This window comes from Pinus tabuliformis, chromosome 4_2 (assembly GCF_031772625.1).
Source record: "Pinus tabuliformis cultivar Carrire ecotype Pingquan chromosome 4_2, CPIR1, whole genome shotgun sequence".
NCBI lineage: Eukaryota > Viridiplantae > Streptophyta > Pinopsida > Pinales > Pinaceae > Pinus > Pinus tabuliformis.
The window spans coordinates 202,447,148-202,519,236 of record NC_142304.1 but is presented as its reverse complement, the minus strand read 5'-3'; positions in this window follow the sequence as shown (position 1 = coordinate 202,519,236).

The following is a 72,089-nucleotide window of genomic DNA, read 5'->3' as shown; positions in this document are numbered from 1 at the left end:
GTTGTTGGTTTCTCTCTGAGAAGGAACATTGTATTGTTGGGTGATCTTGTTTTTCATGAGGTGAAGAGGGCTTTGATGCTGGATCAGATAGCTGGGTTGTAATCCTCTCTTCTACTATTAATAAATTTATTTGAGTTTTCCTCCATATAATCGTGTATTTGTGAATGTAATCGTATGGTCAATGTATTTCTGATTCCACATTCTTTATGATATTATAGATCGAGATGCTTTGATGGTGTTTTGTTGCTTTGTCTCTACAGGTATTCTCTAAAGCGGGACAAGTAAGAGAGGAGTTGCAAGCTCTATCAAAGGAGAGAGGAATCAAGCAAGGAGTCAAGCGGAAGATCTAGGTTGTTCCCTTTGCTTCTCTCTTATCTATCATACATAAAGGAAATCACAATTTGCTTGGATTGTTTGTTTCTAAGATAGCTACCCGTCTTAGTGGGACTAGCAGATCGAAAAGACACTAGTTTTCTCGGAAACACACCTTCAGAAATGCATGTATCTTTAGCTCAACAATCTGCCACCACCAACCGTCCTATTTCTCCAAGAGTGACTAATCATAGGCTCATACAAATATTCCCTCTAGCTGCTTTCTTGCTCCTCCAAGATAGTCAACTCATATGGTCTTCAATTTTGCCCTGTTCTTGTCTCTCTACTGCTCCAAAGATGACCAAACTTAGGGCTAAAAAATATACCCTCTTATCATTGATATCTCCCACTTGAAAACCACTAAACTACACAACTAACCACCCACTTGAATACTCTTTTGCTACTCCAAAATTCAAACATTAGGGCACACAATTCCGCCCTCACACATTCCACAACTCTGAATGATATATGGCTTCATACACAACTCACACATATGTAATTTTTTCATAAAGTTACACAAAACTAGGGCTTGTATATTGCTATTCAACAATGCACATGAACAACTACCATCACCTAGAAATATCAACATCAATTAGCAATCCAACTTACCAAATAGGGAACTCGGCATAGCTCATTTCGTACCTTGGTTTTGGGCTCTTCTCACATGATTTTTGCCTCCATACATAGACCTCAAAAAATCGCATACTATTTTTCTTGTGATAACTCGCTTCCTTGCCACTGTAATCTCCTCACTGGACCTTGAGAGATCTTGGCCTAATATTTCCCTACACTTCCAATCTCTTCTAGGGTCTCAACCCTCTCTACAGAACCTAAAATACTTCAACCTATCCATAGGATTACCACATAAAATAAGCGCAGACCATAGACCATAACTCATCCTTAAGAACTCAACAACTCCTCTCCTACTCGGCCTAGGACAAATCACAATAAGTCAACAAAACTCGTCCTCTTCTCCACCTTGTCTATAATCCTTAGTTATGTGACTGCCTCAGATTGCTTCTTTACTCTTGATCAAATTCTCTTAGATGGATGCTCTCAATGAAATAATATCATCTCTACTTACATCAATCTTGGTGGGGTTAATTAGCCCTCAAGGGTCACTACTTCAACCAAGCTGACTTGAGTTTAAGTGCTCAAACATAAATAACATAAGAGATAAAATTATTTTCATCAATATTTGACCCCACCATTGAAACCATAGTTTCCCCTTAGCCCTTAAAGGGTGCCCCATATGCTCTCAATGATCATACCAACAAATATTCCACTTGGTTTTGCACCCACAACTTTGGGTACAAAACCCACTGCTTGGGTGCGCTGCCCACAAAGCCCTTTTGTGGGTCAAATTCTCCCAAACCTAGCACCTTATGGTTGTGGGAGTACCTCCCAAGCTACACAAATCAAAACTCCCTCTTAGCGACGAAGGTAATTCCACCACTCGGAAGTATCTTGTCATCATCGTCAGTGACACTAGTCCAATCTCTGGTGTTCACCAATGTAGAATACCCTATAGAATGAACCATGCTCATCTCAGTAGTATCTCTACCGCCAGAATCTTCCTACTTCTTCTTCCTTTCCTGATAGGCCTTCATGCCATCCCACATTCTCTTCTTTCCAGCATAAGTCCTCTTGCTTCCCACTAACCATGTGCTCTTCCTGGGTTGCAAATTCTCCTTCTGAACTTGCATACTCTAGCTCAAACTCAACTCCCTTTGAGTCTCAAAAACTTGCTTTTGCTCATGATCTATAGGACTTCCTGTTAGCCTATATAAACCATGCTAACTCCAATGAAAAATCTAGTAGAGTTAGAGAACATAGACCCAAGTCTCTCTTTCACATCCTAGAAATTCATCTCAAACCCCTTCGCCTCGATCACTGAGATAGACAACATAGTATATTTGAGCTTCGATACCCAAAGTACATCTTGAACTTACAACATTCGATCTAACTCCATCCTAAATCGTACAACACCTAATCCTTTAATCGTTTCCTGACTCTTATCACCCACCACCATGTGCAACTTCAAGTCGCATTCAATTAGAGTCTCAAAAACATCACACAAACATGTCATGTGTTTCAATGCTTCATTTTCCATGTACCATGTAGTTTTGTCCATGGAACCCTCAACGAAATGAGAAACTAGAGAAAAATATTCATCCTCCAACCTTCTCGAGAGGTCATCCAACTCAGATGATGTAGTAGCACCAACTACCTCATTCCCCTTCTTCTTCTCATTGTCTCCCTTCTTCTTTCACGGACACTTGCTTGAATAATGACCATATTCACCACATTTATACCACTTCAACTTGCTTAAGTCCTTATTTTCCTTTCCCTTCATCCTACTTGCAAGAGCCACATTATCATTAGAAGTATTCTTCTTCTTATGAAGGTCCTCATCTCACATTTCCTCCTAAATGAAGTCATCCCATCACATGTTCCAATCTAGCAGCATTTCTTGAGCGACAATCCCTTCGATGAATAACTTCCATTTCTTGGTAAACCCTTTTAAAGCAGTCCTCACCAACTCATAAACTAAAACAATTTCACTAGTAGTAGCAAGCTCATCTCAAACTTGAGAAAGTATCTTCAAATACATAGCCACACCTTCACCATCTATCATCTTGGTGTTCTTCAACTTATCTCTCAATACCAACAGTCATTTCTCGTTCTATTCTAGAATAGATCTTGAAGAGCTTTCCACACCTCATGGGCAGTGTTCTCCCTAGACAGATGAGGTATCAAGTGATCTTTGACACCATCTAGGATTGTCATCTTCACCTTTGTATCCAAATCCCCATACACTTCCAACTCCTTAGGGTCTATTGGTTTTGTAATCTCCTTGTTGAAAAAAACTTGTTATCTTATTCACCATCAAGACTAACTTGATCTTTTCCTTCCAAGGACTATAGTTGGATAAGTGATCCAACCTATCCTCATATAGCATATTAATAACCAAATTCACCATTATTATTAGTACTTCAACAATAATTGAACCAACTCCCTCTTGAGTTGTACGATGTGCACACTCTGATCCACTGTCCCCTCAAAGTAGCTCTGATTCCATGTTGATTTTTCCACAACACTTCAAAATCAGGTTTGTTTCTAAGATCACGATCACAAACACACTCAAATTCCACAACACAAGCACTTTGCACAACGAAAAATATAAAGTGGTGAATCAACTAGTGCACAAAATAATTTTTCAACCCAAATCTTGTTATATTAAAATATTAATAAAACAAATGTATGGCTCTCGTACTAGGGATCATGTCCCTTACAATTAGCCCTAATACAAGAATTACTATGGCTTGGAGTCAACAACCTATGACTACCAATTTTTCCTTGACCAAAGTACACTTTCCTTACTTGTTGATGTAGCGCTTCCACAACCCTTTCAGTCCACGTAGCTTGCACACTTCTGATAGGTCCTTCAACATCTCTTCTACTACTCACAAGACTTTTGCACCTTTATATTTGTTTGTATCTTCATCTCAACAATCTACCACTATCAGCCCTCTTGTTTCTCTAAGAGTGACTAATCATAGGCTCATACAAATATTCCCTCTAGCTTCTCTCTTGCTCCTCCATGATAGTCAAATCATATGGTCTTCAATTCTACCCTCTTCTTTTCTATCTACGACTCCAAAGATGACCAAACCAAGGGCTCAAAATGCTACCCTCTTATCATTGATATTTCCCACTTTCAAACCAATGAACTAGAGCACAAATAACCACCCACTTGAATACTCTTTTTCTACTCCAAAATTCAATCCTTTTCTGTCACACAATCCACAACTATGACTGATCCAGGGCTTCATACACAACCCACACACTTGTGATTTGTTCCTTAAGTTACATAGAACTAGGGCTTGTATATTGCTATTCAAAAATTCACATGAACAACTACCATCACCTAGAAAACATCAACATCAATTAGCAATCCAACTTACCAAATAGGGAACTCGACATAGCTCCATTGGCACTTTGATTTCAAGCTCTTGTTACCTTATATTTTTGGGCTCCATACACAAATATCTACAACTTTAACCTCATAAAATATCAAACTTTGTTTCCCTTGATAAATCATTCCCTTGCCACTGTAATATCCTTGCTGGACCTTGATAGATCTCATCCTAATATTTCCCTGCACTTCTAGTCTCTGCTAGGGTCTCGACCCTCTCTACACAGCTTAAAATTCTTCGGCCTATCCATAGGATTACCATAAAAATAAGCATAGACCATAGCCTAGAACTCCTCCTTGAGAACTTGGAAACTTCTCTCCTACTCGGCCTAGGATAGATCACAATAAGGAAACAAAACTCGTCCTCTTCTCCAACTCTTCTAGACTCATTAGGCATATGGCTGCCCCATATTGCATATTTTCTCTTAATCAAATGATCTTGGATGGATGTTGTCAATGAAATAATCTCAGCTCTACTTATATCAATCTTGGTGTAGTTAATTAGCTCTCAAGGGTCACTACTTCAACCCAATCAACTTGAGTTTAAGTGTTCAAATATAAATAACATAAGAGATGAAGATAAATTGCTGATTTTTTACCACATCATCGAAGTCATAGTTTCTCCTTAGCTCTTCAAGGGTTCCCCACATGCTCTCAACGATAAAACCATCAAATTCTCCACTTGGTTTCACACCCACAACTTTAGGTGCAAAACCCACTGCATGGGTACACTACTCACAAAGCCTTTTTTTGGTTCAACTTCTGCCAAACCTAGTACCCTAGGGTTGTGGGAGTAACTCCCAAGTTACACAAATCAACATTATGCATTTTACCAAACACGAATACATAAACATGAAAGTTGAATAAAAGGGATTGGAGGTAGATTTATTTGCATTGAGTATATGTTTCAAGAATAAATTCCCTCTACTTTATCTTTCACAAATTTGTAGAAATCATATTCTATTTTTATTAATCCACTAAAATGGACATGCTCTACAAGGTGTTATAGGATCACTTAGAAGAACTGCATTGATATCAAAACCATCACATCTTGCTTGAAATGAATAACATTAAGCATAAAACTATAGTGTAGAGAAATAAAGGAGATGATAGTGTTTTAAGTTACTTTTATGAGTTCAGGATTAAAAACACTTTCATTTCTCATTCTCGGTTTGATAAAACATAGAAATATTGAAATAGATGCACATTTAAGCACTCTAAATTTTGTTTGATTTACATTTGCAAGGATTCACAAAAAAACACTATAGTCTATGTTTCTATCGAGGAATAGTTGCATGAAAAGGAATAGTAGTTTTTTAGCATAACTGGAATGGAGGTTGGTTCCACAAGTTTGCAGAAAATGAAAAAAAAAATCGTGTACAAAATTGCAACATTAAAGTTAGGAGGTGTGCAACAAGATTGTGGAAGAGAAAAGAAGATCAGTGTCCAATACTAACACAAGTAAAAAGATATACCAACATAGTTATAAAAGCATATATTATATCTATAAATTGTTTTATATTATTATTATTTTTTACCATGGTGAATCAGTAACTAATCGGAGTGATCTGCGCAAATTCAAATATCAAATAGATATAATTATTTTATATTAATTTACTTTTAACATGGTGAATGGGTAACTCATTGGAGTAATCTAGGTGAGGTCTAAGATCAAATCTAATGTCTACCATTATAACACCATGAGTATATCCAACAATTAGCTTGTAAGCCAAATATACAAGTAATTTGTGACTTAGCAAGAGACGAGACTCCACAAGGGTGGGGAAGCCTACCCCTTGAGCCTTATCACGATGAGCCAAGGATGTCCCCCCTTCTAATTTGAAGTTGGGTAGAGGGGATAACATCCCATTGTGCCAACTGAGGGGATAACATCCCATTGTTCCAACCACTCACCATCCCACAAAGAGACAAATTATTATTATTATTATTAACATAGTGAATCAGTAACTGGTTGCAGTAGTCTAGGAAAGGTCCAAAATCAAACCTAGTGGTTTCCACTATAACACTAAGAGTATTTTCAGCAAGTTTTAAGCCATATATACTAGGAATTTATGACTTGGAAAGAGCTAAGGCTCCATGAGGGTGGGGGAGCCTATTGCTTAAGCCTTATCACAATGGGTCAAAGATGCCCCATGTGGGATTTGAAGGTTGGGTGGAGGTCCCATTGTTCCAACCACTTGATCATCCAACGAGGAGACCATATTATTTCATATTATTAAAAATAGATTTTTTTTGGCCATGTAGCTAGGTACACCAAGAAAAATATAGCATTCCTCTAAATAATGACCTACCCCTCAAGAAATTATGCCAATAACACACTTAAATAGTTCTTTTCAAAATTATCAAATAGATACAAAAAAAAAAAAAACATCTTAACCAATTATTGAGCTGAGAGGTTCATTCTACAGCCGAGTAAATTATGCCAATAACACATTTAAAGAGTTCTTGTCAAAATTATCAAATAGATACAAAAAACAAAAAAACAAACATCTTGACCAATTATTGAACCGAGAGGCTCATTCTACAACCCAATATGATGTGTAATGTTGTCCGTCTATCATCAAAGTTGAATTTTTGCTTAGGTTGACCAAAATAAAATTAAAAAATAAAAAATCTAAAAAAAAAATTATACAAAACATTTAAATAATGTCGACTCATAAAAAAAAATTTCCCGTGAAGAAATTGGATCCCTCTTGGCTCATGTTAGATCAGTGTTTAAGATGGATCTATGTTGGTGTTGTAGGAGAGTCCATCTAAATGGCTATAGGAGCAACTTCCTCTTCATTAGTTGTAGGAAGTCCAATTCTATAACTTCTTAGAAATAATAGATACTCTATTGTCCAATTTTGTGAATTATGGCCACAAGGCATTGATGTTGAGTAGAATTTTCTTGATGTGCCTCACTTCTTTCCACTAGGATCTTCCCATAATAATTTTAATTTCCGAGATTGATAGTTTACATATATTTGGTCTCCTACAACCATTATTTATTGGGTCTAGTGTCGAGTAACCAATATTTTCCTCTATTTTTTCATTATATTAGAAATGAAATTCCACCCCACCCTCTTCCTCTACCACATCAATTTTATCCTTGCAGCGTGAGATGTGTTCATTGAATATAGAATAACAAAGGCATCAACATTCACTTGAGCCCTCAAATGGGGAGTCCCCCTTCTCCCATGGCATTTGTGACAACCTTGAGAAGAAAGTGGATGTGACATGATGATGAGTAGACTAGAGATATGAGTAATAGGGAGATTGCTAAGAGGTAGAGGGAGACTCTTAGAAATTGAACCCAACACCAACCACCAACCAAGGAAACACAAAGAAAAGGGAAGGGCGATTTCGGCCAAGCAACAATTAAGAATAGGGTGACATGCAAAATGAGAAAGTGAGCTAAGAGGAGGTGAAACAAGGTTGACAGAGTGAGAAAGCTACTTGATTGCTTTAACCATAGGGGTTTTCTATAAGAATGGGAAAAGTAGTTGAAAAATAAAAAATTATAGAGGAAACTCACCCAAATAACTTTCTTGTGCAAAGAGCTCTAATAGGTCAGTCCATTGTAAACTACAATGCGAACGTGTTTGCCATCGAAGAATATCTCGAGTCCCTTCTAATCATGTTGGACTTATAGTTTCCAAGTTTGATTTTGAATTCAGATTTGGTTGGATATCGAAAAAAATTGACTATCTAAAAGTCAAAAGTCAATATGGAAAAAAATTTAAAGTATTTATCTTACCACTACTAATTTTTTTGTTTCTTTTTTAACTTCTAAAAATCTAAATTAACAATTTTGATATTGGAAACCTCATACTCTTAAGATATTGTTTCCAATCACATTATGAAAATTGCAAGCAAAATTAAATATTCAAATTAATAGAAAACACACATTTTGAAAGTATTTATCTTACCACTACTATTTTTGTTTTTGTTTTTTTGTTTTGACTTCTAAAAAATCTAAATTAACAATTTTGACAATAAAAACCTCATACTCTTAAGATATTATTTCCAATCACATTATGAAAGTTACAAATAAAATTAAATATTCAAATTAATAGAAAAAACACATTTTGAATGGAAATGAATGAAATAAAATGGGTACAATAAACTCCTTTGACATAAGCATAAGCATTAAAATAATTACCTCTAAAATACCTAAAAACTGTATTATCTATTTCCCAAACAAAACCATTCACTAAAAACTATATTATCTATTTTATTAAAAAATTCACTAAAGCAAAAGATTAAATTTTAGCCGATTTTAACCATTCACTAAAAACTATATTATCTATTTTATTAAAAAATTCACTAAAGCAAAAGATTAAATTTTAGCCGATTTTATTACTAATTTTATTATAGTAAATAATTAAATATCATTGATGGTACTCCCTGCTTACTAATACCATATAAAAAAAATATTAATATTTAAAAAATACTTAAAAGAAACTACTTAATTCATACAACAATATCCACAAAATTCTTCATTATATAAAAATGATTTTTCAAATATTTCACTACGAGATGTAGGTTATCTCGTAGGTTTTAGTGAGAAGGTACTTTGTTTCATTTTTATACTCTGTTGTTCAATTTTTTTTATTAAAAGACTTGTATTTCACTTCTCAAGATGATTTTTTTAATAAAATCATGTGTCTAGTCTTTCCGCTGGTCCAATTCAATACATTGGGTATTAGTAAGTCATCGAACAAAAGTTTGGACGATGTACTTAAATCTTTTACCTTAAAAAAAAATAGTCAGAGGTTTGCATTTTCCATTTTCCTCTAATTAATTAAAGCTAGGTCAAAGAGGAAATTTCACCAATCATGGACTTAGCAATTTTCAAATCAGTTTTTAATCAATTAAACAGAGGTGAAAGAGGAAATTTCACTAATTATTTGGACTTAGCAGTTTTCAAATCACCAAATGAAACTGACCTGAAAAATATGGAGGATGACCTGTCGCATAAATTATAGATTACAAAAAAATTTAACAAATTTATTGTGAGACCATGATGCATTGGGTATCAAACTGAATTTTAACGTATTATCGACTAAATCGAACCGTACTATCGAATTTTCAAAATTTTCTACCCAATTCGGCCGAATTTGGTAACTATGGTTGGACTGAGATGAAAGCCTACTGAAACAGTGGAACCGCACAACACCACATAGGCCCCATGTTACATATCATAATTCTAATGCACTTGTTTTAAAAAATTTCTAATTTTTAGTCCCTGCCGTCTCGGCATAGGGCTATAGTAATCGAATTTAACACTTCACATTAATAATCTATGAATTAACCTAAAGTTTTTCGTACCTTTTCATGAAATATTGTCACTCATCTAATCATTCAACCAATAAAATAGATCAACGATTTTGAAGACCAATAAGATTTTTTATGATCTCATTTGGCCTCTTCAACCAATGAAATAGATCAACGACTTTGAAAACCAATAAGATTTTTGATGATCTTACTTGGCCTCTTCCCAAGGCAAAGGGACTATATTGTTCATGCATTTCTTGGTTATATTGCATTAGTATTTTTGAAAGGAAACTAATGCCAACATTAATTCATTGGCATTAAATTTGTGTGAAAGTTTAATTTGTATATTTCTATTATACAATATTTATCTTATCAAATACATGTGTCTGGTAAGCACACGACAGAACTGCTGCAAGCCACACCAAACCTGTGAATGGTATGGCTTCGTGCCATCTATTTAGGGAGCCTGCTATGTTATAAGATATAACTTTCAAAGATAACTTTGAGAGTGTTACCTGGCTTCAATACCTGAGGTGTAAGGGCCTCTTTAGCCTTGAGCCTTTATCAGTGACGTGTGTCTTTAGCCTTTCACCTTGAGCCTTCATCGGTTACGTTGCAAGAAAGCAACCCACCCGGTAGCCCCTCGTTGTGTCCCTGCCATGGTCCTAGGAAACTTATCCTTTCAACTAGGTTTGTGGTCCCCCTACTCCTCTCGCCCCTACTATTACATAAGCATTGTTGCGAAAGTAGAGGCAGTTACTTAAGCATTTGCTATCGGTAGCACCAACGACATGACTGAGCAGTGTACTACCCCACCTTACTGATGAATGTGTTGTACAATAAAAGGGCTACACCATGTCGTATCTAAAATCCAACCTCACCAACAACACATGTGTTCCTGACGGGGCAGAGGCATAGGGAAGTGCAGAAGGTTAGGGCATGCACCAAAGGCAAAGTCACAAAAAGCTAGGGCATGGAAAAGGGCATAAGTACCAATCAAAGCACCTTAGTAAGGAGTTTCATTGGTGAAAGCTTATCCATAACCACGAACAAGGGCATAGGTACCAATCAGAGCACCTTAGTAAGGAGTTTCATGGGTGAAAGCTTATTCATAACCACCAATGGTATAATAAGATATGAAAATAGGAGCATTGCTCGGACCAACAAGTGAAGGCAGAGTGGAAGCATAGATAGGACCAACAAGGGAAGGTAGAGTGAGTAAGGAACAAAGCCCGCATTTTTTCCAGATCCAATTTGACTCGCAACATACAAGCAGACATTCCTTCTGGTTCCATATCTAGTATATACATCACAAAAAGGCAAGCGCAACATGGGTGAGCAGTTGTGATATTAAGTTAGACATATTCTAGTAATAATAAGAAAGAGAAAGATAGAGTATCTCGATAATCTCTAAAGACACGCACAAAGTTGCCATACTCACAAAAGAAATCAACAGACCTTGGTAAAATGTATCCTTACTTTTTTATTGTTGGTTATTCAACCTCAGCCAACAACATCAATAACATTAACAACGTAGCTAGCCCCTAGCATATGCACCTTCTGTTATATGTAGCAATTAGGAAATATGGGGCAAACCCAGTTGTTTCCGTTAATTAACCCATTTGTCCCTTCTAGTTTTTGTTATCTATTGCAAGCAAGAAAGACAGAGAAAGAAAAGTTCCGGAAGGGGTCGAAACTAGGTATGAGAAAGACCATATAGAAGACTAAGCAATTTTCCTCTTTGAGTCTCAAAAAATAATAATGGGTGGGAGTCTCAACAAAGAATAATGGGTGGGATGCAGGGAGACAGATGCTTCATACATCTCCTATGTGCACCTGAGATAACATGAACCTGCTTCATACATCTCCTATGTGCACGCCAGACATCATGAACCTACTTATGTGAACCTGGCATTAACACACATAACTCACTTTTGTATAGTTGAGACAGGTGGGCTACATGCATCGAGCATGTTTACGTAATTTTTTTTTAACTAGTTTTTAAATTGTTGCTTATGATTCTATTTTTTTTGGTTTGATTGGATATGCTTTGCTTTTTAAATTTATATAAAATGAATAAATTATATATCTATATATATATATATATATATATATATATATATATATATATATATATATATATATATATATATATATATATATATATATATATATATATATATGTATATATATGTATATATATACATATATGTATATATACATATGTATATATATATATATATATATATGTATATATATATATATATATATATATATATATATATATATATATATATATATATATATATATATATATATATATATATATATATATATATATATATATTTATTATTATATATATATATATATATATATTATTTTTTAAAAAGAATGCCATCTGTAAACGCGACTTCCATATAGCCTACTTGTTTACTTCATCATCTATACTAGGGAAGCCATTTAATCCCCAAATTGTTCATTCAAGTGCCTCATTTGCTCGGCTAGGTTTCAGGTCTATGAATGAGCCTGATGCATGGTTTCATGACTGACCAGATATTACCTATAACAGATGGGAGACTTCTTGGGAAAGATTGTCTAGGTATGAGGAGTTACATATTTTACTAAGATTTATTTAATATTGGCAAATTTATCTTATCTTTTTCATATGTAAATCATGTTGCTTTAAGAAACCAGACACAAGCATGATTTCCAACTTCCAAGACTGACACAAGCCCGACTTTCAACTTCCAATATTGTTACTATCCTGTCACTAGTCTACGTTTTTAGTGCATAATTTTGTGTTTCATTTTGAATCACCTTGAATTGGCTCCTTAAAAGACAAATGGTATTGGATCATTTTGTGTGCTTATGTTATACTCAACAAGATCTATTCTAGCATTGGAAATAATATGGTTTTTGTAAGTTCCTTATGCATTGAAGTCATTTATTGTGGGACATAGGTAGTTGCACATATCACAAATGCCATTAAGGAGTGGATTGAACATGTTCGGATTATTTCTATGAATGGAAGTGGAAAACTTGTTGATGTATGTCTCATTGAGTTAGGGGGAATAGTAGGTAAGGGAAACTTTGTTTGTTGGTTTGTAGTATTAGTTTCTTCTACGATTACCAACTTAATACCTAATCGAACTTAACATCTAATCCAATAAACCAAAGCCCTGGTTTATCACTTTCCCCAATTTTTCAACTCATGTTCCCATTAAAATCATTCATGCTCCGAATAAAATCATCCATGTTAATGAAAATTTTCATTTACATAGAATTATACTTGAAAATCCACATGTTTTGAAATTCCGACTGATCCAAGTCCCAAAAAACTAAACTGCATAAACAAATATCATGGACTCACCAATTCATGGTTTAAATGGACATACAACCAGATGAATATTCACTATGTACTTATATTAGTATCAGTAAAGAGAATAGGATCCGCACTACGTCCATGTAATTGGACGCATCCTCTTTCTGCTACTTTTTCTCTTTATCTCTTGATTCTGTTCTAGATTTAAATTACCCTGCAGCAGTCATGCTTCCTTCAATGTCAATTGTATCATCTTGCATGATGAGTAATGTAGCGGATCTCCTTTCTCTCATCATCATAGAAAAAATTGCCTTAATATTTAAGATCTTTATTGAAATTATCTAAGAATTTAAAATCCATTATAATGCCTATGTAACACCCTCATCCCACATCTACCCAAGTAACCATCCAACCAGGGTAAATATGTGACGATGTGCAACTATGATGGGATTCAACCTCCTAGGTGACCTTAAGAAAGTGGAATCGATGGAAACACACCACACAAACCTTCCACATCAGCAAAAAAACTCCGAGGAGCCATCCAAACCACTCAGGTAACCAACCCCTAGGTCCCACTGAGTTTTTAGACAATTAAACCCCCAGACACTCCCTTGATATGGACAAGGGTGCATCTGGGAGGCTCCAGATGCTCCCATAGCATGGGTATGCATGCATATGGGGACTTTTCTCCTCAGACCTATGCTCGCAACTATGGTATTTGTGCCACTTTTTCAGACCGAGAGCCCAGGTCATTGCCCATAACTCCATGACACCTTTAGAGATGAATTTACACAATAGAACAATGATACATTTGCAAAAACATTGACAAGGGTTAGATTGGACCCCTACTAGCCATAACAAACATTTCGTCAAACATGTCACAAATATGTAATCTACATGTTTAAACAACATATCTGAGAATAGGGGTCTCATACTTATTTGATAATCGCTAAGAAGCATTGTTCTCTTATATCATTAGTTGCATTATCATCTATTGGGTCATAGATACATATTCATTCATTTACAAATCAAAATATGAGGAGCCATACATCATCATTGTCATAAAACATGCTTATAACTAGCATAATAACAACAAAAATATTAGGGATACATCAGCGATAGAATCCACATATAAACTAGTACATTTACACATAAGATGTCAAGGAAAGAACCTCATATTAATGAATGCAAAAGCAAACCTAGGATGGGACTACCACATTCCACCCGACCATAGATTTGTTGAGCCAGATCTCTCTTCAGACAATCACCCTCATGCCATATTCCAAGCATTTTGTGGGACTCAAACTAAAAGAACCAACCAGGGCATCCCGATGCCAAACCACTTCACCCTCATCAATAGAAACTAGGATTTACCGTAATCTACACTAGATCACTAGGCCAACACAATAAACATGTAATAACAAGCTTTACCTTGATCTCCACCAGATCACTAGGCAAAAAAAATCATGGATTCCACCGGATTTCTCCACTTACACTGTGAGGAATTTTCCTCTCCTAGTCTCTCAGGCTTTACCGCAATCCACACTGGATCACTAGGCCCTAAGCCGAGACTGCATCCTTTAGGATTTATTGTATATCCCATCGTTCACCGATAAGGATTCCTAGGCATAATCAAGGGAAACCGCCTATAGGCTTTACCATATACCCCCCATTAAACGGTTGAGAATTCCTAGGCCTACCGAGGAACACAATACCTACCTTTATCGCAATCTAGTTTAAGGATCGCTAGGTCATGTGTTATTCCTTTCGGAGATCCACCTCACTCAGGTTCAAATCCATCCAGCAATCTAGCTCAACCAAAACAGAGAACCCCATCACACCATGGCTAAATGGAAATGGCAAGGCTTTGCTGAAAACACTTTCACACCTAGAAAAATTCATGCCATAACAAGAAAGAACCACATGAAATGCCATGCATGCAAAATATAGCAAGTAAAACACACATGCAAATCAATACCTGCAAAGAATCCTGTTGTAGTTTCTTGAACCTGCTCTTCCTTGATTTCTCCTTCCTTCCTCTTGCCTTCTCTACCTTTCTTGATCCAATGCCAAAGTGCTCCAAGAAAACTCTAAGTTTCCAAGAGTGAGAGAGAGAGAGAGTAATGAGAGAGCTCAAAAACTGAATTGACAAAAGGTACCAATTGGTCCTCAAAATCCTTTTTGTCAATTAGGGCTCTATTTTCATTAATTTTCCTTTATTTTCATTAATTTTCCATTATTTTCATTAATTTTCCTCCTTACATGCAACTTGTGACCTTTCACCTTCCTTTTCTCCTAATTTCCATTATTTTTCAGAAATAAAATGTCAATAAATGCCTCATTCCTTTTCAACACCTTAGCCATTGCTTTTGCCAATTTCCTTAGCCATAATAATCGAAATGAACACCCACACTAGGATGTCTTTCCCATCATTCAGCTTGGAATAAGTATCCCATCAACCGTCGTTATTATTGTTGGGTTGTGTTATATTATTTCCATGACTACTCACCCTGTACGTTGCGCAGGATGCTACTGGGGGATCATGGGTGGGCGGATGCCCCCCTGTCGGGGGGTATGCAAGGGGATGGTAATCCCCCTACACAGGATCCATGGCAGTGTCCCGAGAATTTTTTTTGAACCCTATATTAGGTGGGCAGACCTACCTATGGTTTTGTGCATGGATTTCACACATGGTTTTGGGCATGATGGTTTTTTGTCCATGGTATTTTGTAGATCCGGTCAAGGGAACTACGGTTATGTTCTAATCCAGGGTTAATGGATTGGGGTTTATGGATGCTTCGACATGTATATATATGTATTGTAACATTGAAAGGAATATAATGAAAAATCAATCTAGCAGTCCCAGTTTTGTAGAAATTTGAATAATATAACACTTATTCACAGAGATTATCCTGATTATACACTATTTGCAGAATGCATGCATAATACATAACCTCCTCTACCATTGATCATCAATTTGCGGAAATAAAAAAAACAATCGCATGCGCACATTGAAACATCAATCACACATATCAACACAGTATGTAATGGGGAAAGCATACAGCTGAAAACTCCCAACTATCTGTATATTATAATGATAGAGAACATGTAACAATACATAGTACAATACTCCTCACAAGTACTCAGTACTATCTCCACATGCTACACACAAACTAGCTCAGATTTGAACAAGTCATGGGTTCAAATCTCCTCCACTGTTTGCCTGCCTCTACTGCGCAATCCAAGTTGAGAATAGATCAGATCCAAGTTCGAATTTCCTTCACTTGTACTGCGCAATCCTCATTGGCAATCTCAATCAATGATTGTGCAAATCTCATGCACAGCTATAGTCACAACTGATAGTAGTCTCACCCTTTCACCCACCTCTAACACTTGTCTCCACTGAACTGTCCATGCACTGAGTTAAATGATGTATTCTTTAGTTGATTTATGAGTTTATAATTAGTGAATTAATTAATAATTAATTCACATCACTCATCACTAGTGTATTTGGCAGTTAGACTAAATACAACTAGTTCAACTAAGTCAAACTAAACACAACTCCATCAACTCCTCAATCAACTCCACCAAAGTCAATCACTTGAGTTCTAACTGAAGTCCATCATGCAATAGCTCAACTAACGCATAGGAAAAGTGTATTTCCTTCTGGCAGTTGCATGTGCCACATCCGTAGCTCGAACTGAAGTGTTGCAAGAGGATAAGATAATGTTTATAGTACAAATATTATTAAGAGCTAATAATATTCGATTGTTCTATTTTTTGACTGGCAGTCTAAAAATAGACTCTGCCCATATGTCTAAAAATAGAGGTCCATCTATTTTTACCAACATGACCAATCATCCATAAATAGCATCCTGCAACTCATAGACCATGATCCATATGTCTAAAAATAGACATAGTCTAAAAATAGACTTTGCGCCAAAAATAGCCTGCAGGCCCACTTAGTGAAGGCGACTTCTTTTCACTAAGCTCCATCATCTTGTTGCATTTTCAACACTCCCTCTCAACAAGATATGGATTATCTGCAACCCCTATCCTACCTCTGTGGTATTCGAATTTGCTCCTGGTGAGCGCCTTCATCAAGATATCAACATCCTGACCCTTCGTGGGAATGTATGAAAGTAACATGATTCTCTGCTGCACACAATATCTGATATGATGGTACCTGATGTCGATGTGCTTGGATCTATCATGAAATACTGGATTAGCCGAGAGTTTAATGCAACTCTGGTTATCACAATAAATCACAGTAGGCTCCAAGTGTGACCCGAACAACCCGACCAGGATCTTCCTCATCCATATAGCCTCGCATGCAGCCAAACTTGCTGCCATATACTCAGCCTCTACTGAACTAAGTGCCACGGATCTCTGCTTCTTGCTGTACCAAGAAACTTCTGTCGACCCGATCTGAAGATCCCTCCAAATGTGTTATTTCTGTCCATTGGGCTCCCTGCCCAATCTGCATCCGTGAAGCCACATATCTTCAACTCATCCTCTTGTCTGTACCACAATCCATATCCCAATGTGCCTCTGAGATAACACAATACATGCTTGCCTGCCTTCCAAAAGAGCTTGGTTGGCTTAACCATAGCTTGTGAAAGCTAGTTAACAGCATAGCATATATTGGGTCATGTATTGACCAGATACATAAGCAACCCCACCAACTGTCGATAAACAGTGGCATCCACTACCTCCTCTGAAGTAGCATCCTCCTTCCTCCAACCTCTAGGAAGAGGAGTATCAATAGGCTTGCAACCATGCATGTTGAACTTCTCTAGTATCTCTCGGGCATACTTACCCTGAGAAACAAATAGTCCATCACTGCACTGCCAAATTTCCAATCCCAGGAAATAATGAAGGAGGCCCAAGTCCTTCATCTCAAACTCTCTAGCAAGATCCTCCTTGCATGAAAGTATCAACAACTCATCTCCCATCAAAATCAAATCATCTACATAAAGTACAATGATCAGCAACTTACCCTCCACCACAATCTGGTATAGGTTAGGATCTGCCTCACTCTTGGAGAATCCAAGTCCGGTGAAATAACTGTCTATCCGTGTGTACCAAGCACGAGGTGCTTGACTCAACCCATACAACACTCTCTTGAGCCTGCACACATGCGACTCGCTGCTGAAGATCTCGAAACCTTAGAGCTTCTCTATGTACACCTCCTCCTCAATGACTCCGTTGAGGAACGCAGTCTTCACATCCATTTGATGGATGTGCCACCCCATCTGCGCTGAGAGAGAAAGAATCATCTGTATGGAAGAATACCTTGCGACAGGTGCAAAGGTCTCCTCATAATCGATCCCCTCTATCTATGAGAAGCCTCGGGCAACAAATCTTGCCTTGTACTTCTCCACACTCCCGTCAGCTGCCTGCTTCACTTTGTAGATCCATCTCGAACCCACCATTGATTTCCCTTCCGGTCTTGGGACAATCTCCCATGCACTGTTTCTGACAATCGAATCATACTCTTCCACCATGGAATCTACCCATGCGGGATCCTCCACAGCTTCCTCGAAAGAGGATGGCTCAGTCACGACACATTTGCTCACAAGAGCCATGTATCCAATGTACCGGTCAGGTGACTGTCTCTGTCTGCGCTGTGCTGTAGGTGGTCTTACAACCTTCTCTGCATCTTGAGCCAGTCGCTCATCTTCTGTAGTGCGCTTTCACCCTCTGATGGTTGGCATTGCATGAGTGGTCTCTTCCACTCCATGAACTTCATCTTGTGGCTGATCCACATCCTGACGATCATCCTTAGGAACTAATAGCTCCTCATCTGCATGCAGGTGTGGGTCCCTCTCAAGCGAACACTTCATGGCTTTCTCTTCCTGAAATTTGATATCCTGTCGCACAATAGTCTTGCGACTGTCTGGAAAATATAGACGATAGTTGTGGGGCGTATCAATGTACCCCATAAATATCCCAACCTCTGCGGTCGGCTCCAGCTTCTTCCTGGCATCCTTCGTCACATGCATGTAAACAAGAGAACCAAAAATCCTCAAATGGGAAATATCAGGCCTCTTATCAGAATAAGCCTCCTTGGGTGTACTCATGCCAAGTATCTTGTGAGGACAACGGTTCTGCACATATACTATAGTATTGCATGCCTCCACCCACAAGTGAAGGGGTAGGCCCTGATCATGCAACATCGCCCGTGCAGCACCCACGATCGTTCTGTTCTTCCGCTCAGCAACCCCGTTCTGCTGTGGGTTATGGGGAGCTATGAGCTCTCTTCGAATCCCTTCTGCGCTGCAGAAGTCCTTGAACTCACCAGAGATGAATTCACCACCATTTTCGCTCCTAAGAGCCTTCACCTTCTTCCCCGATTCCTTCTCGACCAGTGCTTTGAACTCACAAAACTTTGAGTATGTCTCGCTCTTCTTCTGCATGAAGAAGATCTAGCACTTTCGAGAGAAATCATCAACAAAGATCACATAGTACTTGTGCTTTGCTGTCGAAGCTACTGAGAAAGGTCCACACACGTCTGTGTGAATTCTCTCAAGGATCGTCGTGGCGCGACTATCCTTCTCGTGAAAGGTGGCTTTCACAAATTTTCCCAAAGTACACCCCTTGCATTGATCTGACTGTGCAAGAGTGCCTTTAGGAAGCCCAATAGAAATCTGCTGCAGTATCTTCAAGGCGCCATGGTGAAGGTGGCCCAATCTCCGATGCCATAGCTCGCCATCATCCTGGCTCACCAATCCTTCTACCGTGCATGCCATTGCTGCGCAACCATCTACATGCAATTGATAAATGTTCTTGACTCGAACCCCTATCTTCCGGGTTTCTCCAGTTGTCTTACTGCGCAGGAAAGCCTTTCCCTCGCTGAAGACAACATCATATCCCTTGTCTTCTAACATCGCCACAGAGATAAGAATCTTCTTCAATCCTAGAACATGCATCACTTCCCTCAATATGAAGGGTTTACTAGACTCCCTCTCAAAGGAAATGGTACTGATACCGGTCGCATTGTATCTACCATCATCGCCCATCTCGATGTGCTCTCCAAGATCTTTCTCATCCAGATCAGAAAAAAAAATCTCAATCTCCTATCATGTGAAAAGACGCACCACTATCCAAGAACCATACCAATCCCATCACACTTGATACCAAGCATGCGATCAGCGAAAAATCCAGTGTAAACTGCGAGGCTAAGACCTCTCCCACTGCAGATCCAGCAGCTTGCTTATTTTTCTTCTTCTGCAGACAATTTGTGGCATAATGTCCGTGCTGGTGACAGTGAAAGCACTTCACCTTGGACATGTCCTGCTTCTTGCCCTTCGCACTGGAATGAGAAGCTTTCTTGTTCTTCCCCTTCTTTGCTTTGGCAGCCAAAGCGCAATTTTCTTCATCAGATGCCTTTGATGAAGATTCGTCCCTGGTATTCTGCCTGATCTCCTCTTGCACAAGATCAGACCAAAGGTTCTCCCATCCTGACAATTTCTCCCGACCATTGACAGAGTCCTGATAGGAATGCCAACTCTTTGGAAGACCAAGGAGAGCCAATCTCACCAAGTCCTCATCATCGACAGTCACCCCCACACTTCCCAGCTCATCCCGGCATTGGGTGAACTTCGTGAGATACTTGGGCATACTGTCTCCTTTCTCACACTTAATGTTTCTAAGTTTATCCTTGAGCGCCAACTTCCTCTGGTTGCTCTTGCTTTCGAATAAATCTGTCAACGCTTTCCACATCAAGTATGGAGAAGCCTTTCCATGCAGGCTGGATACAATGTGATCCTTCACGCCCTCCAATAGAATCCTTCGACACTTTGCTGTCTTCTTTTGCCAAGCCTCAACTTGAGCAGCATCAGTAGGATTTGGGACCTTAGCATCTATGAACTCCTTCAACCCATTTTCATCTAACACCGCCTCCATCCTATCTTTCCATGCAATATAATTCGAGCTGCCTTCAAGGGCATACTCCAATCGCAATCTATTGAAAGACATTTCAACTTCGACACCAAGAAAGCACTGCTGCAAATTCGAATTCCACCAGCTCAAAACTCAACCGCTTCTGATCTAAAATTCATGAGAACAAAGTATTTCTCGTACAGAGATTGACTGTTTGGGCATTTATCGGATATCTCACCTTCCAAAAGAAGGATGAATCCAGAGGCTACCTAGCCCGATTACAGACTCTGCCTGAAGAAATAAAATGTAATCACTTTCTGAATAATAGATCTGATGATCAACTTCGCTCCGATAACATGTAGAAATTTGAATAATATAACACTTATTCACAGAGATTATCCCGATTATACACTATTTGTGGAATGCATGCATAATACATAACCTCCTCTACCATTGATAATAAATTTGTGGAATTAAAAAAAACAATCGCATGCGCACATCGAAACATCAATCGCACATATCAACACAGTATGTAATGGGGAAAGAATACAGCTGAAAACCCCCAACTATCTGTATATTATAATGATAGAGAACATGTAACAATACATAGTACAATACTCCTCACAAGTACTCAGTACTATCTCCACATGCTACACACAAACTAGCTCAGATCTGAACAAGTCATGGGTTCAAATCTCCTCCACTGTTTTCCTGCCTCTACTACGCAATCCAAGTTGAGAATAGATTAGATCCAAGTTCGAATTTCCTTCGCTTGTACTACGCGATCCTCATTGGCAATCTCAATCAATGATTGTGCAAATCTCATGCACAGCTATAGTCACAACTGATAGTAGTCTCACCCTTTCACCCACCTCTAACACTTGTCTCCACTGAACTGTCCATGCACTGAGTTAAGTGATGTATTCTTTAGTTGATTTATGAGTTTATAATTAGTGAATTAATTAATAATTAATTCACATCACTCATCACTAGTGTATTTGGCAGTTAGACTAAATACAACTAGTTCAACTAAGTCAAAATGAACACAACTCCATCAACTCCTCAATCAACTCCACCAAACTCAATCACTTGAGTTCTAACTGAAGTCCATCATGCAATAGCTCAACTAACCCATAGGAAAAGCGTATTTCCTTATGGCAGTTGTATGTGCCACATTTGTAGCTCGAACTGAAGTGCTGCAAGAGGATAAGATAATGTTTATAGTCCAAATATTATTAAGAGCTAATAATATTCGACTATTCTATTTTTTGACTGGCAGTCTAAAAATAGACTCTGCCCATATGTCTAAAAATAGAGGTCCATCTATTTTTACCAAGATGACCAATCATCCATAAATAGCATCCTGCAACTCATAGACCATGATCCATATGTCTAAAAATAGACTTTGCGCCAAAAATAGCCTGCGGGCCCACTTAGTGAAGGCGACTTCTTTTCACTAAGCTCCATCATCTTGTTGCATTTTCAACAGGTTTTGGGATCCAGGGGAAAATCTTTGTGTATATATGTTTTATGTTTTATGCTCTCGTCATTGTTTATTTTTTGTTTTTAGAATTTGTATGTAGGTAATTTCTGTAGAGGGTTAAAACCTACAATTATTTTTGCCTTTATTAACTTTTATTACATGGAATTTTCACCGGCGTTGTTACATAACTCTCCCCCTTGGGGGACACCATCCTCAGTGTTCAACCACACCTATACCTCAACAAAACCGCTAAAAAGAAAACATACTTCCCATGGAGCTTTATAACATAGCTTGATGCAGTATTTACAATTATCACCCTATTGGAAAGCAAACCAACATGACAACATAACAACATGACGACTATAATGACATGACACCCATACCGCTTATTGGAGATTTATAACTTAGTTCATGGTTCATGGCGATATTTTCATCCACATACATATGTACATGTACCTAACATCACCAAAACATGTACCAAAGACACATACCAAAACATCCGCTCAACTAGCGAATAAGGAAGGGTACATAACCTGCATCTAATTTGACATCTCCCAAGCTGCTTCATCAGGGCCCAAAGTGTTTCCGCTACACTTTAACCTGCTCGATTGCTCGGTTCCAGAGCATGAGCTCCTTTCTGTGCAATACACACTGAGGCTTCGGCAAGAATTCTCCATCTAGCTCTACCTGCAATACAGAACAGTAAATCACATGATCAACATCTTTAAGATACTTCTTTAGCAATGAAACATGGAAAACATCATGGAATTTTACTGTTGGAGGCAGTGCAAGTAGATAGGCTACTGCCCCAATCCTCTCAATAATCGTGAAAGGTCCAAAAAATTGTGGTGCCAGCTTGGCACATGATCCAATCCAAAAGGAGATCTTCTTTGGTTTGATGTGCATGTACACATGTTCCCCGACCTGGAACTCCTTGAACAACCTATTCCGATCAACATAACTCTTCTACATATCCTGTGTTTCTTTCAAATTCTTCTTGATTACCTGTATTTCCTGCTCCATGTATGCCAACATGCCTGGTCCAATCAACACCTTATTAAGTGGATCACTCCAACTGATGGGAGTATTAAAAATCCGCCCATACAATTCCTCAGACAGACTCATCCCCAAAGATTCCTGATACATATTGTTGTAAGAAAACTCTACCAGTGGAAGATACTCTTCCCTCTTTTGTTGTTGATTCATCACGTACATCCTCAACATGTCCTCCAATATCTTGTTGACAAATAAAACTTGGAAGTGAACTTTGCATCCTTTTCTGACATGATCCTGTTCGTAGCTCCATGCAATCTGATCACGTCCCTGCTGAAGACCTATGATACATCACTCACTGGTAATGTAGACTTCACTGGAACGAAGTGTGCTACCTTCGTCAACATGTCCACCACTACTATGATGGAATCATTTTGTCTCATTTTCCTTGGAAAACTAGTGATAAATTCCATGGAAATGACCTCCCATTTCCATTCTGGAATTGCAATCAGCTATAGTAGCCCACCTGGGTGTTTACACTCTACCTTCACCCACCAACAATCTAAGCTCCTAACCACAAACGCTGTTACATCCTTCTTTAGATTTGGCCAATAATAAAACTTCTTCACTGTTGTCAATGTCTTCTGATAGCCTGGGTGACCCAAATATGGTTTCACATGAAACTCCTTCAAGATCACCTTCTTGATCTCATTGTTGTCTGGCACATATATATTGTCCCTGAATCTAACCAAACCATATGATGTGAGATGATAGTCCACATCCTGTGCACCTGCATGTATACCTATACCTATACCTATACTTCTACCTGTACCACCACCTGTACCTGTACTACTACCTGTACTTGTACATGTCCCTCTACTATGCTACAACTTGTGCACAATCTCGATATACTTGTCATCCTGCTGACTTGCATGCAAGATCTTATCCCATAGATCCACCCCATAGGAATTCATAGTTGTTATATGATTTACATGTATCTATCTGCTAAGAGCATCTGCGACCTTGTTCTCCTTTCCTTTGATGTATCTGATCTCAAAATCAAACTTATTAATCATGGCCAACCACCTAGCTTGCTTGTGTTCAGATTTAGTTGGTCAAATAGATACCTCAATCCACTATGATCACTCATCAATACAAACCTCCTGCCAAGAAGATAGTGCCTCCATGTTTTCAATGCATGTATGATCACTGCTAGCTCAAGATCATGCGTCAAATAGTTCTACTCTTGCTCATTCAATTTTCGTGACTCATAGCATGCTACATGTCCTTCTTGCATAAGGACTCTGTCAAGTCCTCTCTTGGAAGCATATGTACATACTACAAATTCTTTGTCTAGATCTATGATCTTTAACACTGGAGCATGTGTCAACAACTGCTTAAGTTGCTCAAAATTGACCTCACACTCCTCTGTCCATTCAAACTTCATACCTTTCCTCTGTAATGATGTAATAAGATAAGCAATCTGTGAGAAGTTCCTGATGAACCTCCTGTAATAACTTGCCAATCCCATGAAGGATCTCACCTCATTTACATTTCTAGGAGCTTCCCACTCCATGATAACTCTTATCTTCTATGGATCCACTGCTATGCCCTCCTTGGAGACATGTCCCAAGTAATGTACCCCAGTCTGAAAGAAACTGCACTTGCTAAGCTTAACATACAACTAATGCTCTCTCAACAACCTCAACATTTCCGCCAAATGCTCGGTGTGCTCTTCCTCAGTTTTAGAATATACCAATATGTCATCAATGAACACAATAAAAAACTTGTCCAAATAGGGACGCAACACACTATTCATCAAACACGTAAAGGTATTAAGAAAAGTCTTTCGATAGAAATCACATAAGAGAAATTTTTGGCCAACGTGTTTCGAACTAACAAGTGTGGTTCATCATCAAGACCAAATGAAGAGGAAGACCATGGCAAAGGCTTAAAAAGAGAGCAATGTAGAGAAATAATTTCAAGTAACAGCTATATTTGAACAATAACATGTAAATTATGATATTAATTTATTAATATATTAAAAACAAATATTATTAAGTAACGGCTATATTAAACGGCTAGTTTTTGAAAAATAATATTTAAATAATTATATTAGTTTATTAATTTATTAAAAATATTAATAGGTAACGACTATATTAAATGGCTAGTTTTTGAAAAATAATATTTTAATTAATTTATTAAAACCAAATATTATTAGTTTTTGAAAAATAACATTTAAATAATGATTGTAGTTTATTAATTTATTAAAAATATTAATAAGTCATGACTATATTAAACGGCGAGTTTTCAAAAAATAATATTTAAATTATGATATGAGTTTATTAATTTATTAAAAACAAATATTAATAAGTAACCTCTATATTAAACAACTAGTTTTGAAAAATAATATTTAAATTAATTTATTAAAAATAAAGGTCAAACTCTAAATAAGAAGGGAAGTAAAAAATTATAAAAACGAGTCAAGACTCTAATCGAGACAAGATCATTTAATAAATAAAATAATTAATGGAATAAAATAAACTAAATTAAAAATAATTAATGGAAAAATAAATAAAATAAAACAAAAATATACACAAGTTAGAAGAAATAAATAAATAGATAAAAAATAAAATAAAATAAATAAATATATATATATATATATATATATATATATATATATATATATATATATATATATATATATATATATATATATATATATATATATATATATATATATATATATATATATATATATATATATATATATATATATATATATATTCAAATAAAAGTAATGAATAAATAAAACAGGGTCAACAATAAAATATGGGGTTGAGGCCCATTAAAATAACAAAATTACTAAATGGAGTTAAGAATGAATAGGATGATAAAATACATAAAAAAACACAAAAGGTCAAGAAAATAAACTCTAATGAAGAATAAATCAACAACAAATACTATAAAATGAATTTTTTTCCTTCGAAAGCTCTGGCGACGACAAGAAGATAGGGTTATAGAGGGGCTCGAAGGTTGCTCCTGATGGAGCGCAGCAGAGGAGGGAGCTCCACTCCCTCCTACAAGGAAGCAATTGTCAGCAGAGGCAAGTCACCACTAGGCAAAGTCAGAGGTTCTGGTGAGGAAGGGGAAAAAAATAATGAAAAGGAGTCAGATGGGGCCAGGTCCAAGAAAAACAGTAGTGCAAAGGACCAGGAGGAAGAAGACAAAAGCCAGGGAACAAGGGACAAATATCAAAAGGGACCGTGCAGACCCAAAACGGAGATTACTCCAAGAGTAGTGTTGAATGATCCTACTCTGCGGGAGCATAGGGAACATACGGGGACTTATGCCATAATATGAAAATTCATGGGAATTTGGCCCTCTTAAAAGGCATTACAGACATGGATCAAATACCACTGGAAAGCCAAAGGTAGTATTGAACTCCATCTTGGGTCAAAGGATTTTTTTACTGTGGTATTTACTAACATTGAAGATAAAGACAGAATATTTGAAGGAGGACCCTACCTTTTTGCAGCAGCAGGCCTCTATATGAGGTCGTGGAAGATGAACTTCGTTCCAGAAAGGGAGACATTCACCTCGGTACCAGTATGGGTAAGGCTCTACTCCCTACCTCTCGATTATTGGCAACATGGGTCGCTTGCCGCCATTGGCAATAAACTAGGTCGTTTTGTGAAAGCTTCAAAAGCCACAAGAAGGGGGAAATATACTTCTTATGCTAGGATTTGCATAGAAATGGATCTATCAGGCGCTCTCCCGGATGAATTAATCCTGGAAGTTTTTGATGAGGAATGGGTCCAAATGGTGGATTATGAGCATATCTCGTTCAAATGTCGTAGATGCCACGAACATGGTCACCTGATTAGAGACTATCCTCTTAGTAAAGTAGACAATAAAGGAGAACCTAATACTGTGAAGGATACTGAAAACTTTCAGAAAGTGGTAAGTAAAGGAAAAGGAGGGAGAAAGGGCTCAAGGCAACAGTGCAATGAGGGGCAAAAGATCAACCCGAACAGGTTTCAAGTGCTAGAAGAAAAGGAAGAAATGACAAGTGTAGACCAAGCAATGGAGGAAGGACCTAAGGAACAAGAGAAGGAGGAGAACTACAACATAACACAAGAGATTTGTAACAGGAAAGAAACTATGAATAGTGAGACTGAAGAAGAAATGGATATGGAAATGACTCAAAGTGAAACAGATCTGGAAGACCATGAACTGCAAGAAATTCTAGAAAAGGAACACTTAGATCTAGAAGAGTTCTTGATGAAGGGAACCACGGGAGGGATAGATTCACTACCCCAAGAGGACTGCAACAGAATATAGCAGCTTTTATTATGGAAGACTCAAGGAAGAGGGTCAGAAACAGGAATAACCATTGACAATCTGGAAAACGAAGGAGTGAAAACAATGAAACCATCCCTGGGACTAGCTCCTAGAAACGCTGGTAAAAAGAGAGGCTGGAAAAAGTAGAAGGAACTTTTGATGGAATGTGGGAAGCTAATGATAGATTCGGGTAAGATGAAAGACCTAACCAGTTACTCCTTTACAAATCTTTAAATATGAAATTTACATCTTGGAATATCAGAGGTTTAGGAAGTAAAAGAAAACAAAGATTGCTTAGTTCTAGAATGAAACAAGATATGCCGGACATGATTTTCATCCAGGAAACAAAATGTTCCATTCAGAAAATAAGACTCATACACAGCAAATGGCTCATTAGATATGAGTTTCTAGAGGTTAAAGCGGAGAACACAGCGGGGGTATTCTACTCTTTGGAATCCACAAAAGATCAGCATTTTGGATGCATAGGCATCAAGAAATTATCTATCAATGGTCATTCAACTTGTTGGGGTTTCAGAAACATTCCTAGTAACAAATGTTTATGGCCCTCAAAAATTAGAGGATAAACTCAAATTGTTAGAAGCCCTTAGTGACCTCAGGAGCAGACAGACTGGAATGCCTTGGATCTTGGGAGGAGATTTTAACATGATCAAATCTCTCTCAAAAAAAAAGGAGGTACCAGAGTGCTCAAAAAAGACTCCTTAGCGTTTCAGTCTTTTATAGACAATATGAATTTGGTTGAGTCAGATTCAAGCAATGGCTTTTTTACATGGAATAACAAAAGAGGAGGTGAGGCGTAGGTAGCATTGAAGTTAGATATGTTCATGCTATCGGAGGAATTAATGTTTCTAAACAGTGAAATAATAGCCAGAGTACTTCCTTTTGGAGGATTTGATCATTGGCCGATTCAGTTGGAAATCAAGGGTATAGACTTTCCCAGGAATATACCCTTCAGATTCGAAAACATTTGGCTCTCCCACTTGGATTTCATTAGTAACATTGTAAAATGGTGGGCTGAAGACTTGCAAATACAAGGATCTAAGATGTTTCTTCTTCATAAAAGACTTAAGCACATTAAGTTTAGATTAAAGGAATGGAACCAGAAATATTTTGGTAACATTTTTGAGGAAAAAAAATCAGTGGAAATCAAGATTCTAGAACTCAACAAGGATCTGATAAAAGATGGATTTGACAAAGCTAAAAGTGAGCAGGCGGATAAATACCAACTAGTTTGGGAAAATTTATGCAAACAAGAGGAAATATTTTGGAGACAAAAATCTAGAATTCAATGGCTCAAGGAAGTAGAATGGAACACTATATTTTTTCACAGATCCACAATAGCTAACAGAGCTCACAACAGAATCGCCATGATTAAATATGAGGGAGGATAAATTCAAACCACTCATAAAGACATTGAAGCGGTGCTTGTCCAAAATTTCCGGAACATCACTCAGGAAAATACCCCTGACAGGGATCAGTCCATAAGGGGAATCACAGGGCATATTCCCAAACTGGTGTCTAGAGAGGACAATTTTAACCTCAATTGACTAGTTGAGGAAGAAGAGGTCAGCGAGGTTCTCAAATATATGCAAAATGGCAAAGCTCCAGACCTAGATGGTTTCGATGTGGAATTTTTTAAAGCATGTTGGCATATTGTCAAAGAGGACATAGTGAATGTGGTTGAGGACTCAAGGAGAAGCAAAACTATCCTGAAAGCTCTCAACACCTCCTTTATTTCACTTATTACTAAATAGGATAATTCTCAATCTACTGACAAGTACAGACCTATTGCCTTATGTAATGTGGTTTACAAGATAATATCTAAAGTAGTAGCTAATAGACTCAAACCTCTCCTCCCCTCGCTAGTGTCTGAAGAACAATCAGGTTTTGTGGAGGGAAGACATATTCTAGACAACATTATTCAAGCACATGAAGTGGTGCACATGCTAATCAGAAAAAAGCAGGTGGGGATGCTCATGCAATTAGACATTTCCAAAGCATATGACAAGGTGAATTGGATTATATCAAGAAGGTTCTCTAAGCCTTTGGGTTCGACCGCAACTAGGTAATATGGGTTATGGCGCTGGTGTCCTCCTCCAGCTTTTCCATTCTATTCAATGGATCCCCCTCAAAAATATTCAATCCTTCTAGAGGCCTCAGGCAAGGAGACCCTCTTTCACCCTTCCTCTTTATTCTTATGATGGAAGGGCTTGGGAGATCCATTAAGCAGGCCAAGGAGATGGGTAACATTAGGGGTCTTCAAATTTCAGAGAACGGTTATGTGCTTACTCATCAACAATTTGTGGATGATACCTGTTATCACAAAACCTAGCCCTGATAGGCTACTGAACAAGAAGACCTTGTGTAACTCTTTCAAACCAACTTTTGGCTGAGGCTTAGCCTCCTCAACCTGAGAGGGTTCTCTCACTAGGTTAAAGATTTTGATAAAGATTAGATGGCTAACTCTATGAAACAAGTGAAAAATATGAATGGTTGAACATGATCAGTAAACATCCATTGGGCTTATGGAATTAAGAAATGCTTCAGTATAACAATTATATTAACTTTACATGGAAATCAGGGCATCTGGAGTTCAACATATCAGTTAACACATAGAGACAAGTAAGAAACATAGTCTATAAATGCATGAAGGAAGTTAGAGCATGTCAATGAATTCTAAGTATCATACATTCACACTACTGCAAATAAGGAAATAAGGACAAACATAAAACAAGCCACCATTGAACTCATTCTGAATCCTGAGAAGTAAAGCCAAAGTTTGTATTCATAAAACATGATCTTCTACAATGACACAATATGAGTGTTTCTCTGAAAATTTCCAACCCTTGGTGCATTACATATTATCCAATATATATAGTTCATTACATGACTTAGATTCCTCCTCCAGCATGAGGGGAATTCGAATTCTTCCTACTATGACACCTATTGACACTTAAAACTAACTATTAAATATAACTGACTGTTAACTCACAGTTCTAGAGACCTAAAACAATTAGAAGTTTAACTCCTCATTATGATTAAAACAACCTTATCTAGGAATTAAACATTCCTTTTGACACCTATAACTCCATGAATTCTAATTTGATGGTGCTCATGACCCTCCAGCTGGCCCTTGATGCCTCATCCTTTCACTGTTCCTGGAAACTAGGAGACTGTTCTTTGCTCTGTTCTGGCTGAAAAATAGGTGTTGGGATAGAGCTCGTATCTTCTCATAAAAAATGTATTTTGAAAAACTGAAGGAGGCTTTTGTGAAAAAACCCATTCTAAACAAAAACCTCTCTTTTTTTTTTGAAATACCTTTCCTACTGCCCAGAATATGTCTTTTAAAAACAGGTGTAAAACAAGAGAAATATATTTGTGAAAAACTACACCTACAGCAGTTTCGTAGCGCAAGTTTGGTCATCCATTTCTCCAAGATCATAATGAATTTGAAGAAACTAAAAGATATTTTTGTAGCTCATTATGTTAGGAATAAAAACCTCTTTCACTTTTCAGAGAAGAGTTTTCAATTGTTCAGGAATCCCCTTGGAAGTTGACTGCTAAAAACAAGGAGACAGAGTTCCTCCGTTTTAGAGTTTCATTCTTATGCTTGTCTTCGAATCCTTCTATTGAACATGTTGTCTCTTTTAATCACATGAAATACATTAAATTAACCATAGACACTGCTCAAATACTTGTGCTAAGACAAAACCCCTTAGGTGCTGCCTGAAGCAAGACAAATTGTCTGAGCTACGAAATGATGACCATCTTCATAACTTAAAGTTTGGAGTTCATAAATGTCTTTCCTTTCCTTGTTTTGCCCTTGCTGGATGTTTACAATTTGTAAATGATCCTTTTTAGAGACTCCTCTTCAAAAATATTTCCCTTTGTCTCTCAAAATTGGTCCACCAAATCATAATATGCAACTACAGCAGTTTCGTAGCGCGCTACGAAACTGCTGAGCATTAGGCATCACCTATAGCAGTTTCGTAGCGCACTACGAAACTGCTTTGTAATTTCAAAAACACAGTTTAAGGCCAAAATTTAGCTTTCTTTTCCTTGAAATGGCCTTTCCATCTGTCATGAATTTTTTCAACACTGGATACATAGACACCATTCTTCAAGGTAAACTTCAAAAGGTAATCTATCAAAATTTCGGACTCAGCCTTACTTGCTATGTGATTTTTCTTAGCTAAAGATGTCCTTCATGCTGGCTCAGTTGTATCTTCAGATCTTCGATTTGCCTCTTCATACTTCTGATTCCAGCTCTCAGTTTTGCATTGACCCTTCTGATGTGTCTTGCTTCTTTTATTGCAGGGACTGTCCAGGTGTAGTATTGATCATGACTACTCACTACTTCATATCTTGGAACTTTCCCATCTTCTCAACTAGCTTTTACTCTTTTGAAATTTTCCTTTTCAATTGCATGTTTTCTTGCCCTTTCCTTGAGTTGGGCAATCTCAAGATTGGCAGACATCAATTTCTTTTTTTGACTTCCTCAAAGCTACATTCTTCTTCTTGAGTGCTAACTGTCTTGCTTGAGTTGAAATGGAGAACTGCCTCGCTTGAGCCTTCAAAGAACTCTGATGTATGCTGACCCTAAGCTTGCCAAGTGCTTCTTATGCATGAAAGGAACACGAAAATGACCAAGACCAATTCTTCCTTACCTTACCATTTTTCTTTGAAATTTTTTAGTGATAACAATACCTTACTGCAAGGTGTTCCAACAGTCAAAGAGGCTTTGGCCTTCAAACAAATTCTTAAAGATTTTGCCCTTGCTACAAGTATGGAAGTCAACCTCTCTAAATCTAAAATCTTCTTCTTCAGCACTAACATTGCTATCCAAAGAAACATCTCAAGAATTCTTGGATTTCAACGTGATTCCCTCCCCTCTAAATATTTACAAATTCCTCTTACTAACAGACCCATGCATAAGAGTATTTCGGAAACGGTTCTTAATAAGATGCAGGATAGAGTAAATAAGTGGACCTTCCATGCCTTGAACTTGGCCGGTAGGTTAGTTTTGACAAAGGCTGTTCTTCAATCCATCCCACTTTTTATGTTATCAGCCCTCCCAGCTCCAAAAGGTGTCTTAGAGCAAATTAGAGACATTCAAAGAGACTTCATGTGGGGAAAGGAGGAAACTAGAAAGAAATGGGCCATGGTTTCATGGGAAAAGATTTGAAAACCCAAAAGTCAGGGGGGCCTTGGCCTGGACGATCAAGAGATTCTTTGTAGAGCTCTAGGAGCCAAACTCTGGTGGAGATGGGTACGGCAGCCAAAAGCTCAGTGGGCCAGGATATGGAAAGAGAAGTATGCCAGCTCGTGGCACAATAATGATCTCATAAGAATGTCTGGAACTATTAAAGGCTCCTACATATGGAACAGAGCCTGGGAGAACAGAATTCTAGTTCAAACGAATAGTTTCTGGGAAATTAGAGCAGGAGATCTTTCTCTTTTTTGGGAGGATAAATGGTAGCAAGAACCAATACTACTAACAAAGAATTTTGTAAGCCTCAAGCAGGAAACAGATGCCCAAGGGTTAATCAGAGTTAGGAATTTTTGGGTGTTATAGACATTTTTGTGCCTTGCAGCTCCAAGCATGAAATGTCCATAAACCAAGGGCTCCTAAGTCCCTAAAAGTGTTGTTCCAACCCCTAAAGGAACAAGGTCAACAAATTACAGCTTCTCCCAGAAGTTCTCCACCAGAAACTGCTCAGAATCAGTCAAATCAGGATCATTTCAGCTGCTCCACTGGATAGTTGCGTTGCATAGCACCTAAATACACTAGCTAGGTGCGTTGCAACGCACCTAAATGCACTATGAGGGTGCGTTGAGCGGGAAATGACAAATGGCAGTGCCATTCCGCGAGGTGGAAAGACAATGGAAGCTTCCAGAATCTTCTCCAATGACACTTGCCTCACTGAATTCGACCAAGGATGAGTAAGAGGCTTTCAGTCTCCAAGTGGAAGCAAGAACTGACAAAGAGAAGACACTAATCAAATCATAAGCTGACTCATCCTCCTTGCATACATCTATATATGGATCCCTCATCCCAGAGATCCAGAGGCTGGAATTTTGTACATTGCAAGGAATTGCTGTTGTTTTTGAGATAGATATCAGAGTATTGGGTGATTTATGATTTGTTGGAGGTGAAGAGGGGTTTCTTTGCTGGGAGGTTGATGTTGGGTCAGGAATCATCGGTTGTAATTCCTCCTAGATATTCTTGTTATATCAACAAAACTATTTGAGTTTTTCCTACATGCTTTTGTATCATTGATGCTTGTTACATTTGTATGTTTAGCTAAAATCTGATCCTAAGCTGTTTATGAATATAGATCCATGTCTTTGTATAGTTTTCTTCTTCTGTGATCTTACAGGAACTTGGTGAAGCTGGGCAAGTAAGGGAGCAGGTAGCCGGATGCTGTCAAAGAAGAGAGGGATTGGATCAAAGGATTAGCGCAAGACACAGGTCGGTTCTTTCTATCCCCCTCTATCTTTAATTCATAAAGGAAATACAAAAGTAGTTTTCTCTGTTTGTTTCTAAGGCAGCTGTCACACCTTAGTGGGATAGAGTAGTTCTAAATAGACACTTTTCCCGGTAAAAAAATGGCGACTCCACTGGGGACGATTGTCTAATTAGTTTGTTTGTGTATCTTTTTGTTGTTTGTTTCATAAACTCATAAGTAGCATTCGAACTGCATTTGCCATAACAAATGCAAAGTAGACATCTGCTACTTCAATCCATTCACTGGATCTGTTTATGATTTGAACAGCTGATTCACAAATGATCTGATTGCCCTTTGTGATAGCTCTTAGACCCTCCTTAGATCTACCCCCTGATTGTGCATTACTGATTGCTTTTACTCGGCCAAAAACCAAAGACTAAACTGCAAACCGTGACCCAGAACCCAGATAGAATTCTCGTTTCTGCCCCAGCGCAGGTACTGTGAAGAGATCCTGCATTTCAACGCACTTCCCGAAAGGGCAACCTGCGCTGCAATCCAGTTTCTCTGTGTTACAGGTGCGCTGATCAGACTAGCCCTGTGCAGCTGAGGTTCTTGTGCTTCATTCTTTCCAGTTTTGTCTCTGATTTTTGCAGCCTGTGATCAGTATATGTGTCTGTTTAAAAACCCCTTTTCCTTGCTGTAATTCCGCCTCCTTTGTACAAAAGAACTGTAGATGTTTTTGTGTGTTTGTTGAGTCGTTTACAGTTTTCCATTGCAAAAGTAGAATAGTCGTACTGTCGTCCTTTGATTTAGATCTGTCGCAAGTGTCGATTTCGATCATAGGAGAAAGTTTGATTGCTGTTGATGGTTGATTATACTTGTACTATTGCCTTTGGTCTGAATTTGTGACTTTCTAGTGTCAAAAACGAGTATTTATTTCAAAATCGTAAAGCGTCGTAATCGTCTTTATCTTTTGATTTCGAAAAGAAGCTTGTTTGTGTTTGTCGCTTGAAAGCAAATTCAGATTTGTACATCAACTTTCTTTTTAGCATCAATATTAAGAAAGTCGAAAACAAATACATGCACATGTGCATTTGCATATTGACAGTCTGTTTGGCTTGATTTAGGAAAGTGCATTTACAATGTGCTCTTTGCTCTTTGTGAAAAGATTGTGTCTTTCTTTTCCCCTAGTAGCTAGGATTTTCATTGCTAAAAAGAGATAAAAGTTTGTTTATCATCTTTAGATTGCATTTTAGGAATTACATCTACATCTCGTGGTGAACCCAAAAGGCAAACTTCATAAGAAAGATCAACTTAAAATAAATTCAATGAATCTAACAACGCTTTGGAACTTAACGCACAACATTTAGAGGTCTAGGCTAGAGACGTATTCCGACGTCGTAAAGCCTGGTAACTATTGTCCTCACTGATGGTTGGGTGATTTCTCCACTTTTAGATGATAAGTGCCAGTACGGACTTGTGCTCCCACATACCGTCGAGTATATTTTGGGAGACCCCTATAGGCTTAAATCCTTTATCCATAGGAAGCCGTGTCTGCTGCCCTATCGATCGCAATGCACTGAACACAGCATTCGGGAAGATTGACTACCGTACCGTAAAAAGTATTCTGCAGTTTTGCGATTGGTTTGGTACTCCCTCTACCTAGATCTCCAGAGCAGTCCCTTTCGTTCCTTTTCAGACTCTTTAACGGAAAAGGTTCATCTGAGCACTTGTCACTTCAGGCTCATTAAAAATCGAAGGAGACTAGAGTCATCTTTTGTTTTTTCTCGACTCTTAAAAACTGAAAAAACAAGTTGTGTCAAAGCGTCTAAAAATTTATTTTAAACGGAATATTCATTACCCCTTTCCTACGTTGATCTTGGGTTGAGAAAATGGAGTCTACCAACCAAGGAATTCCCCTTGGAGGAAATCCTAGTCCCTTCTCCTCTTGGGGAGATGTTGGTGCACCCCATATGGCCACATTGTCGCTTCCAGGACTGACAATTGGTTTGCCTGTATGGCTCTTCTCAACCTCTGTCGTTCAGAACACCACTATTCTTGAACAATCGAATCAGCAATTAGACGAGTCCAGAGTTTCCCACCAACCTTCTACTTCCTCTAATTCTTCTTCTCCTCCTTCCTCTTCGCTTGATGGGGCTGGTAAAGCCAAAAGTCAAGTTCCTAAGGAGAAGAAGGAAAAGAAGAAGAAAGAGAAGAAGAAGAAGGAGCCAAAGGCGAATGGGGGAAAACGAGTGTCGTCTAACGAAAATCCACACACTGCACCGACCAGGCCTAAATCGCCATGTGTCATTTGCAAAGGAGACCACTTTCACAGAGATTGTCCTTGCATCCCTCGGATATTAAGGGACTGGTCTCCTAGATTGCACAACCCGGTGTCGTCAACCTCTGATGATCATGTTGAAAGCACACCGTCAACTAGTGAAAGTGAAGTCCCAGGACAAAAAGGAAAATATAGATTTCCTTGTAAGCTGTGCAAAGGCAATCATGCCGTCCACCGTTGTCCCTTCTTAGATGAAGCTAAAAGAGTTTTGGATGATCGTTCGGTTTCACCGTTACGACTTCCTCCTGGATATAAAAAAACTCTTGCCGAGTCCGTCACTAGTTGAAAATCTGGCTGGCCTACTCAAGTGGTTGGCTGAAGTGCCTATCATTGAAGATAAACCTTCTGGATCCATACCAGACGAAAGTCAAAAGGTCGAGGCGGCAGTTGACCCGGTCTTGCCTTCAGAGGTTTCATCTTCAGATGATACACTCACTGAGGAGAACAAGGATGACACCGTCCAAATTCTCTTCATAAGCACAGACTCCAACAAACATGGGGGCAATATACCCGTTCCTTTACCGCAGGAAGGAAGTTCGTCAGAGTCGTACCCGGCCGTCTATTCGGTCCCACCTCCAAGCAACCTAGTTGTCTCCTTCGACTAGAATCAACTAGGCAGACCCCGTTTACCAGCTAGCATACCATTCTGAATTATCGTCCAAATATATAGAATGGTTATGGCTGGTACCATCATAGATGAGGGGGCTTCTGTGAGTATCCTTTCCTCAACTGCTTGGAAAGCGCTTGGTTCACCATCGCTTTTGCCTGAGATGAGAAATCTGACAGGCTTTGATAAAGGAACCAGTCAACCTTTAGGGATCCTTCCCGATGTGCCCATAACATTGAGAGGGAAAACCGTTCACCTGAACGTAATGGTAGTTCAAGGACCCCTAGATTACAATCTACTCCTTGGACGAGACTATATTTATTGCATGGGAGCGATTGTCTCCTCACTCTTTAGAGTAATGTGTTTTCCGCACGAAGGAAGAGTGGTCAAGCTCGTGGACCAGCTTTTATTCCCCGGATCATACAGAGCAAATAGTCATATACCATCCTTGAATGGTCTTTTCACGTAAGAAATGTCTCAATCTCCAGTCCGTCCTCCCGATGAGCGCGAGTAATTCGGAGGGATATGACTGAAACCCAAGGGGCATGCATCCTGGTCTGCTTCGGCAGGAAAACTTCGGGTATAGAGTAGGTTTCCGCGGGAGAATATGCCTAGTCTGTACCCCCGTCCGTGAGTGGAAGAGGGGGTTATTCTAGTACAGGATTCTCTTGTCAAAGTTATGTAAGTTGGCAAGCACCGCCACTCACCTTTGTTTATCTCGGTAGACATCGCCGAAGAAGTGTTTTGTTTGCGCCGCGAATAGAACAATATTTGGTTAACCTGTAAGAGGTAGACCTCTCTCAGTAAAACAAATGTTTTGGCGGATAGAAGTAGAGGTAATCTTGAAACCCTGTTTTATACCTAGGGGCATGCAAACCTTTTGGAGTGCAAGCGAAGGGTGACTATTTATTTTTTAAATTTTTAGGACCTCTAACCCTTTAAACTCGTAGGATTAGTCGTCACCTAACTTGCATAAAGAAAGGATGTGGGGCGAAACTCTAAAAGTTGCCGTTTTTTATATGAGACATTCTTATCATATGACTGGATTAATTGAGCATTGTTACCGCGAGGTTCAAGCTCGTTAAAAAATAAACCCGGACCGAGCAAGTGTTTCCACTCGCGTTTAAGCTCGTTAAAAAATGAATTATTCCCCGGTAAATAACCACCGTGAATGTAGTACTTCAGCCATTAAAGCCTTGGTCGTGTTTGCACCGTCACCTCCACTTTTACATTGGCCGATCATTCACCTCCATTTGATTGTTTACCCATTTTGAGGAACAGGTGCGAAGAGTGATTTCACTAGCCATCCTTGTGACACTGCCGTGATTGGAAAATTCCAAACCTTACCTGGAATCAGCTGCTACCCATTATATCACTCATTCCTCAAAAGACGAGTCTCCTTTAAGCTCTTTTCAACTGACTCGTAAAATATGAAAAGATTGCCGAGTCCTTGGCCTTCCAGCTCGTTAAAGGGACAGGAAGTGCTATCCCTCCTCTAGATTTTAATCTTTTTGGACCTGAGGGATTATTGCACAAAAACATCGAGCGCTTGTTTTGTTCGGCTCGTTAAAACTATCGAAAATTAATCCCTTCTGTATTGTTTTATACTTTTTCAGACTTAAGGGATTAGATGACGAAAACGGAATTTTGGAGTTACCTTTACGTACCTTTTCAGACTCTCTAAAAATGAAAAGGACCGAGTTATCTTTGTCGTTAAACTCGTTAAAAAGATTAATAGCGACAAACTTGTCTTTAGACGAGAACGAGTTTCACTATCGCTAGGCTCGTTAAAACATAGCGATGGGTTTGCCCGAAGGGCAAATTATAGAACAAGCATATGTTATCCTCCTCAAGCTTGACAAAAATAAAGAGGTGCTGGTCAGCAATGACTGGGGAAAAATTGGGACGAAAACTCAAAGAATCTTTATTGGTAGCAAGTCGCTCTTGAACATGACGCTTCCACTCCATGTCCGAGTCGGGTTGGGTTGTTTCATTCACCGGTCACATCTCCATGGTCTCGCTATACCATCCACATTTGGGGTTAATGCTACCAATCCATCACATAAGTGTCGCTGACATGTTCAAGAGAAGTCATCCAGAGAAGTCACCTGTGTCCCACCCACTACCATGCATTATACTCCATTCTTTCATGACCGCCACCCTGAACCGTATATCATCAGATCGTTTTCACCTCCATCAAAATCATTTGCTCCGTTCCGTGTCATTGATGTGGGATTCATTAAGGCCCTCCTTTGACGGATCAATTCTTTTCGACATCAGCTCATTATCCAAGAAGTTGATCTAGGAACACCCCACTCAGTACTTTGAAGCTTGCATGCCTTAATGGCAAGTTTCTCACTTCCGGCGATAGGTTTACATCAATGGCCTTCGACCGAAAGATTTTGCGTGGTGTTTGACGCCAAGTCCTTTATTCACACCACGTGAATTGTATTGTAGTACCTTGAGGGTCATTATCATTATCGGTGATTCCTCTCGCGCTTGTTAACAGTTTACTTCATCGACTTCAGAACATTTCTCACATGGATTGACTTGTACTTCGAGTGAAGATTGGACGAGATTGAAGACCCCAGATCTAGTTTCATCCATCCGGGCTGCGATATATATTCAGGAAAATAAAGACATTAAATGTACAACATTACAGCACAGATAATCATCCTACCAAAAGGATGATGGCTCTATCAGAATCATCAGTCTACACTCAGACGATTGTCTGTCCTATGTACATGAAAATGAATTTATAAAGCTGAGCATGGGAATGCCCGCCTCAGCTAGATCATGAAAAACAGTATGAAGATAATGTATTGTATTGTATCTTATTACAGGTCTCCTCCCAGCATTGAAAGAACTTCGGATCCTCATAATAAAGCATTTCACCCGATTAACGGCCTCATACTTTAGGGGGCAACTGTTATAAACATTTTTGTGCCTTGCAGCTCCAAGCATGAAATGTCCATAAACCAAGGGCTCCTAAGTCCCTAAAAGTGTTGTTCCAACCCCTAAAGGAACAAGGTCAACAAATTACAGCTTCTCCTAGAAGTTCTCCACCAGAAACTGCTCAGAATCAGTCAAATCAGGATCATTTCAGCTGCTCCACTGGTTAGTTGCATTGCATAGCACCTAAATACACTAGCTAGGTGCGTTGCAATGCACCTAAATGCACTATGAGGGTGCGTTGAGCAGGAAATGACAAATGGCAGTGCCATTCTGCGAGGTGGAAAGACAATGGAAGCTTCCAGAATCTTCTCCAATGACACTTGCCTCACTGAATTCGACCAAGGATGAGTAAGAGGCTTTCAGTCTCCAAGTGAAAGCAAGAACTGACAGAGAGAAGAAACTAATCAAATCATAAGCTGACTCATCCTCCTTGCATACATCTATATATGGATCCCTCATCCCAGAGATCCAGAGGCCGGAATTTTGTACATTGCAAGGAATTGTTGTTGTTTTTGAGATAGATATCAAAGTATTGGGTGATTTATGCTTTGTTGGAGGTGAAGAGGGGATTCTTTGCTGGGAGGTTGATGATGGGTCAGGAATCATCGGTTGTAACTCCTCCTGGATCTTCTCGTTATATCAATAAAACTATTTGAGTTTTTCCTACATGCTTGTGTATCATTGATGCTTGTTACATTTGTATGTTTAGCTAAAATCTGATCCTAAGTTGTTTATGAATATAGATCCATGTCTTTGTATAGTTTTCTTCTTCTGTGATCTTACAGGAACTTGGTGAAGCTGGGCAAGTAAGGGAGCAGGTAGCTGGAAGCTGTCAAAGAAGAGAGGGATTGGATCAAAGGATTAACGCAAGACACAGGTCGGTTCTTTCTATCCCCTTCTATCTTTAATTCATAAAGGAAATACAAAAGTAGTTTTCTCTGTTTGTTTCTAAGGCAGCTGTCACACCTTAGTGGGATAGAGCAGTTCTAAATAGACACTTTTCCCGGTAACATTGGGATCTTGCGCAAACCCCTGAAAAATGGAGAAGCTGGAGAAACATTGAATGCGGAGAAGACAGGCCCCTAAAATTCAAAGCAGAGGCTCTCCGGACTTTCTCAAGCAAAGGATGATCTTAAAAACAGAAGGGCAAGATCAATTGAGATGGGGTAATAATAAGAAAGGAGCCTTTAATCTCAAGGAAGCTAAAGGTTTTCTACTTGGGCTGAATTATAGGGTTCCAGACAAGACCTGGATGCATCTTTGGAGGCAGCAAGGTTGGATGAAGATCAAGATTTTTATGTGGCTGGTTCATCACAAGAAAATATTGACTTGGGACAATATTAGGAGAAGGGGAATTATGGGGCCCTCTAGATGCCAACTCTGTGAGGAGCAAGAGGAGACAATGGAACATATTCTCAATAGCTGCTCTTATACTACCTGGCTGTGGGATTTGTTCTCTTCAATTTTCCAGCAATCAGATAGGGACAGAGGAAGTATCACAAATACCCTAAACCACTGGAGAAAAAAATTCAAGGAGAATGAAATCCTAAATTTGGCCTGGGCCTTCACACCCTGCTTTATTATCTAGAACGTTTGGAAAGAAAGAAATAAAAGAATTTTCAAGAATAGTAAGTCTGCAGCACAACATCTTCTTGATCTTATTTTGAAACTGATCAGAGAGACAATCAGATCTACTGTTAATAATATTCCCTTGAACCCCCCCTCAGATGAAGAGCAGAGAATTCTCAGGCAACTAGGATTGTAAGGGATAACTCCTCAAGGTAGAAACATAAAGGATAATACCATGGTAACAGAGAAGGACTACTGGCAACCCCCATCGAAAGGCTTTCTGAAATACAACATTGATGGTGCTCCAAAGGCAATCCGGGAACCGCTGGTTATGGAGGAGGTTTAGGGGATGACGAGGGCAATATTATATTTATCTTCCACTACCATTTAGGTAGAGCTACTAATAACATGGCGGAAGTGATGGCGCTAGAGCAATGTCTAGAGTTTCTATCATAGAATCAATGCTCAAATATCATTGTGGAAGCAGACCCTGAGATAACCATCAACGCAGTGAAAAGAATCAGCGGTGGTTCCAGGCCGAAAAGAGTCTCGAATCATTGGAAACTTATCCAGGCTTATCAAAGAATCCAACTGCATCTTCAGGGCCTTCAAACCATAAGTTTCAACCACGTTCGACGTAATGCCAATAAACTGGCTGACTTACTGGCCAATCAAGGTGCGAGCAGTGCAAAATGTGGTATGGCTAAAGAGTGGCAAGAAATTCCTCCAAGTCGCCTAAAGGCTATTTGCGAGGATCAAGCTGTGGAGGACAGGGAGGTTTTCCGATTTCAGGCGGGGTCAAATTCCACGGTTTGATGTTGCCGGGGGGTACCATCTCAGACCTGCAGGATGTACCAGAGAGGTTGAGCATCAGGTTCAGAGTCATCTTCTCCCGAATCATCTTTACTGGGTTTCCCTGGTTTTTGGTTGGCACTTGGCAGTTATATCTCCTTAATAAACTCGGGAATAGCTTCAGGTTTCACATTACGAGTTGGCAAAATGGACATTTAATGGGGTGCAGCAGTAGGTGTCCTCTTCCCACTTCTGGGCTAGCCGTCCTGGCGATAAGCGGGTTTCCGATGATCGCATGGCTACTAAGTGGTAAGTGGTTTTATAATATTGAGAGTGATCCCATAGAGTGCATGACACATGGCATGGTGGCAGTTACGGATACCACCCTCCATCGCACGATAAAGTGTGGTTGGGTTCGGAGCAACAATATTATTCTTGGCCGTTGGATTGGGCAACTAGGATGGACAGTTGGGATTGGTTGTGTTGTTTAGTGGGGCCCGTCGGGCCATCGCTCAGTGTTTGTTTGGCGCGTCTCGTCCTTTCATTCCTATTTGTTCACTGGGGGGTCGAGTTGGACTGCTAACGTTGGTCGACTTCGGGCAGTGTTTTGATCGATTTATTGAGGTCCTTCTGTCCTTTCCTTGCATTGGGTGCTTTCGTGAGGAAGTGGGTGGTTCCTTGTCTTGCGTTCTTTAATGACAGGTTTATGTACACTTTGTAAACTATCTTTTGAATTAAAGAAATAGAAGGTTCGGCTCTTGCTTCAGCAAAAAAAAAAACTACAAATACTATAAAAAGGACGCTAATACCTACATAGATAAACAAACAAACAAAAGAAATCCCAAAAAAAGCCTAAAAAACTAGGAGGATAGGACAGGGACCCAACTTTTACTAATATTCCAACCATCACCTCTATTCAAATTATTGGGTCTTTTTTCAATTTCTAGGGCTTCCCTCAATTTACGATGATGGAAATGACTAACCCTAGCAACGACTTGGGCCTCCTCAATGCAGATGTGATGCTTAGATTTATCTGCATGCTCTGACAAAGCAGAGGAGCGGGTCCTGCCATGTTTGATGTTAGTGGCATGCTCACGAATCCTTTTATTAATCGAGCAACTAGTCTCACCAATGTAGGTAGTCTCACAAGGTTGAATCCACCTTATGCTTCCTTAAGAGCCACATAAAGGTATTTGGATCATTAGTCAAACCGAATGGAACTACAAAAAACTTGTAATGACCATACCTGATCCAGAAAGTTGACTTGTAAATGTCCTCCTCTTTAATGTGTAGCTCATGATATCTGGATCTCAGATCAATCTTCGAGAACATTGTTTTTCCTTTCACTAATAAAAAAGGCATCATTCTTTAGCAACGAATACCCGTTCTTGATGGTCACTTTGTTCAACTGCATGTAGTCAATGCACAATCTGAGAGTACCATCCTTCTTCTTCACAAATAATATCGGTGCGCCCCAAGATGATACACTTGGCCTAATGTATATTTTTTCAAGCATCTCTTTCAGCTGCAACTTTAACTCTACCAACTCATGTATGCTCATCTTGTAAGGTGATTTTGATGTTGGAGTTGCCCCTGTCACCAACTCAATAGAAAATTCTACTTCCCTGTGAGGTGGAAACTCCAAAATATATGCAAGAAATACATCCCGAAACTATTGTAGAACTGGGTACCTACTCAAAAAAATTTCATCCTCAACTTCCTTACCTTTGTCACTAGAGATATGTACAACAAATAACACACACCCTTCCTTGTGACTACACTTTTCCTACATAGCTATCACCATCCTAATTGATGTGGCTTTCTTCTTTCCCTATAAGACTCTTGATTCCCCATTTTCATCCAGGCACTCAATGGCTTTGTCATAACAATCCACCTTAGTCCTATGGATGTATATCCAGTCCATACCCAATAGAATACTATATGATCCCAATGGCAATACATTCAATTGTGCTGCTATAGACATGCCATTCAACTCAAATGCACAATCTCTTACTCAATGATGAACTCTTTTCTTTGTATCTATAGCCAACTGCACTAACCAATATTATGAATGCACTTCTTCATTCAAACCACACTTATCCACCAATCCAGGACTAACATAACAATAATTATATCCAGGCTCAATCAAAATAGAAACAACTTGACCACAAAGCTTACCGTCCATCTCAATGATAGATGCTTGATGGTCTACCTGTCTTTTTTCCATTGCTGCATAGATACGAGGAACGCTCTGACCAACATCCCCAACAGTCTATGCCTCCTGTGCACTATAGATCTGAGGCCTACCACCCTAATTCTGTGGACAATATTTCTTAAGGTGTTCCTTACCACATGTCCAACACTCCGACCGTCCCATACCATCACCTTTATGTTGTTGTTGTGATCCATGTCCCTGTCTAGCTGCATTGAATTTCTTTTGTAGTGCCACATTTTCTTTGTCTTCTGCACTCTGAGGCCTTGCTCTTTTCGGTTTCCATTTACCCTTACCTCTATCCTTATCCTTCCCTTTCCATCCTCGCTGAGATTCATTCTTACGTTTTGACTGTTCATAACAATGTTTCAATTTTCCAATAACCTCCTCAAGTGACCGAGGCTCATCATACTCAATCCAATCTCTAAATGCTAATGGAAAACCACTGACAAATCACTGAACTTTAGCCTTCTTATATTTAAGATACGTACATACCACAGTAGCTCTAGGAACTTAGTCATGTACTCTTCATCTATCATTTATCCCATATTTAGCTCATAGAATTATTTGGCCTTACCGTCATATAACCTTTCTGACAAGTACTTATTCCTTAAAATCCTCTTGAACTCATGCCAACTCAATTCCTTTGTCCTAATGTCTCTAACCTTCTTCACATCTTCCCATCAAATGTTTGCTCTACCTCTGAGACTAAAAATAGAAATTTTGGCCTTCATGTTTTCTATGTACTCATGCAACTCAAAGAACTTGTTCATCCTAAGTATCCAAGCCTCTACATCTTCTGGCTTCTTCAAGTCTCCATCAAAAGTAGGTGGCTTTGATTTCTTAAATTCATCTACAAAGTATCCCCTATCACTCCTCTTGTAAGGATGATAACAATGACGATCATGATGCCTGTCATAACCAAAACTAGAATAATACCTATATCCATCACCTCTCCTATCTAAAGTATCCAACAATCTAACATCTCTAACCTTGTCATCTCTATCCGACCTATGACCATCATGAGACCTACTGCCATATGCCCCATTAGTTTTGTCCTCCTACCCATGGCTAATCAGAAGTGGCACCTGTTGCTGCAATTCTAACAAACTCTGAAGGAGTATTGAATTAACCGCTGCTTGTTTCTCTTGTGCCTACATGATTTTATCATTTTCCTCCTTACAACTCCTTATTTCTTCCTTCAAGATTCTCAATGTGTTTGATAAGTCATAAGAGTTCCCAACGCCATCCTGCTCATCAGATTCATAGGGAGATTCTTCGTAGTCTACCATCTTGCTAGTCATTTTGATCTCTTTCCTGCAAGGCATACTATCTCAGCTAAACCAAATCACAATAACCAACATACCTTAGCAAAATTTAGGGAGGATATCTCAATCAGTATAATACATGTATAACATAATCATGACAACATATATACATATAATACATAAGAATATAACCATGTAACCTTCATTCTATCTAGAGTCCAGTCATCAATGCATGACCATATCAACTATACATACCATGACCTCATGCATGACAACAACAACCATACCAATGTACACTAACAATACGCAAGCATAAACAAAATATAACCAATCATATACTCATGATGACACACTTCACAAAAACAACATCCATTTTCACATGATGGCGTCACTACAACCATGATTGACACCATGCATATGCAACAAGCATATAGACCACAAGGATGATTAACACACGTGCAACCAACATGAATGCAAGCCCAATGCACACCTCCCATCCAGTTTGAGGGGTGAACCAGGCTATGATACCACTCTGTAACACCCTCATCCCACATCTACCCAAGTAATCGTCCAACCGGCGTAAATATGCGACGAGAGGCCACTGTGATGGGATTTAGCCTCCTAGGTGACCTTAAGGAAGTGGAATCGGCAGAAACACACCATACAAACCTTCCACATCAGCAACAAAACTCCCAGTAGCCATCCCAACCACTAAGGTAACCAAGCCCTGGGTCCCATTGAGTTTTCAGACCATTAAACCCTTAGACACTCCCTTGATATGTGCAAGGGTGCATCTAGGAGGTTCCATACGCTCCCATTGCATGGGTATGCATGCATCTAGGGAATTTTCTCCTCATGCATGTGCCTTGACTCTGGGATTTGTGCCACTTTTTCAGACCCAAAGCCCAGGTCACTACCCAAAACTCCATGACACCTTCAAAGATGAATTTACATAACAAAAAAAATGATACATTTGCAAACACATTGACAAGGGCTAGACTGGACCCCTACTAGCCAAGACAGGCATTTCTTCAAACATGTCACAAATATGTAATCTACATGTCTAAACAACATATCTGAGCATAGGGGTCTCAACCTTATCTGATAATCGCTAAGAAGAATTACTCCCTTATATCATTAGTTGCATTATCATCTATTAGGTCATAGATACATTATTCATTCATTTACAAATCAAAACACGAGGAGACATACATCATAACTGTCATAAAACATACTTATAACCATCATAATAACAACAAAAATATCAAGGATACATCAGCCATAGAATCCACATATAAACCAATACATTTACACATAATATTTCAAGGAAAGAACCTTGTATTAATTAATGCAAAAGCAAACCTGGGATGGGACTACCATGTTCCACCCGACCATAGATTTGTTGAGCCATATCTCTCTTCAGTCAATCACCACTGTGCCCTATTCCAAGCATGAATGTGGGGACTCAAACCAAAAGAACCAACCAGGGCATCTTGAGGCTAAACCACCTCACCCTCATTAATAGAAACCATGCTTTACCACAATCCACACCAAATCACTAGGCCAACACAATAAATATGTAATAACATGCTTTACCATGATCTCCACCATATCACTAGGCCAAAACAAGCATGGATGCCACCAGATTTCTCCACCTACACCGTGAGGAATTTTCCTATCTCCTAGTATCTTAGGATTTACCGCAATCCACATTAGATCACTAGGTCCTAAACCAAGACTCCACCCTCTAGGCTTTATCATATATCTCGCAATTCACTTACAAGGATTCCTAGGCCTAATCAAGGGAAACCACCTCTAGGCTTTACCGTATATCCCGCCATTAACCGATCAAGGATTCTGTTGTACTATTCAACAACCCCCCCATTTATTATATTAATAGTTAATATTGTATTAATAAATTGGGACCCTTTTAAAAAATTTCAAAAAACTTAGCAAATAAGAGTTTGCATTTTTTGAAACCATTCGGAATGAAAATTTGGATAAACTAAGATATCAAACCAAGTCAATTCATAATTAGGCATCTCACTTTATTGCAAATCGCAAGATCTAAGGTTGAAAAGGTTAATCATAAGGCAGGATCCGCGAGATGTGATAAGAGAAGCCCCCTTAAAATAACTAAAGATAGCATTAAAATTTTTATAATACTTAAGGCTTAAGCTATTCTTTAAAGTATTTATTGCAATCGCATCGCAGCTTTTAAAAGAGCACAAAACATACAAACCACAAGAAAATGCAAAATGTGATGTGATTCAAACCCGACGGAATATTAAATCTATTATAAAACTACATTCGGGTCCAACATATCGTAAATGTATATTTAGTGAAATAAGCCACCGCATAAAGGAAACACGCTCTAAAAGGCAAAAGGTATGCCGCTCATCGCAAATCGCAAAACATTAAAGCAACTTTGAATTGCTCTATTCATAATCTTCAATATTGCAATTTGTGATCTTCCCGATATGCGATCTTTGTGATTTGCGATCTTTCCAATTTGTGATATTGCGATTCATTGCAATTGAAAGAATTGGTATCGTGCATAATTCAAACCAATTGGAAATATCCATTTGAAACATGCGATGCGATATTTTGACAAGACATAATGAAAATATTATGTAGGCCTTAATACATAGTTAATGAGGTTTAAATGCATTTATTCGTTTAATGGCTCAAGATGATAGATATCTTTCTTATTCGTGTTTGAAATAAAAGCTCCATCCTTACATGTTTTCAGAATTTACTGTGCTAATCGTGTTTTCGCTTACATTTACCACTCTACATTTTTATCATGTTTTCTCCATTTTCCTAAATTTCAAGAAGTTTTCAAAGAACACAATACTCACAGAAATGGTTAAGAAAGGGAAAAAGACCGCAGAGGCTACTGCGCCTGAGTAGTCAAACATGAAACCACTCTTCTCTGATACCACTTATAACAAAGATAGTGGGACTACATCTTGGGAGGTGATGTACAATTTATTGGAGGAAAACCCAAGGCCCTTGGAAACTAAGGCAACAACAAATGCCACCGATTCATCCAACGCTTCTTACTTTGAAGTAGCATGTTATTTCCTACACAGGATTGCTACAAGACCAAAAATATTACCATATACAGATATGGTAAGATGGATTATTGATGAAATGGATGTTTTAGACAGAACGTTTAGAAATTCAAGGCAAGACGTTATTGGGTCATTCAAACCAGACAATTTGAGACAAATGTACCACCTGCCACAACCACAGAAGATCTATGATAAATCTTTTATCGAGAATTTCGCCAAAGAGAATGAAGACCCAATGGACGTTATGCAAAATTGGAGGTCTGTCTCCAACAAGTTCAGACGGGAGAAAATCGGTATGTACCCCATTGCATCTCAGTCAGCCCCACACAATTTTGCAACTGCAATGTTGTGTAGGCTATTCGGAAAACTTGATGCCACCAAGTTTTCCATTGAATGGGTTCCCTTCATTGATGTAAATGCTACCATTTGGAACTGGAGTACTATTTTGTCGGATAATTTATCCTTGGCCATTAGATAATACAGGCGTAATAGGATTGTCTCTACTCGGTTATCCCCCCCTTTTACATGAGTGCTTATGTCATGGATGTTATATGTTTTTGCTCACGTTTTCAAACATGGGCTGGAAATGGACTTTAAAGTATCCTACACCCATCCATGTTTATCATAAAATACTGTGGGAATCACAGTTTGGCTCCCATTTTTATAAAATTTCTCATGGCATCTGCTGCCAATTTATCAGACTATTTTTAATAAGAAAGCCCCCAGGCTTTCAGACGAAGCAAAGATGGACATCTTTCTAGTGGCAAGATGGTTTAGTGAGGAATTTTTTTACTTATATAAGAGTTTTCAGGAGTATTACAACTCCCCATGTTCTTCCATATTATGTTCCAGATAAATTATTGGCATGAGAGATTTCTTATTAGACAGTGGGTGATGATATAACCAAAACCCTTAAAGAGCAGAAGAAATCTATCTGGTCAACCTTCCCATTGCAATGTGGCACTTTTGCGTTGCATGATCTCGGGCATGCATCAAAATAAATACATAACATCACGGCTCTAAACCTAACTACCATGCCAGGAAGATAGTATGACCCCAAAAAGGTCGCTAATAGTTTCACTGCTATGGTCAAAATAAGGCAATTCATTCATGAGGATGATGGGTTTGATGATCTCTTTGAGAAAGCCAAGACATTTTCAAAGTTTTTCATTTATCATCACTAACACTAGACCCAGAGGACCTCAGAGAATTCCGCATATATATAAATGAAAGGCTCGACTAGGTCCCTTTGGACTTGTTACAAATTGAAGAAGAGAACCTACTCCCAGTGTAAGCCTGAAGTAGAGTTCCAAGCACAATTCTGATGAATAATCACAAGAAAAGTTAGTTCAAGGTTCAGAATACTCTAAACATGAATTTTAGAATAAAGAAGGAAGCCACGAGTCAGGCTCTGAACAGGATACAGAAGAAAATCTTTAAGAAACGACAGAGAAGGTCTCTACTGAACAATACATCGAGACTGGTTCCCCAGAGGTTGAAACAGAAAATATCCCAGTCATTAATCTGGAATAGGAGTGGGATAAATTCAATAAAAAGATCCAAACGGTGACCAATCTTGAAGGGACTTCTGCATTCCAGACTCCACAAGACACTCAGCAGGTTATAAATCTAGAAGAAACAATAGAAGAAATTGTAACTACTCAAGATATTGAATTCATGCTAAAACACCCAACTTCTAAAATTGTTTTAAAGGTTGAAGAAATACCACCACTGGACATATTCTACAACCCTACACATAAGGTTGTAGTAAAAATGCAAAGGAAGAAAATAAAATTGGATGTATCGGCAGCAGCAACTCTTCGAAGTGAACCAATGGAGGTAGTGTGGAGAGGCACCCCCATTGATCCATCAAACAACCTTACAAAGCTATCGCAATTTGCAGGAGCTTATGCAACTACAACAATCGATAAGGCAGAAAAAGTTCAACTGTTACTGAAAGAAAAAGAAGAAAGAGTTCAACTGCTTGAACAACAACTTGAGCAAGAAAGACAAAGCACCAATAGGCAAGTGGAAATACAACTAGCACAACTTCAACAAAATTTTGAGCAAATGACAATACAACATCAGACAAACATTGCAGAGAAGAACACACAGATTTACCAAATGCAGGCTATACTTGATAAATTCAAAGATAGTCCTCAAATAGATGAATTCATTAAAGAGGCTCTTGAATTAAATTCTCTTTTGGCACAACAACAGGAAATATTTTGTCAAAGAATCTCATTGATCAATCCTTATTGTGAATCAAGTGACAAATTAAACAATCAAGTGATTGATCAAAGATTAGAATATGAGGAGCTAAATAAAAGGATATCAGAATTCATTACTTGGCAAGAATCTGAAGAAGGAAAAAAGATTGATCTACCAAAGATCGAGGAGTCTCAAAAGGACATCTTATTTACAGATTGGGACATATAGTTAAAATAGGCAGAAAGAGCAACAACAAGAACAATTAATATTAACCCATTTTAATTTAATAATAGTAAAACTAACTTAATATTAATTATGTAACTTTAACTTATTTATATATTTAATATATTACCTAGTTTATATTTGGTACTAAACTAACTTTCAATTAACTAACTAAATATTTATTTATCTTACTTAAATATATGTCATTTCAAGTAAATAATTAATTCCTAGTGATTAATTTTTATTTAAATATAGTTATGTTCTCTTGTCCTTGTCCCTTGGTCCAGTCCAACTAGCCGTTTCCCAGTCAAATATAGTCGTTAGCCAGTCTAGCTTACCAGTTCAATATAGTTGTTGCCTGGTCAAATATAGTCGTTGGATGTTCTGCTCTGACTATTTAACATGCAGCATGGATCTGATTCTTCAACTTGTCCTGATGATGAACCACACTCGTTGGTTCGAAACGCGTTGACAAATTCATTTGAATGTGATTTACGCTGAAAATTCTTCTCAAAAAACCTGGCATGGATCACAGAATCTTAAATTCAACATCATTGAAGTTTTTAATGAAAACTTCTACACTGGTAATCTTATTAGAGAATGCAGGCCAAAAGCTCTCATGGATATTAAACAGTTAGAAGAAAAGTGGAAAGAAACTGCCCAAGCAAATCCAAAAGCAATCAAGAAACTTGATTGGGAAACCTACTGGTGGTTTCTGGTAAAACATCACAGTTATTGGATGACTCTACATTGTTTAACTAATTCTACTCAAAAGATGGTGCCACCTCTCACTAATTATGTATTCACGGGGCAATTGAGATCTAGAATTGGCCAACCTCCCCAAGTTAATCCAATGATAGACATTTGCGAGCTCAAGGACCGAATGGCTGAATAGGACCATTCAATTTCGAGAAGCTTGTCATCATTTATTTTTATTTTCATTATTTTGAGGAAGGTTGTTTGAAACCTCCTCAGATTTTTATGTAATAATCTATTTTTGAAACATACGTATATTATTTAAACCTCTCTCATGCATTTAGAGAGGGGTCCAAGATTTTATCAAAAACAATTTGCAAGAGATTGAACTTATGTACTTTTGTGAATGTTTTGATGAAATAATTGGAACAAGATCTAATTTTCTTGGATATTGAAGCGTACTCTACTGAATTTGCATTTCTTTACTCTTAGAGTATATTTGATTGAAAAGAAGCGGTATGATATCACTTAACTGATCTCATGAGTAGGACCTTTCATATCTAGTACTTTTATCTTATGATTGTGTTTCGTTTATGAATTAGCAGTACCTTTTCTTATATTGTGTTATGTAGGAAATCTGAATTATAGTTAAACATCAAAGCACTTTTGTATAAATGTTTCAGCTGTAATTCCTTATTGAATGCATGATCAATTGATATATGCGATATATTTTTCATAATTATTTCCACCTATCTATTTAGTAAAAATAATTATCTTTAAACAATTTCTTATCTTATAGAAATTGAATGATCTTTATTACCTTTTTCTTTAAGACATCTTTGTAGATCGCATGATTTAAGTAATTCCTGGGTATATAGTAAGATAATGTTAGAATAGATAGATGCATGTGTTTACTGCTTAAATAGATCATTTTTTTCAAATCATTTTCCATTATATCTTATATCAACTGAGCATCATTATCATATCAAATTCTCGTTGGGAAACTGGTCCCATTATCCCAGTCAAAGCCACCACACCAAACGGACCGAGTGGTTATCCCCCGTGTTGTTGCAATGGAATTCCAAGTCTTCAACATTTTGGCACTAAAAGGAGGGCCATGATTGTGAATGGCAAAGAGAACTGATTATAAAGAAAAAATCCATCTTAAGAGTCACTCCCCTTTTATATCTCCTCTAGCTTCTAGATCCCCATCTAGAACTACGATCCCATGATCAGAAGTTGAGAAAACTTCTCCAAAATCTCCTAGTGAAACTCAGAAAATACTTTCTTCAGACTACAACCCTGAATCCCCAGAAGTTTAGACTTTGATAGATAATTTAGAGAAAATCTATATTTCAGCAGAAAGCCTACAAGTTCTCAGTCGTCCAAAGGAAGCATTTCCTCGGTTCTACAACCAAGATGAATCTTGACTCGTTCTCAAAGCAAGAAGACTAGAATTCCTCCTTTTGAATTTCCCATCTCTTCTTTCCGAAAGAAAACCAAGAAGTCTAAATCATAAACATCCACTAGCGAGGTTTTCTCCAATTCACCACATCAAACCCCTTCGTTCCCTCCACTGATTCAAACAACCTCCATTCCAATTACTGGTGCTACTTCTTCTAATCTTAGCACCCAACCTGCCTCTTCTTCAATTCAAACTCCATCCACATCCTCGTTCACTCAAACCTCTCTTATAATCTCATCCATTCAAAATCCAATGGAAGGACAACAACCTCCACCACGCGTTCACCCATGGAATAATCACGGTCCCATAGCAATGGCAAATCCTCTTCACCCTCTTCCTAAGCATCCTGAAAGATGGTTGCTGAAATGTAATCCTGATGATGGACTACAACAGAGGAACATCTCCATAATTAAATGTTGGCCATCAATTTAAATGGAGTCAATGAAGAAGATTGTGTCATTAGATTATCTCCATATACCCTCACAAGATCAGCGGGATCCTGGTGTTTTTCATTGCCTCCTTGCTCCATAACTAGTTGGGATGTGTTCGAAGAACAATTCCTAGCTAAATTTGGAGATGATAGAACCATTGCATCTCTCATCAATGAATTGTCTAATCTTAAGGCTAAAACAAAAGAAAAGTTCAAATATTTCAACTCTCGATTCAACAAACTAATCAATAAAATTCCAACTGCATCAGCCCATGGTGTTGATGTGCAAATTTAGTGGTACATATCTTCCTTTCCTTCCAATATATCCCTTTTTGTAGATAGAGTGAATTTGGCCACATTGGCCGAGAACATGAAGGGAGCTCTTTCTATTGTGAAACGCATAATTTCTCTTGAAAAGAAGACCTCTCAAGAAGACAGAAAAACTAAAAAAGTTACTTTTAGAGATGACTCTAAGAAGAAAGCCCCAAAAGATCCTTTTGATCTTGAAGGCCTTCAGAAAGTATTGAAAACCATGTCTAATGAAATGGTTGAAATGAAGAAACAGGTTGTTGAATCCTCTGCTCCTAAAAAACCTTCAAGATCTTTTAGGAGGAATCAGTCTTCTAGTTCTCAACCACCAAATACCATATCTAATGTTGAGTCCTATTTAGAAGAAGAGGAAGAAGAGAAAACTATGACCGATGAAGAATGATGCAGGAGCATCCAACTCAATATTATCATTGTATTCTAGTAGAAATAGGGGGTCTTGTATTTCAAGGAAGTTGGTTTCCTAAGTATTTGATTTATGTAATTATTTAATGTTTTGGGTGATTTTAATGAGAGTAGGAATTAATTGAATATTGTGAGGCTTTATTGTAAATGTTCTCGAATGTAGGAGAACATGAGAGATTTAGGATAGTTGAGAGATTGAGGGATTGAGAATTGATTGTAAATCTTAGTTTAGGAGTCAATTCATGAATCTAGGGATTAGAGAGGAGTTTTCAATTCATGAATCTAGGGATTAGAGAGGAATTTTAGGAACAAGAAGGAGATTTTAGGATTTTGTTGAGGGATTTAGGGATCTAAACTAGAAAGTGGTTTTAGAACCCAATTGTATAAATGTAAGCCTAAAAGGCATGAACAGAGGTTGGAGAGGTTAAGAGAAAAGTAGATAGTAGGTTGGAGTGTCTTTAGCCTATGGGCAGATAATGAATTAAGGCCACAGATATTGAAGATCAGGCCTATGCGACACTGACAAGTCTCGATGTGTATCATTTGTTCACATTTGTATATAAAATGAATTATTTCATAAATATGTTGGTATGTAGAACGAGTGTTAATAAATGAATGATATATGGGGATGTAAATCCAGTAACAAGACTGCAGACAGAGCTCAAAGGGATTATACAGAGGAGCGAATGATTTGGAGGATCATTATGAATCATTGGATCCATAGAGGGGTCAATACCCAAGCTCAGGAGGGATAGTGCAGTCAAAAACCCCGAGAGATCAAACCTTTGACGGAAACGGAAACCACAGAAACTTGAAGAAAACAATGTAAAATTCCAAGTAAAAGGAATAAATGGAGAAGTGTAAAGTGAAGCTCAGCAACCGTTAGATCTTATAGATCAATCTTTGAGATCTAATCGAATCGGCAGGAGTCCTTTTGAGTCATCAGAATGAGCATTGAGTTATAGAGATTGCGATAAGGCAATGGATCCTGGACCGTCGGATCGAGAGTTAAGATCGACGGTATAGATCTAAAATGCTAATCACATATCGGACTAGTCGCAGCGGCCAAGCACAGAGGTAGTGGAACGCCGATAAGCCGATCAGCGATGTGCCGATAGCCATTGGATTGGCTATTGAAATGGACGACGGAGATTAAATATCGGTGGAAAGGAGTTTGGAATTATCGGTGATCGGGCGTCAGGGTTATCAGAGTGCGGAGGTATGTGATATGCGACGAAGGCAGACCCGACAATAGTTATAGTTGCGCGTATATATATATTTTGAAGTCTGCTATATGTGTAAAGGCAGAGTTTTCCTTTGTAAAGGGAAGTTTGAAGGATTAAGCGCCGATAGTGTATTTCCCAATCCTAAAGGGAAATCGCATATCGGAAAGCGATGAGGTATATATGTATGACCATTGAATAAGCTGATAGCCGATTGCGATTGAGGTATAGCCTCGGGAAATGTGACCAGGCTGTACGGAAGATGGAAAAAGGGTATGTTTGCATACATTTCCCTTTGTAAGTGGATTTATAAGGGAATAAGCGTGATAGTGTTTTTATGTGATTATATATATATTAACCAAGGTTTAAGAGGGGGGTTGATATATATATACGAGCTTATGGGTTCAATACAATATATATTGGTTATGAAGACTTAATGAGTCCTGATATGAATGATTTAAGGGAAGAATTTAATAAAGTATTCAATGAAGGTTGAAGGGTGATTTAAAAGTTCCGGTAGGAGGTAAAGGCGGGGTGATTGAGTTCCGATCCAAAGGAAATTAAACAAAGGGGGCCTTAACCATTCATATTTAGATTTGAAGTCTTTGACCTAATGGGTCAAATAAATTCCTAGGAAGTGGTGTTTATGCATGAATATGCATACTGTGGGTATGCGTAGGGGTAACCCTGCGTAATTTTTGGTATCAGAGCTGAATTATAAACGAAACATTTAGTATCAGGTAGAAGAAAGCGATTATGGGTGGAAGTTTCTTGAAAGAATTCAGAACTGAGAGATGTGTATGCAGGAAAGGGGATCAGATTTTAATCTGATAGTCAAGCAACCAGAATACAGCTGGGAGAATGGAGAAGAACAGTTAAGTTCTTAGAGGCAGGTAAGGTAGAATTAAGCAGAGATTGCAGAGACAGGAAGAGTCTACAATGATGTTTGGAGAATGGAGATTCACTCGAATGTGAATGGTGAATGGAAACTGCTTATGAAATCATGCAAGTATTGTTTTATTTAATTCTGATTTGAGTTTGCTGACAAAGAAATAGATTGAAGATTGATGGTTGCAACTAATGAAGTATCTTAGCAAAAGGAGATTAAGAAGCAGTAATGGAAGGAATTGTTAAGGATTTCTGAGTGGAAAGAAAACTCAGCAAAAAGGAATTGTTGCTGATAGCTAAGCTTTACCAAGATAAAGCCGAAGGATTGGAAGAAAGAATCAGATTCTAAATCTGATTGACAGTGATTGCATATTGAGAATTTGTGCAGTGGAAGCATAAAGATTTGCTGAAACAGATTGCAGAAATGGTGAGATCCTGAAGGTAGGTAAAGGTATGCAGTCTTGTCTAATGATTAGCAGATATTGAATGAGTGGAATTTTATAGCAAAATTACAATAGTTAAACTGTAAGAGGGATGTTTGTAAGTTTTTGAAGTAACAGAGGTTGAAGATACAGTTGAAAGCTAGTGGAAAGGACAGTCCATTCAAAAGTGCAGGTGAATGGGAGGACAAGATCAGGTAGAGATCTTAAAGGTAAGATGATATGAGTTTATTTTAATTGGATTGAAGCTTAGAAAGTTGTAGTCTTTGCATTAAAGAAAAAGTATTGTTGCAACTCCCAAAAGGCAATTCCACAAAGGATGTAGTAGAATTGCTAAGAGATAAAGGAAGCTGGTAAGAGTTTCTAAGTGAAAGCAGAAATGTGGCAGAACCTTGAGGGATTCCAATAGAGATTGGCTAACGAGAACAATTGTGTTCTTTGAGAGTGCAGATGAGTTGAGGCCTAGAAGGAGCAAAGGTGTTGCTCAAAAGGAGGTTCCAGAGATAAAGAACCAATTGCTTACCAAAAGACTGAGTGAGGAGAGCTTGGTGAGGTAAGTGGCAGCAGGGAGGACTTGCTGTGGAAGAGGCTTTAGTGCAACTCATAGTGAAGTGAGTGGGGAACTCATAGAGATGGAGAGGATGATGACTAGTGACAGTCATAACATAGGTTCTGAAAGAGATCACAGTAGAGGACAAAAGGATAAGGATGCCAAGGCAAAAGGCACACAGAGACAGTTAAGCAAAGAGGAATATGAGAGGGAGAAGGCTGAGATAGCAGTTCAGCTTGAAGTGTTAATGGAGATGTTGCAAAGCAATGAAGCAAACCAGAAACATGGTTATGTCATGAGGAAGAAAGTGAAGTGGCAGAGGCTACAAGAGAAGAGGAATCGACAGGTGAATATACAGTTACTAAAGGAGCTAAGAGAACTTGAACAAATTATAGATGCCAAACAAAGGATAGAGAAGCTCGAAAGAATTGAGCTACAGCAAAAGGAAGATGTTGAAGTTTCGATATGTGAACCAGAAAGTGGACCATTACTTTTTGAAGTGATGAAGAGCTAGAAGATTTGAATCATATGAATGATTCAAAGTAGGCAAAAGACTTGATGACTGAAGCATCAAATGAGACTATAAGGTCTTGTGATTTTAAAACTAATGATTTGTGTATGATTGCAGGTTTAGAAGAAGATAGACAGTCTTTTGAAACTGTCAAAAACATGAAAGGATACCAACAAGAGGATGAAAGTTTTGAAGCAGAATATGACAAAGAGACTGGAAAAGGATCAATTCACTACAGTGGACAAATGATGTAAGACATCATTGAAATAGATGATGAGAAGGGGAGACTAGCTGATAGTCTCAAGAGTTCTTTGAATTTGAATCAGCATACTGATGTTCTGACAGAAGAAGAAAGATCAGAGCAACATACTAAAGTGTTGCCAAAGGAAGAAGAGGTACAAAGACCTTATATTTTTTGTTATAATGATTGTCTTATAATTGAAGATATTGTTGCAGAAGCTGGGACATATTTGGCATAGGTGGATAGCCAAATGAAAGAAGAAGAGGAAAAACATCTATTGAAGGATGTCAAAAACGATTTAGCAGAGGAAGAAGGACCATGTAATGATGGGACAATAACAAATGAGGAAATGGAAGATTATGTAAAATTTCCAAAGTTCACTCCAAGTAAAACCATTGAGTTATATAGAGAATTAGACTTTCAAAGGAGAAAAATAGAAGAGCAAAGGATAGATGTTCAGGATAGATTGTTGAAGAAGGATGACCAAGAAGTTGTCATAAATAACCATCAAGAAGAAGTTGACAGGTGCAGACAACAGAAGCAGGAAAGTGTTCTGAAATCCAATATAGCAGCAGCAGAAAAGGTGCAAAACAGCAGTAAAGAAGAGGGTAAAGATGAAAAGGAAACAATCAGAACAAGTGAAGAACAAGCAAGAAGGAGAGTTCAGCAATCAAGAGATGAAAACAATCAGCAGACAAAGGATATATTGGACAGATAAATTGAGTTGATAAGAAGGTTAATGATGAAAGTGTCTCAGAGAAAGACAGCAGCAAGAAAGGAGAGGAGTGATAACAAGAGGAAAACACTAGAAGACTACGAAAGCAGAGCAAGTGGAGCATTACAACACAAGGTATGGAGACCTGGAGAATAGCAGCAGACAATAGCAGCAATAGAACAATTGACAAGCAGAGACAGATTACAAAATAAAGTTTGGGATCCAGGAGGAAACAATTATCTAGACTTATGACTAGGTGGTCATAAATTTTCTTACATGGGGAGTCCGATGCAGGAGCATCTAGCTCAATATTATCATTGTATTCTATAGAAATAGGGGGTCTTGTATTTCAAGGAAGTTGGTTTCCTAAGTATTGGTTTTATGTAATTATTTAATGTTTTGAGTGATTTAAATGAGAGTAGGAATTAATTGAATATTGTGAGGCTTTATTGTAAATGTTCTCGAATGTAGGAGAACATGAGAGATTTAGGATAGTTGAGAGATTGAGGGATTGAGAATTGATTGTAAATATTAGTTTAGGAGTCAGTTCATGAATCTAGGGATTAGAGAGGAGTTTTAGGAACAAGAAGGAGATTTTAGGATTTTGTTGAGGGATTTAGGGATCTAAACTAGAAAGTGGTTTTGGAACCCCATTGTATAAATTTAAGCCTAAAAGGCATGAACAGAGGTTGGAGAGGTTAAGAGAAAAGTAGATAGTAGGTTGAAGTGTCTTTAGCCTATGGGCAAAAATGAATTGAGGACACAGATATTGAATATCAAGCCTATGCGAGATCGAGAAGTATCGATGTGTATCATTTGTTCACATTTGTATATAAAATGAATTATTTCATAAATATGTTGGTATGTAGAACGAGTGTTAATGAATGAATGATATATGGGGATGTAAGTGCCATAACAAGACTACAAACAAAGCTCAGAGGGATTATACGAAGGAGAGAACGATTTGGAGTATCATTATGGATCATTGGATCCACAGAGGGGTCAATACCCAAGCTCAAGAGGGATAGCGCAGTCAAAAACCCTGAGAGATCAAACTTTTGACAGAAGCAGAAACCACATAAACTTGAAGAAAACAGTGTAAAATTCCAAGTAAAAGGAACAAATGGAGAAGTGTAAAGTGAAGCTCAGCAGCCGTTAGATCTCATAGATCAACGGTTGAGATCTAATCGCATCGGCAGGAGTCCTTTTAAGTCATCAGAATGAGCATTGAGTTATAGTGATTGCGATAAGGCGATGGATCCTGGACCGTCGGATCAAGAGTTAAGATCGACGGTCCAAATCTAAAGCGCTAATCGCATATTGGACTAGTCACAGCGGCCAAGCGTAGAGGAAATGGAATGCCGATAGGCCGATTAGCGATGCATCAATAGCCATTGGATCGGTGATTGAAATGGATGGCAAGATTAAATATCGATGGAAAGGAGTTTGGAATTATCGACGATCGGGCATCGGGGTTATCAGAGTGTGGAGGTATGTGATATGCGATGAAGGCAAACCTGACGACAGTTATAGTCACACATATATATATTTTGAATTCTGCTATATGTGTAAAGATGAAGTTTTCCTTGATAAAGGGAAGTTTGAAGGATTAAGCGCTGATAACGTATTTCCCGATCCTAAAGGGAAATCGCATATCGAAAAGCGATGAGGTATATATGTATGATCGTTGAATAAGCTGATAGCCAATTGCGATTGAGGTATAGGCTCGGGAAGTGTGACCAGGATGTATGGAAGACGGAAAAAGGGTATGTCTACATACATTTCCCTTTGTAAGTGGATTTATAAGGGAATAAGCGTGATGGTGTTTTTATGTGATTATATATATATATTAACCAAGGTTTAAGAGGGGGTTGATATATATATATATATATATATATATATATATATATATATATATATATATATATATATATATATAGAGCTTATGGGTTCAATACAATATATATTGGTTATGAAGACTTAATGAGTCCTGATACGAATGATTTAAGGGAAGACTTTAATAAAGTCTTCAATGAAGGTTGAAGGGTGATTTAAAGTTTCGATAGGAGGTAAAGGCGGGGTGATTGAGTTCCGATCCAAAGGAACTGTAAACAAAGGGGGTCTTAACCATTCATCTTTAGATTTGAAGTCTTTGACCTAGTGGGTCAAAGAAATTCCTGGGAAGTGGTGTTTATGCATGAATATGCATACTGTGGGTATGCCCCTGCGTCAAAGAAGCAGAAGAAGAAGAAGTAGTCGAACTAAATGGGATGTGGGACTTTATCCTTCCAAATGAAGAAGAACAAGAATCTTTGCCTGTTAGCACCAAAGTAAAGGGCCTTCTGATACAACTCAGTCAAATCAAAAGCATAAAACTTCATCTCCTTCTGCTAAGGAAAAAGCAATTAGAAAAAAAATATTCTCCTAAGACTTCATAGCCAAATCCATCTTCATCAAATCTTCCATCTACATCAAAGACCCTGGCAGTTACCGATACCATGGAGTATAACATTGTGGAAGACATGAATAATACTAGGGCTAATATTTCGCTACATGAACTTAGCAAACTAAAGCAACAACAATTTTTTTTGCTTAGAGAACTAAATGTAGTTCCTACTTTTCCCCTACCTACTGTTGTTGTATCTCAAGTTGCTAAAGGCATGGGTAAACCCCCTACTCCTTCAAACAAGGTCGATTCTACAAATTCTATCCTTATCGGTGACTGGTCTCTCTCACACACACCTCCTTTCCTCTTAAATTACGAAGTTTTCAATAGAAACCTTCACAATTGTTTGATTCACTCAGGAGCCTCTTCTAATATAATGCCAACAACAGTCTATGCTAGGTTAAATGTTACTCCTCAAAAGTATGTTGTCACATAGTTCAAATTGACAGGACTAAGGTAGAGGTCTTAGGAGAAATAAATTTAGTTACCATTCAACTTTCCTCAAATCCTAAAGTCTGTTAAATAATTGATATATTGGTCGCTGACATCCTTGAATTATACGATCTAATTCTAAGTAGAGACTATGTTGGGTTGTGTTATATTCTTTCCACGACTAGCCCACATAGTTAACCGGGGGGTTAGAAGGGGGGTGGAGCCCCCCCTTCGTTGCGTCGATTGCATAGCAGGGGGAGTCACAAGGGGTTTGAGGGGTAAAAATTTTGGTTTTGACCCTATATTAGGTTGGACGTACCTACCTATGGTTTTTTGCATGTTTTTCTCACATGGGTTTGGACGCGATGGTTTTCGGTCCATGATTTTGGTTGCGATGGTTTTCTGTCCATGGTATTGGATGCTTCGGCATGTATGAATATGTATTCTAACATTGAAAGGAATATAATGAAAAAAAGTTGGTATTCTCGGTTTTGGGATCCAGGGGAAAATCTCTGTGTATATGTGTTTTATAATTCGTATGCATGTAATTTTTGTACGGGGTTAAAACCTACATTTGGTATTAGAGTTGTTTTGGCTTCAAGGGGACGCCTTTGTTGCTGAGGGGTTTCGCTCGGGCCTGTGGTAGACCATGTTCAGTGGGAGATCTACGAGATCTATTCTGGTGGTGAAAGAAGATGGCAAGCAGTGGAAAGATAGAGATCAAGAAATTTAATGGTCAGAGTTTTGAGTTGTGGAAACTTAAGATGGAGGATCTGTTGGTGGATAAATATTAGTGGATCATGGTAGATTCGGGTACTAAACCAACGGGAGTGTCCGATGAAGAATGGAAGAAGTTAGATCGAAGCAAAGAGCACAATATGATTATGTGTCTCAGATTCAGTATTTATGAATGTATCAAGGGAAGCTACGACGAAGGCTTTGTGGGACAAGTTATGGACTTTGTACCAATCTAAGTCTCTGGTGAATAAACTATTCCTATGGAAAAATCTGTATAACCTGAGGATGAAAGATGGAGACTCAGTGATAGAGCATCTGACTGCATTTAATACTGTGGTAAGTCAATTATTGTTTGTTGATATCAAAATTTCATATGAAGATAAGTGCATTAGTTTGTTGTGTTCTCTACCAAATTCGTAGGATAGTCTGGTTATTGCAATAGGTAGCAATGTAACTGCCTTGCAATTTGATGAAATAGTCTCATCCTTGCTAATGGAGGAGATGAGATGGAAAAATATGGAGAGATAGAATGGTGATGCCTTGTCTGTACGAAGATGGTCCCAGAACAGAAACAAAAATAAGTCATCAAGTGGGAGATCTAAATCTAGAGGGATATCTAAATATCCAGGAAAACCTGTAAAGGTGGTGTGCTGGAAATGCAGAAAGGAAGGGAACTACAGAAGGGACTGTAAATCTAAAGCTCCTGACAAAGGAAAGGAATTTGATGGTGCTCCTTCTGTAGAGGCGAAAACCACCTCAGATGAAGGTGGGGATGTGTACTTGGCTTCTTCAAGTACACATGTAGATCATGAGGCATGGTTGATTGACTCAGGTGCATCCTTTCACTTCACTCCCCATAGAGAGTGGTTTTGCGATTATGATAAATAAGCTGGTGGTGATGTCTTCCTGGGGGATGATAGGAAGGTTAGAATCATTGGTCACGGAAAAGTAAAGCTAAAGTTGCAAGGTGGAAGGGTTAGAACACTTCCAGGTTTTTTGCATATCCTGCATTAGCCAGAAATCTGATTTCTATAAGCAAGCTAGATGATGCAGGAGTAAAAGCAGTGTTTGAGAAGGATACCTGCAAGATGGTTCGGGGGGCACAGGTATTGATGCGGGGAGTTCAAATTGGAACTCTGTACACGCTGCAAGGTAGCATTGTTGTTGATGGGTGCAACACTTCCGTGGTTCCTGAAAGTGGAGCAGAAAATCTAGTGGTCTCTGGAGAGAAGACCATGCTGTGGCATCAAAGTCTTGGACATATTGGAGAGAAGGGCCTTCAAATACTTCATGGTAAAGTTATGGTAGAAGGTATGAGTAATATCTCTCTGGATTTTGATTTCTGTGAAAATTGTGTATATGGGAAGCAAAATCGGGTGAGTTTCCCCTCTGGTGGTAAGAGGGCAAAACAGATATTAGAGCTTGTGCACAGTGATGTGTTTGGACCTGTGAAGGTTCTATCGCTGGGTAAGTCTGTGTACTATGTATCATTTATAGATGACTTCTCAAGGAATACATGGATATATTTTCTTAAGAAGATATCTGAAGTCTTTGACAGGTTTAAAGAATTTAAGGCTCTGGTGGAAAACCAGACAGAGAAGAAGATAAAGTTGTTGAGGACAGATAATGGTGGAGAGTTTTGTAGTAAGGAATTTGAAGAATTCTGTAAGAAGTGTGGTATAGCACGGTAGAAGACTACTCCATATACACCTCAGAAAAATGGAGTTGTAGAAAGAATGAACAAGACATTGATGGAAAGGGCAAGAAGCATGCTCAGTGGTGTCGGGTTAGGATAGAAATTCTGGGCAGAGGTGGTGGAGACAGCATGTTACCTGGTCAACAGATCACCTTCATCAGCGTTGGAGGATAAGACTCCACAAGAGGTATGTACTGGTAAGAAACCCTCTCTTTCACATCTGAGGGTATTTGGATGTGATGCATATGTACATGTTCCAAAGGAGAAAAGAACCAAGTTGGATAGTAAATCTGAAAAGTGCATCTTCATTGGGTATAATGATAGTTTAAAGGGTTATAAGCTTTGGAACCCAGTAACAAGGAAGGTTGTGTATAGTTGAGATGTGGTGTTCAGAGAGGTGAAAGATGTTATTAAACATCAAGTCCAACCAAAGGACCCTGAGAAGATAGAGTTTGAGCTAAAGGAGGAAGAATCAAACTTTATAACAGAGGAGGAATCAGAAGATGAAGAGCCACAAAATCCGGGTGCGAGAAGTTCAGTTCGAGAAAGAAGGCAGCCAGAAAGGTATATTCTATCTACTTTCTGTTCAAATTTTGGTTTATCTATTACTAATGATGATCCCAGAACTATGAAGGAAGCAGTATATTCAGAGGATGCAAAACTCTGGAAAGAGGCCATGGTTGATGAAATGGCATCTTTACACAAAAATGAGGCTTGGGATCTAGTGGAGTTACCGGGTGGAAGAAAACCCATTGGCAACAAATGGGTGTTCAAGAAGAAGACAAATGCAGAAGGAAAGGTGGAAAAATACAAATCTCGGTTGGTAGCAAAAGGTTATTCCCAGGTGTCGGGAATTGATTTTGGTGATATTTTTTCTCCTATTGCCAAGGTAACTTCTATTAGATTACTTTTATTTGTTGTTGTTGCTTTTGATTTTGAGGTAGAATAGATGGATGTGAAGACAACATTTCTTCACAGGGATCTGGAAGAGGAGATATACATGAAGCAACCTGAAGGCTTTGCAGTGAAGGGTAGGAAATAATTGGTATGCAAGTTAAAAAAGTCTCTGTATGGGTTAAAACAATCACCAAGGATGTGGTATCAGAAATTTGATACATTTATACGGTGACTTGGCTTCACCAAAGCAAAGAAGATCACTGTGTGTATTTTAAATTAATTGGTGACTGTGTTATTTATCTGGTCTTGTATGTGGATGATATGTTGCTGGTTGGAAATGACAAAGAAATTATCTAGGATTTGAAGACCTAATTGTCCTCCAAATTCGACATGAAAAATCTTGGTGCTGCAAACTATATTTTGGGCATGGAAATTAAAGAGATCAGGGAAAGAGGAAGCTCTAGTTAAACCAGAGGAAGTATGTCGAGACAATATTACAAAGGTTTAATATGCAGGATAGTAAACCGGTGAAGGTTCCTATTCCTGTAGGTGTAAAGTTATCTACTGAACAGTGACCCAAGACACAAGAAGAGGAAGAGGACATGTCCCGTGTTCCATATGCAAGTGCAGTTGGTAGCTTGATGTATGCGATGGTCTGTACTAGACCAGACATTGCAAATGTAGTGGGAGTATTGAGCAGGTTTATGTCAAAACCAGGGAAGGAGCACTGGGCAACAGTGAAGTGGGTTTTCACGTATTTGCGTGGCACTAGTGATTATGGTTTGTGCTACCAAGGAAGACCAGGATTGGACATAGTGTTGTATATTCATGGCTTTGTTGATGAAGACTAGGCTGGAGATCTGGATCATAGAAGATCTATAAGTGGGTATGTGTTTAACCTATTTGGAGGTGCAATCAGTTGGATGAGTAAGAAACAATCTGTAGTGGCACTGTCAACTACGGAGTCAGAATACATGGCAGCCACTCAAGTAAGCAAGGAAGTAGTTTGGTTGTAGAGATCGTGTTCAAGTATGGGGTTAGTACAAGGAGCTATAAGGATAGACTATGATAGCCAAAGTGCAATTTTCTTGGCAAAGAACCCTGCATATCATTCAAAGACAAAGCACATTGATGTTTAGTATCACTTTGTGAGGGATATGATAGAAGGCAAAAAGTGTTGCTGGTAAAGGTGGACACTTTGAAGAATACTACAGATGCATTGACAAAATCTGTGAGCTTTGATAAGTTCTCTTGGTGTAGAGAAACAATGGGCGTTGTAGCGCTGGATAAATGACTAAGCTCTCTTGTGGCCCCCTGTGGAAAGAAAACAACAAGTGGGAGAATGTTGGGTTGTGTTATATTCTTTCCACGACTAACCCACGTAGTTAACCGGGGGGTTAGAAGGGGGGCGGAGCCCCCCCTTCGTTGCGTCGATTGCATAGCAAGGGGAGTCGCAGGGGGTTTGAGGGGTGAAGGTAACCCCACTCTATGGGGTTCGGGGCAGCGCCCTAGAAAATTTTGGTTTTGACCCTATATTAGGTTGGGCGTACCTACCTATGGTTTTGTGCATGTTTTTCGCACATGGTTTTGGATGCGATGGTTTTCGGTCCATGGTTTTGGATGCAATAGTTTTCGTTCCATGGTATCGGATGCTTTAGCATGTATAAATATGTATTGTAACATTGAAAGGAATATAATGGAAAATCAAGCTAGTAGTCCCGGTTTTGGGATCTAGGGGAAAATCTCTGTGTATATGTGTTTTATGTGTTATGTTCTCGCATTGTTTATTTTCTGTGTTTTAGAATTCGTATGTAGGTAATTTCTGTATGGGGTTAAAACCTACAGACTGGTCTCAGAATATCCATGGATATTTTTCTATAGACATGTCTCACATGTGGCTACCATATAGTGGAAAGCCAAATAAAATTTGAGTTGACCGATAGAAACACATGAAACACACAATGACTTAATTTGAAGGTGATAATGAGCCAATAACATTAAATAATAACATTATTGGAAACTATTTGACTGAGTCATTTTTAGGGAACTTTAAAGCACACGAGTCTCCCTTTTTGGATAATGTTATCACCTCACAAATTGAAAAATTCTCACAAATAGATGCTTCCAAGTGTAAATTTTTTGTAAATAAACCTGTAGTTAATACTTTATTTTGGACTTTATACTTTGATGGTTCCAAATCTAATGATGGTGTAAGAGATGGTTGCATTTTAATTAGCCTAGATGGAGAAAAAACCATGTTAGCTTGCAGATTAGAATTTGAATGTACAAATAATATTGTAGAATACGAGGCATTGGTTCAAGTATTATATAAAGCAATTTGCCTCAACATTAAATACCTACAGGTTTTTGGATATTCAAAAATTGTCATTAAACAGGTAAGAAATATTATTCACTTCCTTTCTGGACATGTTAAGCATTATCAATCATTAGTCTAAGATCTTACATCACATTTTTTGGCATTTAATATTTCTCCTGTACCTAGAATACAAAATGCCAATGCAAATCTTTTAGCCAATATTGCATTAAAACTCATACGATCTGAGGATTATAGTCCTGATAAGTTTTCCATTGAATTAATTTTTAGACCATCCATTCCTAAAAATGTCACTAATTGGCGAGTCTTCAACAACGATTATGATATTGTAAATTTTCTAACATGAGAGGGATCATACAATGACCAAATCATAGATGAAAATGAGCATGACCTTCAATTAAAACAAAAAGTTGAGGAAAATCCAATACCTAAATTTGTAGTCAAGTTAGAAGATCTTTATGATCTCAAAGACATATTTAAGAAGGTAACTAATGCCAAAATCCAAAGCTCAACCCTGAGATTTAAATTAGTAAACCTTGGAACTGATGATAAGCCTCGGAACATTAATCTTGGCCTTGGTCTATCCTCTGATGAAAGATCACCATTCATTCGATTGATGAAGAAATACAAAGGTATCTTTGTCTGGGATTATTCTGATCTCAAAACTTATGATACTTTTGTCATACAAAACACCATTCCTATGATCTCTAATGTTAAACTAATGTAGTAGGAGCTAAGGAAGATTCACCCGAACCTTGAAACTCAAATCAAATCGAAGCTGAATAAACTCCTAAAGGCTAGAATCATATTTCCTATTATGCATTCGAAATGGGTGTCCAATTTAGTGCCTATTAGAAAGAAGAATGGTGACATTCGCATATGCATAGATTTCAGAAATTTGAATAAAGCATGTTAGAAAGACAACTTCCCTTTGCCAACGATGAAACAAGTGTTGCAGTCAGTAGCTGGTTCTAAGCTCATTTCTTTTCTCGATGGGTTTTTAGGATATAACCAAATCCTGATTCATCCAGATGATATATTAAAAACCACATTCAAAACTAAATGGGGAACATATGCTTATCAGAAAATGCCTTTTGGTTTGATTAATGCAGGTGCCACATTTCAAATGGATATAGCATTTAAATGACTCATTAACAAATTAGTTGTTATCTACCTAGATGATATCATTGTCGATTCCAGGAAGAGAAGCATACATTTGAACGACTTCAAGCATATCTTTGAATGATGTAAAAAATATGGGATCTCACACGATCCAAAGAAGTCTTATTTTTCCTTAAGAGAAGGAAATATTTTAGGATTTGTTGTATCAAAAAAGGGTATTTATATTGATCTAGAAAGGATTAAGGAAATTGAGAAATTACCCTTACCTCATAATAAGAAATCCATGTAGTCCTTCTTTGGTCAAATAAATTTTGTAAAAATATTTGTCCCTGACTTTTCTCAGAAAGTTTTACCTTTACAGTCTATGATTAAGAAAAAATCAGTTTTTGAGTGCGGTCACAATGAGAGAGAATCATTTGATTTAACCAAACAAGCTATTATCAATGCTTCTTCCCTGACAACTCCAAATTTTTCCAATCATTTTATTTTATATACATTTTCATCAGAAACATCATATGTTGTCATTTTGACACAGCGCAACGATCAGCAAATTGAAGCACCAATTTCATTTTTTAGTTCAAACCTACAAGGTGCTGAGTTAAATTACTCTACCGTGGAAAAATAGGCCTTTTCTGTTTTTAAGTCAATTAAGCATTTCAGACCATTTTTCCTTAAAACCCACACAAAAATCATAGTTCCATTCCCAGCAGTAAGGCAATTACTGGTGCAAAGGGAAGTAGGAGAAAAAACGGCCAACTGGGTAACTGCACTACAAGAATATGATGTTGAAATTAGACCAGCTAAAATTATTAGAGGTCAAGGTGTTTGCAAAATGTTAGCTAGAGCATCCAACTTACCAACATAAGAAGATTCAGGTGATGATATACAAATATCTAAGGTAAGCCTCAAAGATACTAAAACTCAATATGTTGATCTCATCTTTTATTTGAAAAATGGATATGCCCCTATGCAGCTCAGTTACAAAAGAAAAAGGGCTTTGGGATTAAAAGCAAAGAAATATGAAATCATCAATGATGTTTTGTTTAGAAATAAATATGATTTTGTTTTACTAAGGTGCCTTGAAAGATCTAAGGCAAAAAATGTTTTGCAATAACTCCATGATGGACTAGCTGGTGGACATTTTGGAGGAGACACAACAACACATAAAATCTTGCATGTTGGCTATTACTGGCCAACCTTGTTCAAAGATGCACACGAATATGTAAGGAAGTGAAAAACATGTCAAACTATTGCTGGAAGACAAAGGAAACCCGCATTTCCATTACATTCGGTCAACATTGAACAACCATTTGAACAATGGGGACTGGACATAATAGGTGAGATCGTTCCTCACTCTTCAAAGCAACATAGATACATCCTTACAGCTATTGATTACTTTACTAAATGGGTGGAAGAAATTCCACTAAAGGTAAATAATTATGAAAACATTATCAAATTTATTGATCAATTTATTATTACCAGATTTGGCCTACCAACTGCCTTGATGTTTGACAATGCATCTTATTTCACAGGCAACACTATGACAGAATTCGCTCTCAAAAGAGGTTTTAAACTTAAGTATTCTGCTAACTATTATCCTCAGGGAAATGGTTTAGCCGAATCAACCAATAAAAACCTCATTAGGATCATTAAACGAACTATTGATCAGAGTCAAAGAAACTGACATAAATCTCTAACATTTTCTCTATGGGAAAATCGGATAACACAGAAAGCCTCAATAGACACTTCTCCATTTAATCGGGTCTATGGGAAAGAAGTTGTCCTTCCTACAATTGTAGTTATTCCCTTTCTAGCCCTAGTCCAAAAAATTGAATAAACTCCTGCCTCTTCTTTGCAATTAAGACAATAAAAAATCTTCAAACTCAAAGAAGAAAGAGAGAAAGCCAAAATCATACATGCCCATCATCAACAATTAGTTAAATCTTTATTTGATGAAAATTATGTAATTCAAAAATCATCTCAACTCAGAGACCTTGTATTGAAGTGGGGTAAAGCACATGAGAAAAAGGTAATCATACCAAATTCCAAAGAATGTGGCTTGGACCATTTCAGATTGCAGAACAAATCAACCCATCAACATTTTCATTGCAAGATTTATCCGACAAGAGAGATTCTCTGCCTGTGAATGGGAAACTTTCGAGGAAATATTTTTCATAGGAGATAACCTCTTCTATCCTGTGTACACTATCACCTATACTTTTCCTAGGAAAATAAAAGTTAAATAGTATTTACTTTTGGCCAGTAAAAAATCTCTTGAAATATTTTGGTTTTTCGCTTATATAAGTAGAGATTGTTAAGGAAATAATTATAACATTTGAAAATTAACTAGGTTCTGTCTCTCTAAAAACTGCTTGTTTCCACCAAAAATATTTATTCTTTTTGAAACCCCAGCTTTAGAAAGAGACTTTTGTTCTATTATCGGTCAAGAAAGTATCTCTAACAAAATAAAGACTCTATGCAGATAAGCATCTTCAACTCTATAATTGTCATCCAGAAACTCTTGAGTCAATGATTCTCCCCATCTAGTAAACTTTTCTCTTTTTATAGTGTAATTCTAAAATATACTAAAACTTAAAAGATAAGAGGTCTCATCAAGAACCTGCTTACCATGTTCATAGGGAAATAATAGACTGACATTACCAATACTGCATATCAAAATAGGGTAATGGCTTGTCATTATGTTAATCATAAGACATAGGGTCTCATCATGAGCCATCTTGTTTAGTTGAATTATAACCAGTGAATGGCATTGTCATTATTTTGCCACCAAACCAAGACAATGACTTTTAAGTAATAAAAAAGAAAAATTTTCTAAAAAAAATAAATAAATACACTGTTTAAGAAAAGAAAAAATAGAGAATAAGTATATGATTTTGAATTTATCTCTAAAAACTGCACTCTTATCTGGATGGGACACTAAATCATTGATGGTTAAAAGGTAACCCTGTCAAGGCTATGGACATCTGCAGGCAGCAGAGGCTCTACCTGTGACAAATGAGTACATCTAAAAGTTGATCTGCAAGAGCCCCCTACTTTATCTTTAAACTGAGTAAAGACTAATATAGACAAAGGAATTTTCATTTTGAAGAGGATATGAAATGAATTGTAATTAGGTGAGCCTTATTTTTATTA